The 54,247-nt window shown below is 31.0% G+C and overlaps 4 protein-coding genes and 1 non-coding gene across 6 annotated transcripts; 2 read left to right on the top strand and 3 right to left on the bottom strand.

Moving 5' to 3' along the window:
• The first annotated feature begins 724 nt into the window (after nucleotides 1-724).
• On the top strand, nucleotides 725-1,351 carry LOC117922416. The gene has a single exon (XM_034840554.1). It carries the CDS (start codon nucleotides 725-727, stop codon nucleotides 1,349-1,351), a length of 627 nt encoding a protein of 208 aa, XP_034696445.1.
• Nucleotides 1,352-14,969: 13,618 nt separating this feature from the next.
• Nucleotides 14,970-15,042, bottom strand: TRNAK-CUU. Its single transcript has one exon. It is a non-coding gene; the product is annotated as a tRNA-Lys (tRNA).
• A 1,622-nt stretch (nucleotides 15,043-16,664) lies between these two features.
• LOC117921483 (casein kinase 1-like protein HD16) lies at nucleotides 16,665-24,631 on the top strand. 2 transcript variants are annotated; one of them, XM_034839363.1, is made up of 17 exons: nucleotides 16,665-16,848; nucleotides 17,005-17,436; nucleotides 19,931-20,065; nucleotides 20,153-20,226; nucleotides 20,314-20,383; nucleotides 20,503-20,558; nucleotides 20,670-20,741; nucleotides 21,592-21,686; nucleotides 21,778-21,844; nucleotides 21,968-22,097; nucleotides 22,191-22,409; nucleotides 22,534-22,676; nucleotides 22,918-23,092; nucleotides 23,268-23,358; nucleotides 23,440-23,597; nucleotides 23,683-23,871; nucleotides 24,007-24,631. In XM_034839363.1, the coding sequence occupies exons 2-17, from the start codon at nucleotides 17,056-17,058 to the stop codon at nucleotides 24,064-24,066; spliced, it is 2,115 nt and encodes a 704-aa protein (XP_034695254.1). In that variant the 5' UTR covers nucleotides 16,665-16,848; nucleotides 17,005-17,055; the 3' UTR covers nucleotides 24,067-24,631. The 2 variants fall into 2 exon arrangements, with proteins under 2 accessions (XP_034695254.1, XP_034695253.1); XM_034839362.1 differs by having other exon boundaries at nucleotides 16,665-16,867.
• Nucleotides 24,632-27,421: 2,790 nt separating this feature from the next.
• LOC117921484 (protein SAWADEE HOMEODOMAIN HOMOLOG 1-like) lies at nucleotides 27,422-32,739 on the bottom strand. Its single transcript, XM_034839364.1, has 9 exons — nucleotides 32,601-32,739; nucleotides 31,145-31,230; nucleotides 30,938-30,983; nucleotides 30,707-30,845; nucleotides 29,630-29,696; nucleotides 29,114-29,165; nucleotides 28,693-28,836; nucleotides 28,426-28,545; nucleotides 27,422-27,611 (listed from the first exon to the last, which is right to left on the bottom strand). The coding sequence occupies exons 1-9, from the start codon at nucleotides 32,643-32,645 to the stop codon at nucleotides 27,567-27,569; spliced, it is 744 nt and encodes a 247-aa protein (XP_034695255.1). The 5' UTR covers nucleotides 32,646-32,739; the 3' UTR covers nucleotides 27,422-27,566.
• A 6,224-nt stretch (nucleotides 32,740-38,963) lies between these two features.
• LOC117921957 (1-aminocyclopropane-1-carboxylate oxidase) lies at nucleotides 38,964-41,460 on the bottom strand. Its single transcript, XM_034839902.1, has 3 exons — nucleotides 40,786-41,460; nucleotides 40,339-40,699; nucleotides 38,964-39,409 (listed from the first exon to the last, which is right to left on the bottom strand). Exons 1-3 carry the CDS (start codon nucleotides 41,316-41,318, stop codon nucleotides 39,182-39,184), a joined length of 1,122 nt encoding a protein of 373 aa, XP_034695793.1. The 5' UTR covers nucleotides 41,319-41,460; the 3' UTR covers nucleotides 38,964-39,181.
• Between the last annotated feature and the right edge of the window lie 12,787 nt (nucleotides 41,461-54,247).

The following is a 54,247-nucleotide window of genomic DNA, read 5'->3' as shown; positions in this document are numbered from 1 at the left end:
ATATTTTAAATTTAAAATTTTATTATATTATTTTATGGGATTTCAATGAATTAAATCAAAAGAACTATAAGGTCCTTATTTTTTCAATACAAAGTGAATCATTTAGAACCCGGATTTGACACTTCAACTAAAGAATTCTTTTGTTTTTAAATTTGAGGAATATGAATGTTGGTTTGTTACAAAAATAAGAAAATAAAAAAATTAATAAAAATAATTTAATTCTATTATAAAAATAATATATATATATATATATATATAATTAAATTTTTGAAAATAAATAAAATAAAATTTTATTTTAATTTAGAGTTTTTAAATGCTAAAAAAAACATTGTTTTAAGTTTCAAGAGGAAGAACATGCAAAATGAAAAAACAAATATTTGTCGAATCCTGATTGGGATAAAAACTCATAAAAGTCAAAAAGAAAGATTGAAAAACTCCTCATTTCAACCAATTACGTGATCAGAGCCTCGGAGAGCTGGAGCCAGCTGCCAGCTGACCACAAGCCCCACTAATCATTCAACTAATAATTTAAACCCTCAAAGACACGCAAAATCCATACACCCAACGGTTGTTCTAGCTCAAATCTCGAAATCCAATAATTCCACTTTCTCTCCTTTAAATACCCCTCTCTCTCTCGCTTCTCCTCCAATCAAACCAAAATCCTCTCTTTCTAGAGTCTCTCTACCCACTTCTTCTTCTCTGGAACCCCTCTAAAATCTAGAAAATGGAGCCAAATCCACCAGTGAAAATGGAACCAAATCTACCAGTGATTGCTAAGAGATTGTGGGGCATAGTACGTGTGATGTTCTTCATGCTGAGAAAAGGCATTTCAAAGAGAAAGCTGCTGCTCGATCTCAACATGATGATGAAGCGCGGCAAGATCGCCGGAAAAGCCATCGGGAACCTCATGTTCCACCACCACAGCTCCTCCGCCGCCCGCCGCTCTGCTGACGGCCACATCTCCTTCGCTGCACCACGTGAGTACGAGTTCAGCTGCAGCAACAGCCCTGCGTATCCTTACGACTTTCCCTTCAACTTCAACAAAAGAAAACACAACCACCACAACATCTTTTCTTGTGTTTTCCAAACGCCGCCAACCTCCGACGATGACTTCACCACCGTGAACGCCGTCAAGGCGGTGCTGGAGATGCTGAACAGCGAGGTGGCGTCTCCGGCGCTTCCGGGGTTCGGCCGGAGCCCCATGGTGCGGCAGCTGAGGATAACGGACTCGCCGTTCCCGCTGAAGGACATCGACGAGGACAGCGAAGTGGACAAGGCAGCTGAGGAGTTTATCGAGAGGTTCTATAATGAATTGAAGAAGCAAAAGATGGATGGAAGTTTGTCACGTTAAATTTTCCGGCCATCCTGGCCGGATTCCGGCGGCATTTACATTTAGAAGCTTATTGTTGTTGTTCATACCAAAAATTTTAAAAAAATTGCACGAGTTTTGCTGTGTACTTGAAAAAGCTTGTAAGGGTTGACAGTTGTGCATACAACCAAGAGTTTAAATGCAGAATTTGTGTTAATGCAAGTCTCCATTTTCAATACATTGAAAGCTTTTATTCTTTCAAACTCAGTCCTTCCCTACTTTGCCTTTCCCTGGTTTGATTGAGCTGGCCTTTGCCAAAAACTTCAAGCGTCTTGAGTTGTCTAACTACGATAGCATAATCCTAGCCACAACCCACCTAAGTACGATAACAACAAAGTATTGTTAATTTCTTACGAATATTTAACTCTGTCTGCTTTAAGCATCTGAGCTAAAACTAGAGACATGGCTTGATCTGATTCAGCTCTGCTAAAGCCATGTTGTAGGTCCCTATCCAATCCAAAGCACAACCCTCATTTTGTTTCTATGTTTTCTCTTTTGCTTCTGTTTTTGCTTGAAAAAGCAACTTCTCTTCTTTTTAGGGTAGTGGCTTGGGCTTGCATACTTGTATTCTAACCAGAAAGCAAACAAATTATACAACTCACTGGATTTTACAGTTGTATTCTATAATCTATAAAAGCAAAGAAAGTAAGGGAGCATGCTGAAGATTATTAGTCATAGAGAGTGATTTGTTTGTCTTTTTTCAATAAGTTCTTCGGTATTAGAACAAGTAGATGTAGTAACTAATAAGTTGATATTCCATTAGTCAAAATTATTTTTACTAAAAATTAACATTTTTAATTGAATAAACTCAAATGAACCTTTCGTGTCCTTCTTACCCAAAAATTAGTGACAATGAGTAGATAGAGAAGGGCATGTTGACTGATTAATAATGCGTTTGATAGTAATTTTAAAATATGTTTTTAATCTTTTTAATATTTTAGACAGATTAAAAATTCCTTTCAGAATTACTGTCAAACACATTATAAGAAAAAGACAGTTAAATTAGGTAAATAAATGAGAGAAGTTGAATTATGCTTTTTCAATAATTATGACAGAATGGTTAAAAAATTAATAGCTTTTTTAGTTAGCTAATCTACTTGGCACATAAATTGCTTAGTCAATCAGGAATTTGTTGCGGCTGGTTTGACAAACCATGATATTGGATCTTGCTCCATTTTTGCAACTTTGAAGAAAATTTGGTTAAAATGGTAAGTCAAAAGACTCAAAACTACTTAATGCTTTGATAGGTCAAAATCCGCCTCCAATTCTCGACTTATTAATTATTAAATTACAAAGTCATTTTGTTTAATCACCCATCACGGGGAAGAGAATAATTTTCATACATACACAATCATAATGTTGACCGATTTATTTTCCATGTATTGTAAACAAGAAGGACGAAAATGATTTAAAGATTATTATTTATTGGGGGAAAGATATGTATTGCTTGTCATATGGTCTTAACTTTTTAGAATGTGTATAGCGTGAGGATAACTTAAACCCATAAAGACAAAAAACTTAGGTAAAATATTAGGTAAGTGGGAGAAAATGCGACAATTTTGAGACACTTGTCACTTTTAGGCCACATCTTTGGCTTCTCGGACACCTTTATTATGTTCCGACCCTCAATAATTTGATTATTTGAAAACAACCCTTTTTATTTTATACTATGAAACATTTGTACGTATCAGGCAAGTAATTCAGTAGATTTGTTTGTAAATGAGAGGGAAAAAAAAAAATTGATTGAAGTCCCATGTCATTAAATTTGGGTCATGTTGCTTTCATATAGATATTTATCTTATATTTTAGTAGTATTATAATTGGGAGCAGTTGGAAATGTCGGTTGACCGTACTCAAAAGCAAAGTCACATCAAAATTATTGTTGTGCATGTAATTGTAGATGCATTTGGCCTAGTGATTCCATAGATTTATAGTGGGTTTATCTTAATTGTTAGTGTTATTTTTTTTATTTTTAAAAAGACCTTTTCACGAAGTTTTGGTTGGTATTTGGATAGAGGGGTTTTTTTTTTATTTTTTATATTGTGTAGTACTAGTACATATATGGGTTATTTTAATAATTATTTTTGAATTTTTTAAAAAGTTTTAGCAAAAGTTTAATTTATATAAGAGAAATATTTTTAGTTAAATATTAAAAAAAAACACGATGCTTTTAAAGTGATTAGATTTATTTTTACATTGTGTTTTGAAATACTAATTTTCACGTGTATATATATATGATATTTCTTAACGTCACTTTTCACGTGTAACTTCGAATTCGTACATAAAAAATAAATATATAAAAAACGACAAATTAACTTACGACTTTCCATCAGATTATGATTTAATATCATATTAAATTATCAATTTTTCTAAATACTTAAATTTGTAGGATTTAGATTCAATATGTATATCGTACTCTTCAATAAAATCTTGAATGATTGATATGTTAAATGATGAATACATACATGCAATTATCCATCTACAAATTAAAACATGTACCCTCTTATAAAGTAGAATAAAATTCATCCCATTTAGATCATTCTCCATCCTATATTAATTTTCAGTGCCCTCCACTTTAGGGGCTATCTCTTTGGTAATAGGAATTTAAGAAAGCACAGATATTATAAGGGGTCATAGACCCACAACTTCACATTTGAGAAAAGAATCATTCTATCTTTTGATGCTTAAGTGCCTTTTTGAGATTTGGGTTTTGTCGTATAACTTCACCAACTAGATTGTTGTTTCATCAATGCCCATAAGGAAAAGGAGGAAAAGGGTACCCAAAATCAATGGCCTTGAAGTTGAACCACTTTCATGGAAAACTAGGTGGCCTCTGTGGAGAGTTTGGAAGGCCACTTGAAGGTGGTGGAGCTGGTGGGCAAAGGAAAGCTTTGCAAAAAGTTGAATTTCTTTCAACCCAAGCTTTGTCCAAATCTCCACTAACAAAGGGTCTTATTATATAATAATTAAAAGTACATTTTTGCTTTCTATTAATCATTGATACGTGCCCTTATATGAAAGATTTAGATAGGTTTAAATCAACTTCATTCAGTGCCATTATTTTAATTTTGAAAAATCTATAAATTAGTAGAGGAGATGATCTTATTAGGGGACTTCATCCACTCATGGTTTACTATTATAGATATATGCTTTTTTGATCAAGGAAAGCATGCTTTTTGAAATTATGTAAGAAAACAAAATCGACAATCAAATCCATTTCTTACTTTAGACAAAAATCAAATTCGACAATCAAATCTATTTCTCGATTCAATAAAAGTCTAATGACATCTATGGAGTTCTAAATAAAAAAAGATATGTAAAAGATAAGTCTTATCATGCCTATTTTTAATCTTAGATGAAATGTACCATGTTCCTAATCTTAGATGGAATGTATCCATCTATACCAATTTCTCTTTTTCTACTTATAATATTATAATTTAAGGCTTTTGAAAAAGTATAATAATTTTTTAAAATATTTCTAAATTTATAATACTTTAAAAATATGTTTCAATCTCGAAAACTTATGAAAATAAAAATAAAAGGAAAGAAAGTAAAATAAAATAAAAAATAGATATAAATTTATTAAATTATTTTGATATACTATTTAAAAAAAAACACTTATTTAACTTTTCTATGTAAATATTAAATAATCTAAAAATATACAAAATTTTTAATAATTTTAATTATATTTGATTTTTATTTTCTTTCTCTTATACTTTTCGAAACCAAATATAACTTAAAGGAGTTCAGATAAAAGCCACTTTCAAAAGAAGCAACTTTTATTGAATTTTAAAACTTTCGATTGAATTATCTCTTCCAAAATAACTTTAACTAATATATAAAAGAATTGTGGTAAATTTGAAATGATTTTAAAATGGTCATATTGTAATAATTATTTTTAAAAATGATTTTTTTTTTTTTTTTTGTAAAAATCCCTTTAATTAGGTATTTGAAGACAAGCACGTCAAGGGTTGGTTTAAAATATAGAAGTTAGGTTTGAAAGTAAACAAATGTAGTGCTAGATTCAACTATTTGAGTGATAAAGTGAGCTAAGAAAATGACCCCCAAAGAAAGTGGGTGGAGGGCTAATGGAGGGTAGTGCTCAATTATTGAGATCTCTCTCTCTCTCTTGTGTATATGCCCACAAGGTACTTGTCATTGTTATTTTTGGCCCTTGAGGCTTCCTCCATTATTCTACACTTGGTAGTCAAACTCATGTTGTCCACGAGCTTTTAAGTTTTAGACCGTTTAATTTACGGCATGCCGACGGCCCAACGCCTACCGAAATACTTAGCGAGTAAGAAAGGAACGATGGATGATTCTTGAATGACGACAATATGCCAAACTTAGGGTTATTAAAGTTTGGTTGCAAGATACCGTTGAGGTCATTTTATGATATGAATTTGGTATTAAACCCTATTTTTCATCAATGAAAATCAAACATGTGTAAGGGGTTTTTACTCTTTAGTTTAAATTATCGATCTAATCTCGGTTTTACTTCATTTATGATGTGGACTAATCCCAACTCTCCGAACTTATTATGTGGTTTTTTTTTTTTTTTTTTACTTTGAAAATTTTAAGATATACCTAAAAGTTGTTTTCAAAAATAATTTTTCGATTTCCAAAAACAAATAAATAGAAAAATAAAAGCTTATTCGATCGTGTGATTTAAAAATAGAAAATTATTTTTAATATTTTTAATACTGTTTGACCGTTGTTCTTTGAAAATAATTTTTAAAAATAAAATGAAATATAGAATAATTTTTAGAGAACAAATAGAAGTTGTTTTCATTAGTTTTTAAAAAGCAAAATGAAAACATGAACTCATTTGACCTTTTTTTTTAAACTTGTTTATAAAAACTGTTTTCAAGATAAAGAATAAAAAACAAATTTTAAAAATAAGTTTAAGAAAACATGATTAATCAGACCCTAAGTTTAACGAGTTTTTAACAAAAAAAATACTTTTTTATTCTTAAAAACATAACATATGTTATCTTTAATGATATGTTTTATTTGTTTTCACTTATTTTATAAAAATTATTTTAGACTACATAATTATATAAATATAAGAAATAACTGAAAATAAAGTATTATAAGTAAAAATTATTATTTTTAAATATATAAAATATGTTAAATAATAACCAAAATCACACACACATAAGAGCAGAAAATAAAATAAAAAAAACACATGATTTTTAAAATAGTTTGATGATCAATGTGATTTTTATGTTTATGGGTGCACCAACTCTCAAAATTTACTAATCAAAGAAAAGAGAATGGGTATATGGTAAAACTCTCACTCTCCTTTCAATTTCAATCACACTCTTAAAATAAAAATTCTAAATCATAATAAGGCTACATATATAATATGGATAAACTCGTCATTCTTCATATAAAAATAATAAATAAATAAATAAATAAACACTCAAAGGGGTCCTCCTTCAACCTTGAAAACAGATCAGACAACTTGATCCTCATAACCTTAACAAAGAACTCGACTTCCGACAACTTATACAAAATGCAATAAAACTAATTCAAGCTTATCAATCCAATATAAAAAAAAGTAAACAAACTTTTATACATGACAACTTTTTTAAAAAACAGCTTTCAAATACTATTTTTTAAAATCGTTATCAAAAACACTTTCTAATCAAAGTAATAGTTATCATTTAAAAAACAAAAAGTTGGGGGAAGTGAAGCTAGCTTTCTCTTTTGCATACTTCAAACATTGTATTGCATGTTAAAGAGACTTTAGTGTTCATCTATACTTTATAGCCGCTGAGAGTATAGAGTTCTATATTTACAGGTTGATAGCTGAAAAGAGCTGCCACTTTGGTTATTAATTAATTATTATAAGGAAAAAAAAGAATGGGACAAGAGAAGGCAAATTTGAATCAATCCGCCACCTCATCTGAATGATTAATATTTTATAATATATAAAAATAAAAATATTTAATTTTCAATAAAGTAGAATTTTTTTTTCTCATTCTTTATATTCCTGCTGGCTTGAAATTATTAATTGGAATGGCAAAGTCAAGAAAATTGAATCTAATAAATAAATAAAATAAATATTATTAATATATTTTTATGGAATAAAAATTAGCTGATAATTGCCCTCCACTCAGGAAACTATAACCTTTTGTTACAAATAAATAAATAAATAAACACAAATGTTAAAATAAGCCTCTGATCCACCCCACAAATTTTATACCCATCATGAAAGGGAAAGGGAAAGGGTAACCCAACACTTAAATCAATGGCTATCAAGTAAAATTGATTTTTTTTTTAATAAATATTCTTAATTTTAATTAAAATTAAAATAACAAAAACATTCATTTTCAGAATCTTTTTTTCAAGAAATAATTTTTAAAAACATGTTTGATATGCTATTAGACATATTTTTTATATTTATTTTTTTTTAATTTTTTTTCTTATTTATCAAAATACATTTTTAAATTCCAAAGAAATAGGTGATCTGTGTGGCCAAATTTGATTCCAAGGACCAAGAAGTGGGGAGCTGGTGGGCAAAAGGAAGCTTTAGAAAAAGTTGAACCTCTTTCATGCCAAGGCTTTCTCCAAATCTCCACTAACAACAGTCTTTGTCATGTATAAAAATAATTAAAGGTACACTTCTACTTTCCAAGCAGCCATATGTATAGCCTTATCCCCAAGCAAATTGTCATATATATTCATACATCAACTCATAGGGAGGAGGGTAAGGCATGTTTGGATACATTTTAAAAATTAATCTTTGACAACATTTTTTGAATTTGAAAATGATTCCAAATTATTTTCTCAAATCGTTTAAGAATAGAATTATGATTGAAAACTCAAACATGAAAAATAAAGGTTTATTTGACAACTATTTTCGAAAATAATTTTTTATTTATGTTCATAAAATAAAAAAATAAGATATTTAAAAAAAATATTATTTTAGTTGTTTTTTATTATTTTCACTTGTTTTCTAAAAATCGACATAGAAAATAATTATATAGATATGTAAAATGATTAAAAATAAAATATTAGATATAAAACTTATTTTTTAAATATATTTAAAATATTAAAAACATTTAAAAAAATTTATTTTTAAAAACTATTTTTCAGAATTATTTTTGAATATAATTACCAAATAGGGTTTAATTTTCTTAATTTACTTTTCATTAAAGTACCATAGACTCATGTACAATACAAAAATTTTCAAAATATTTTTCTTCTTTATTACTCAAAATATTATATCGTAAAAATTTATTTTCTATTTAAAATTGGCGAACTATGTTTTTTGAGTTAAAAAGCTTTTTTTTTTTTTTTTTTGGTTTTAAATAACAAAAGACTGTTTTTCTGAACAATTTTCGACCCGAGCTAAACAATTTCCATCATTTAACCGGATTAGTTTTTGTTGAGAGAGAGAGAAGGGTGAAGATATTTTCTTGTAGATTAAACTTACATGAATGTATATATTCATATGCATGTACCATGCATGCAATATTGCGATGGAAGACAACTGTTCGTTTGTGAAATAGAAATTAGGTTTGGAAGTAAACAAACATATTGCTGGATTCAGATCTTTCGAAAGTTTTAATGCAGAAAATGACCACAATGGAAGTAGGTGAAAAAGTGGAGGGTAGTAGTGCTCCATCATTGAACTCCCTCTGTATTCCATTTCCTCTTCTTCTCATGTTTTTATTTGTTATTTATTTATTTACTTTTTTACTTTCTTTTTCTTTTTCTTCAAATTTTCGTATTGTTCAAATCCTATAAATTTAGGTTTTTAAAAAAATTGGTAAATTCGATATAGTTTAAGAACTTGTTTGGTAAAAGGTCGTGGGTTTCATCTCTCCGTATGCATGTTTGCCTCTCCATATATCCAAATATAAAACTTTTTTATCTTCAATACCCAAATATAATAAGATATATTTGATATGTTAAAGAAATCCTTTCTCATTGATAAGTTTTCTCAAAGTATACAATAGGAATCGATCCTTTTTTACACAATTTATATCAACACCAGAATAAACTAATGCCACAAATTCTTTTGAGAAATCAAGTTTAATAAAAAGTTTTACTTTAATGTGCCATTTTTTAGTAATAGTTTTTGTTATAGTATTTACAAACAATTGAGAAGATTCTCCTTCTTCTAATTGTTTATCTTCTATCGTTTCTATAAGTTGAAGTTTCTCATGTTCCAACATTTGAAGTCTTGTTTCTATGTCTTGATTTTGGTTTTGTATTTTATTAATTTGAAATTTTATTTGACTTATCTCATTTTGAAGGTCTTGTATTCCTACAGGTTTAGGTGCAGAAAATTGATCTAATACAATTTTTAAACTATATTGGTTTGTATTTTATGGGCTTCTTTCATTGTTTTGCTTTTGAATTTCTAAATATTTTTTAAAGTATTCTTTTTTAAGATTTTGGTCAGGAAGTTTGTCAATCAATTCTAATAAGAAATTATGTTCACTAGTTATGACATTTACCTGTTTGATAGATAAAGATAGTTTTCTACACAGCCACAATATGACTGTGAAGAAGACTCGTTTGACTCATTGGAAGAACTTTATTCGATTAGAAGAAGTTGGTCATCAATAAATGATTATATCGAGGCTTGGCTAAATGAATTAGATTGTGATTCTGCTTTAATTAAATTAATCATTTGTTATTTTAGATATTTTCCTACATCTAAGTCGACAATGATTTCTTTGATTTTACGATTTGGGGCCATATGTCTCTTTTTACCACATTTAAAACACTTAACATCTTCTTTATCTACTTTTTTTGAAGTATTTTAATATTTTTTTTATGTTTTGCTTTCTTATAGAAAGATTCTTCTTTGAACTTTAAATATTTTTTATTTGACCTTTTTTTCTTTGATTCATAAAATTTTTCTTGTTTGGCCGAAGGTGGCAAAGGATTTCCATACCCATATTGAGTACAAAATGATCTTAACTCTTTCTTTAAGGTTTTAAGATCTTTTTTAGGGTAGCATTAACTTTGATCAAAGAACAAAGGTTTAATCCTTCTTGGTTGAGGAAGTTGCTTAATTGACCGTAGGTAAGAGAATCATAAGGTTTGAATTTGAAAATTATTTCAAATTGTTTTCTCAAATAGTTTAAGAATAGAATTATGATTGAAAACTCAAACATGAAAAACAAGGGTCACAATTGTTTTTTAAAATAGTTTTCTATTTTTCAAAATAAAAAAATAAGAAATTATATTTGATAATAAAAAATTATTTTTTGTCTTCTATTCTTAAAATAAAAAAAACAAGATCTTTTTAGAAAGCATCATTTTAGTTATTTTTGTTTATTTTCTAAAAGCTGATGTAAAAAATAATTATACAAGTGTTTAGAATGATTAAAAATAAAATACAAAATATGAAAATCATTTTTAAAATATTAAAAACAAATTAAAAACATTACAAGTTTCCAAACAATTTTTTATTTCACAAAACATTATAAAACGGTTTTTAAAAATTATTTTCAAAAACAATTTTTTAGAATTGTTTTCAAACATAGTTATCAAGCAAAGTTTAATTTTCTTAATTTATTTTTCATTAAAGTACCATTGACTCATACAATACAAAAATTTTCAAAATATTTTCCTTATTTTTAAGTATTACTCAAAATATTATATCGTAAAAATTTATTTTCTATTTAAAATTGGTGAACTATGTTTTCTGAGTAGAAAACCTTTTTTTTTTTTTTTTTTAAATAATAAATAACAAAGGACTGTTTTTGTGAACAATTTTCGACCCGAGCCGGCTTAGTTTTTGTTGAGAGAGAGAGAAGAGGGTGAGAGGGTGAAGATATTTTCTTGTAGATTAAGCTTACATGAATGTATATATTCAAATGCATGTACCATGCATGCAATTTTGTAATGGAAGACAACTGTTCGTTTGTGAAATAGAAATTGGGTTTGGAAGTAAACAAAACATATTGCTGGATTCAGATCTTTCGAAAATTTAAACGCAGAAAATGACCTCGATGGAAGTAGGTGAAAAAGTGGATGACAGTAGTGCTCCATTATCGAACTCCCTCTGGATGCCATTTCCTCTTATTCTCACGTTTTTATTTGTTATTCATTTTTTTACATTTTTTTTTTCAAATTTTCGTATTGGGTTTTGTTGTAATATGTAACTCGTATTGAGTGAAAGACATAAAAAAAAATAAACAAATACTGGAGTGGAGTGGAACGACGATATTTATTATTCAAACTTGTATTTTTATTGTTAAGGGTGAACGATAGGTTGGAGGTACAGGGGGTAACGCCCCCCAAGATACGGCTCGGGTATTTTTAAAATTTTAATACCTAATGGTTAAAATAAATACATAACCATAATTGAAATATAGTAAAAGTCTTTATCCTAGTTGCCGTGGATGCGGGTAATCTGTCGAATCACATTAAATCTATGTGTTTTATTTTATTTTCCTTTAATTTCTTTTTCAGGAATCGAAGATCAACATGTTCAAACCCTATAAATTTAAGTTTTAAAAAAATTGGTAAATTCGATATGCCTTGAGAACTTGTTTGGTAGAAGGTCGTGGTTCCATCTCTCCGTAAGCATGTTTGCCTCCCCGGACTAAAACTTCTCATCTTCAATATCCAAATATGATCATCTATATCTGATATGCTAAAGAAATCCTTTCTCACTTTCATTAAAAATGGTGAAAAAAACACCGTCCACTTTCGTCATTCAAACCAGTAGTGGACGCAAAGGAAAGCTTCTGAGTCTTTAAAAAACCAATCCAAACAAGGCATAAACCCAGCTGCTAAACACCCATTAACATATGACAAGTGAGTTTTGTCCTTTAGATGATTTAATTTACAATGAAATATATCATTAAACAAGGCAAGATCTCAGCCGTGGAAGGTCAACCATGTCGATCACATGCATTTTAGCTTATTGTGGGCCACCAAAAGTACTATATGTATAAGAGCTAGGATTCATTAGATTCGCAATTTGGACTAAGTTCAAAATAATAATGTGGCTTGCTTCCATGTTTGGTTTGCTGAAAAGCCAACTTTTCTTGTCTTTGTCTCAAGACTCTTGGCAGCCAAACAGAAGATACCAAAAAAGGGGGAAAAAAAGTAGAAGAAAATGAAATATTTTAGGCTTTTGCTTTTGCTTTTGCCTTTTGCCTTTGCCTTGAACCATTGTATTCAATGGTAAAGGGAATTTGGAGTGCATTTTTCTCATTGTTTATGAGAACAAGGAGTTGTTTACTAAAAGGGGTTACCACTTTGGTACTTATTCAAAGATGGGTTTTAGAGTCGGCATTTTTGAATTCTACTTAAGTTTTACGTCACCGCTAGGGCAATAATCCTAAAAAATTTTAAGACCAGAGATCAATTTACTTATTTATATTAAAAGAGTATGATATGGATATTGACGTCAAATTCTACAAGTTTAATTTTTTTAGAAAATTAATAATTTATTATAAAATCAAAACTTGATTTGACGGGAGATCGTGTGTTTGAGTCACCTTTTCGTAATTTACTTTCAGACTTTAAGTTGTTTGTTTTTTAATTTTTCATGATATATTATAAAATTTTTACTAAATAGAAAAAGTTAAAATGTTTGATTTTTTCTAAATAAAAAATAAAAAATAAATTTTTTTTAATACTTGATAAAAATAAAATATTATAAAAATAAACAATCTTATACTTAACATTATTAAGTACTATTTAAGCACTATTTAATTTTAAGTTCTATTTAGAATTAAGTGACAAAAATAAACACCACAAGTCTTTATTATTTTTATAAGAGATCCTATCATTTTTTATTTTTTTTAAATAAAATATATTAAAAATATTACTCTCTTTTTTTTAGTAATTATTGACAATCATATCTTGCAATCTTGTAATTATGCATCTAATAATCCCATAGGAATTTATGCATGAAAATATATAAAATATAGATCATAATAATTTATGACACATGCAAATACATTTTTTCACCATTATAACCCAATAAAAACTTTTATTTAATAAGAGAATTAAATCATATTATATTCTTATTATTAAAACAGAATTTGAGTATTTTATAAAGATTTAAACCAGAGAGAAGGGTGTGTCGATTTTTCTTTTTTCTTTTTTTTTTAATTTTTTTAATTTATGGTATCATATTTTTAATTATGATTAATTATTTATTGGTTCACAATTCTTAAACTAATTTATTGACAGCTAGGGAGAAGGAAATTATGTATTTATTTTTATTTTTGGTTTCCTTCTCTGTGAGATCTACAGGGGGAGAAATGGAAAAAGAGAGCAACTACATATTGGGCTTTTATAAATTTGGGGGAATTTGAATAAGAAAGCCCACGTCCTCCTGGCCCAGATAAGGAAACTAACTATACGGTGGGGTTGAAAACTAATAATCCCCCCTATGAACTTATGGAATCAAAGGATTTTTGGCCTTGAAAAGAGGCCCATGAAATCAAATGTTCTGATTTGAAAAAATTTGGACTTCGCCTAATAGGCGATTGTGGGCAAAAGACACCACAAGCTATTTGGATATTCATAACTTATCAAATAAAAAATCTTGGGCCTCTTACGCTCTAGTGACTGAATTAGATAGGCTTGGATGTTCTTAACTTATTAAACCAAAAAGATTTTGGACATCTTTTTAGAGTTTCTGTGAAATTCATCTTACCAAAGGCCCATGAATAAAGAAGAACAAAAAAGGGCCCATTACCATGGAAGATTTGAAAATTTTTTTGCCTCACTTATTAGGAAGGGGAAAGCAAACCAATGGAACCAATTAACAATTACACGCCCACTGGGGCTCGAACCTATGACCACAAGGTTACGAGCCTTGCTCTTTACTAGCTAAGCTAGACGGGCTTGGATATTCTTAACTTATTGAACCAAAAGATTTTGAACCTCTTTTTAGAATTTCTGTGAAAAGAAACGCTCACCGTGGGGCTCGAACCCAGGATCACAAGGTTAAAAGCCTTATACTCTACGACTAAACTAGACAGGTTTGGATAGTCTTATTTTATTTAACTAAAAGATTTTGGGTCTCTTACGCTCTATTGATTGAATTAGATGGGCTTGATTGTTTTAAACTTATTGAATCAAAAGATTTTGGATCTCTTTTTAGAGTTTCATAGAAACTCAAATAAACAAAGGCCCATGAATGAAGAAAACAAAAAAGGGCCCATGAGTATGAAAGATATGAAAAAAAATTGGTTTTATCTATTAGAAAACATAATTACAATTACTCACCCACTGTGGGGCTCGAACCCATTGCGCTCTACTGACTAAGCTAGACGGGCTTGAACATCTTTAACTTATTGAATTGTTTTCATGAAACTCATCTAACCAATGGGTGGATTACATGTTGGGCCTAGGAAAAGGCCCATGAGTAAAAAAAAAATAGAACAAATACACGTCCATGAATTAGATGGGCTTGAATGTTCTTAACTTGTTGAACCAAAAGATTTTGGACCTCTTTTTAGAGTTTCTATGAAACTCACATAAACAAAGGCCCATGAATGAGGAAAACAAAAAAAGGCCACGAATGTAACGCTTAGTAAGCTAGGGTTGATTACATGTTGGGCCTAAGGAAAGGCCTTGAGTAAAAAATAAATAGAACAAATCACGCCCACCGTGGGGCTCGAACCCACGACCACAAGGTTAAGAGCCTTGCGCTCTACCAACTGAGCTAGACGGGCTTGAATGCACACATTTTGCTGATTTTTAGCTTTTACAATTTTTAATAGGACAACTTTTTGTCAAACTTACCCAATGACTTAGGTGGTGTTTGTTTTTTTACTTAATTCTAAATAGAACCTTAATACTTAATAGTATTAAATATTAGGTTGTTTGTTTTTGTAGCATTTTATTTCTATTAAGTATTAAAAAGTAAAAGAAATCAATATATTATTTTTTTTATTTAGAAAAAACTACATATTTTGGCTTTTTCTATTTAGTAAAAAGTTTACAATAAGTCATGAAAAAGTAAAAAAACAAACAACCTAAATTCTAAAACTAAATTGCTTTCAGCAAAAAGCCAAAAAAACAAACGCCACCTTAGTATGGTTTGGATACACATTTTTTTTCCGGTTCTTTTTAAAATAAAATTTAATTTTGAAATAATAATTAAAAAAAAATTTATCAAATTTTCAACATAAACCTCCAAGAATTCTTTATTCACGTACTATTTCTCAAGGGGCACAATTTCAATGATCCACTATAAGTACCAAACAATAAAATAAAAGTTTATATGTACAATTAAATAAAAAATAAAAATTGAAACAAGTCATTGAGTTACAATGACAATGACAATCAAACAAATCCGATTAAAAATAAGAAATGTATCCAAACTATACCTTAATAAATAAATTAAATTACCAATTCTTAAAATTATTTATAAAAATAATTAAATGCATTATATTAAAAAATTTGCCTATTTTAGATTTTTATGTCATAAAATAGGATCGGTGGATTTCATATTTTAGATTTTTTCAACCATTAGGTAGAATTTATATTAAACATGTATTTTAAAAAAACAACTTTCAATGTGACGTAAATTTGGAAATATTTTATAATGTACAACATTTTAAAAGAAATTAATTTTAAATTGACTGTACTTTATCAAATATATGTTAAATGGATAAAATATATATATATATTTGAACCCATAATAAATACTTTAGATTTTCTAATTAATTGAGTGGATATTTTTACACTCACTAAATGAGACTCAATATCTAAGAGAATCAAAATGGATCATATGAAGTTTTTTTTATTTAATTGAAGAGGATTGTTTTGATAAGAAAAAATAATCCTAGTTTTTGTGAAACGGTCCAGGGGTCAAATGCCCTTCATTTTACGCGAAATTACAATGGAGGTAAGGTATAAACGTGGGAGAACTGATTATTTGATGGGCACATTTGTAAAACTGAATTAGTGGGCCGGACTGTTACGGCTACGCCCAGCCCATTAACGTAAAGCAGTGGGCCCGAAACTCCATCAACCACAGATTAATCCAACGGCTGGAAGCTACAGAAAACGTTTCCGTTACGCAGTGGCACTTGTGCACTAGAGTACTACTGCGTGTCAAAAATGTCAGTAGCGCAACAACCCCAGTGCGGGGGTCCTCTTCGGTAATTTCATCTGCAATTCCCTCTTATCTGATTTCCCCACCACCGTATACAACGCCCAAATCCTCACCGTCCATACTTCCGCTTGGACGTCGGATATTTACCCACGTGTAGACAGACAATTTTCTTTCTAGTTTTCCCAACAATAATATAAATGGAAATCATTTGCCCCTTTTCTCTATCGCTGTGAGAGTAGTCGAAGCCCCCCCCCTGGCTCTTTCTCTCTCTCTATTACATTTTTCTGTCTCTCTCTAAAGATCCCTAAAACATCGTCGATCTTCGGAACCCTAATTTCGCTGTAGCGATATCACATTCTTCGATTTCGGTGAGGTTTGGTGGATTTCTGTGATCAGAGTCTGCGGAGGAGGACGTCAGGTTTGGGGCATTTGAAACGGTGACGATTTTAGTGTTGAATTTCGTCTGATTGTTGTGATACATTTGTTATTGTTATCCGCGTGATTCTGATAGTGTTTTTTTGGCTGATCGGTGGCGGTGATGGTGGTGTTGGTGGCGATGGTGTTGGAAATGAAGGTCGAAAGAGGAAAAAACTGGGTTTTGAGGATGAGATTTGAAGGATGAACGATGCCTGTACTGCGTAGTGGAGTGCGCAGGGGTCGGCCAGCAGGAGCAGCGAACCAGCAGGAGCAGCGGGAGGCGAATCCGATTGAAGGTGAGGCGATTGCGACGAGAACACGGCGGCGGCGAGCGGCAGCAGAGGCGCCGAAAAACAGGCAGCAGCCGGCGATCGATGAGAACTTAGTCGCGGCAGGGGCGGCGGCACAAGTGCGGGGGAAGGAGGAGGACGGTAGGCGTTTGGACGAAGCTCGTGTTGGTGGTGCTGGTGGGGCCCAGAACGACGAGGTAGGGAAAAAGAAAATGGACGATTTCGATAGTGGGGGTCGGAGCGCAGAGAAGGCACATGTCGGTGAAGATGAGGGAAGCACTGCTCCCCTTCCCGAGAAGGTCTGGTCTTTACTTTTGTTTTTGTTCTTGTTTTGGTTATTTTTTATTGTTTTTGTTTGAGATGTGTTTAGTTGATCGGAGATGATGTTTGATTGTATAGCTGGCGAATTACATTTACTCTTTCATAAACTGCATTTTGGATTTTCCATGAAGTAGAGGAAGTGGAATTCTGAGGATTTTTGGGGTTCAATTCTAGGATTACATGAAACGGAGCATATGTACTTTTGTTACTGCAGATGATGTTCTAAATTTTATAATGCTGCATAATTTGGTGTTTTTAATGGTAAACACTTGCATATGGTGCTCTAAATTTTATAACGTTTTATGCTTGGTATTTTTTGTGGTGAAAGTGAGAGGGTAGGGAAGGACTTACCTTGTTCTGATATGTTTTATGAGGGAAACCTTTGCACTGGGTCTTATTGCTTTTTCTGATATTATGTTTGAAACTGCAAATGGGTGTTCTAGACGTGCATGACACATTGGTGTTTTTAGTAGTGATTGCCAGATGACTCAGAAGGACTTACCTTCTTCCAATATTTTTTTGGAGGACATTTTTGCATTGGGTTTTGATTGTCTTTTCTTATTGTTGTATAATTCACCTCTGGTTTGTTGTCTTTTATTTTTCTAATACGGGGGTTCAACTATTGAAATGAGGAAAATTTCCAGAATTTTAAGTTAGATACTTATGTAAGAAGGTAATTATTATTATCTTTAGTTGTTTTCTCTTTTCTTTTCTGTTTTTTGGAACAATCTACATATGTGTGTGTGTGTACCCTATTGAAAATATACAAGGTTCTGGTACTGAATGACCCTTTTAGTAATTTAATTTTTTTTTTTTTTGGAGTTCTTATGGGGACCTAGATTTTTTTCTTAGTCACACCTATCTTATATTGGGAGTTTTTTGCTATGAAAATGAACAGTTTTGATGTTTTGCTGAATTGCTGTTCGTTCACAAAGAAATTATCAATATGATAGGCAAGAGAGAAAAGGTGCTGAATACACTATGGACTTGTTTTGGTAGCAGAAATGAAAATGGTGCATCTAGAGATGTTAACGCCTTTAGAATAAAAATAATGAACATATTCATTTTTGGATGGTTTTCTATTGTCAACATGTTTGGAATTTTGAAAACATGGAAACTAATAATTTGATGAATGATCTTTTTAATGAAATATTCTGGAAATAGTCTTTGAAAACATGTTGCCAGACATGGTTAGTGTGTTCTTTCATATTTTCCATTTTCAGGAACAGAAAACAGTTCTTGTTTGTGCCATGAGACAGGCACTATGTTTTCTTTATGTCCTGGTTTTCCTTTCTTTTGCTCATTATTAGTTCAATATGTGCTTCATTTGTGTTTAGAGGTTTTTTTGGCTGTTTTAAAGTATAATTCTTGTCTGCCAGAAATTTTTTACATTGCCGCGTGGCTTGCCACGTGGCCTTTTTTTTATTTAATTATTTTTTCGAACTCGCATTCAGGGGATGCGAGTTCAGGTTGCACATCAAATTGCATTTTAAAGAAAAAAAGAATTTTAACCGCATTCTATAGATGCGGTTCTGACATTTAAAGAAGCTGGAGGACTCATGTCTCTTGCTAGCTTTAGTAATTTCATCTTCTTTTTCAAGCTGAATGTAATGCATGCAATGGTAAAAGTGGTTTTGTAGTAATCAATAGCAAAATTCATCTCTTCTTCATGTCTCTCCTTTGCCTTGTCTCCTTTATTAACTGTATCTGATTTGCAACTTTAGCTGTCAAAGCGTCATTCTTCTCCAAGTCTTTACTATCCTCTCCTGGTACATTAATTATAGATAAATCATAAGTGTAGTTGAAGTTTCCATCTAGAGGTCTCAGAGTGCAAGTTTGAATTTTTCATACAATTCTTAAAAAGTTTTGGAAGTGGACGCCAAGATTCATTAAAATATGTTGTTGATTCAGGTAACTTAAAACCATTTTGCTTTGGAAACACATATGGGTTAACCAGGCAGTTGTAGGCTTAAGCGAATCTACCTTTTTTTATTACCTAGACTTTTGGCAGCATGTTCACTGGCCTCACACCTTGGGCTTGTTTGTTATTTCTTTTTTGGCACAATGTTAATTAGTATTTGCATTGTACTAATAAACTATATTTATCTTATCAATTAGGTTGCCAATAAGGGGAGGGTTTTCTTGTTTTTTTCTTGGAGCGCACATGTATGCTTCCTGTGTACTTGGTGTAGCCTTTTTTTGACTCTTTTATCCATATTGCTCTTTTGCCTATCAAAAAAAAAAAAAAAAAGGAATTTATCTTATTAATTAATGAGAATGGCTTGGGTTTACTTTATGGTCATTCATTTTATATTTTGTTAAATATTCATAAAAAGAGACTCATGATCTTTGTTTTGCTGATAGCAACCTATCAAATGATGTATGCTAAGAGTTCTGTAGCTGTGAATATGTTGCCTTATTTTCATTGCATCTCCAGACAATGTATTTAAGCCCTTGTCTTCTGGACTACAGGTTCAGGTTGGAGGATCCCCGTTGTATAGGATGGAAAGGAAGTTGGGAAAGGGAGGATTTGGGCAAGTGTATGTTGGCCGTCGCGTGTCTCCTATAAATCCAAGTGACCGAACTACTGGCCCTGGGGCTCTGGAGGTATATTTTGGTTTTATTTTTTGATTATTGTTTTGATCGGTTTCTTTTCTTTTTTTCTGAAACATATCTATCTCCTATTGATTTTAGGTGGCCCTGAAATTTGAACACAGAAGTAGCAAGGGCTGTAATTATGGGCCACCATACGAGTGGCAAGTGTACAAGTATGGTTCTGTTATTCCTACTCTCATGATTTTTGGATTTTCATAATATGCGTGAAACTTTTTTCATTTGTTGATATAATTGAACAGCACTTTGGGTGGAAGTCATGGTGTACCGAGAGTCCACTTTAAGGGTCGACAGGGAGACTACTATGTCATGGTATGCTATCATTTGCTGTCTTGTTGGTTATGAATTTATGGTGGTTAACTGTGGATTTTCTTTAGTCTTTTCTCCTTAATTTAGAATGTCCGTGTGATAGAAAACCTGAATGGTTGCAGGTTATGGACATGCTTGGACCAAGCTTGTGGGATGTTTGGAATAATAACTCTCACACGTGAGTGAGATGAAAATATGATTTATTATTTTTTATATGCTACAAATGGTTCTGTTGCTTTTACCATTTTGTGCTTGTATTTGCCTAATGAAGATATTTGCTTAATTCCAGTATGTCCATTGAAATGGTTGCATGCATTGCTATTGAAGCAATATCCATATTGGAGAAGATGCACTCCAGAGGGTAAGAATTTTCTGCCACAAACCACAAATTTTGTTTCCTTCTTGTTTTTTTTTTTCCTTTTTTCTTTTGCGTTTTATTTTAACAATATGAAGGATCTTATTTTGGAAATGTTGAGGTGTGTTGTTCTTTCTGCATAGTTTTTCATGTCATTTGGAAGGTTCACTTTCTGCCATGTTCAAGGGCGGAAATACTTGATGTGTGGCTTCTCCTCAGTCCAATTACTCCCATTTGAAATTTTTGGGCTTTAATAGCATTAGATAGTTTTGGACTAAGCAAAAGCTTTCTATAAATGTATAGGAACTCAAGGTAAAACTTGCTTGGGAAACTAATGGGAGATGCTTTTGTATGTGAATCTCTATTTTCTTAATTTCTTTTTATATTCCATTAAGTTTACTTTCCATGCTTTTTCCTAAGGTTTTATGTAGTTGTTTCCCTGCTTCACATTACTGTATTCTTCTATACCATGTTTTCTTCTTCTGTTTCCCATGCTGTAGACTGCTTCTGCCTTCTATACCGATGCTATGATTTTACCTATAAAGGAAGTAATGGGAGGATGAGATCTTTCTTTTTTCTATGCTGTTGCTGCCCTTCCATAGGACATTTTCCTTGTGTGTGGCATTGGAAAAAAGGCATCATTTGGAAGATCTGGTGGAACAATTTGGTTTGTTTATATAAATTTCTATTTGAGGAATCCTATAAGACTTGCTCGTAAATCTACCTGTCACCTAAATGGCTGCTTAGATTTTGACTATCCTGCAAATGCATTATTTCCTCTGTTCAGATGCAATCTAGTGTTTTGAGATCTTTGAAATATATTGCCCTTATATTGGATGATCACAACTTTTGGCAGGTATGTGCATGGTGATGTCAAGCCTGAAAACTTCCTGCTTGGTCCTCCGGGAACGGCTGATGAGAAAAAATTATTTCTTGTTGATCTTGGGCTAGGTATTGCACATCATAGTATTTGTTATTTTAAACATTTATCCTACAACAGCATTGAGCATCTCATCATTTTGTACCTATTTTGAACTGTTAGCCACCAGATGGCGGGAAACCACAACTGGTCTTCATGTCGACTATGACCAAAGGCCAGATGTTTTTAGGTACAACCATTGACAATTTCTTGTTTTATAAATATTTATGTACTTTCCTTCTACCCTGTTTCTTTATTATATTTGCATATTAAAACCTCCTACTTCTGACTCATTAGAATTATGGTCTTATAGGGGAACTGTGCGATATGCTAGTGTGCACGCTCATTTGGGGAGAACTGGCAGTAGGAGAGATGATTTGGAATCTCTTGCTTACACTCTTATTTTCCTCCTCCGTGGTCGTCTACCTTGGCAAGGTTATCAGGTTGGCTCCATTTGAAGTTCCGATAAAATTTGTTCCTTCTCTTCAATTCAAGTTTTTGACTTGATTTTTTTGTTCTTAAAATCCCATATATAGGGAGAGAACAAGGGGTTCCTTGTTTGCAAGAAGAAGATGGCAACATCTCCGGAAGCTCTGTGTTGCTTCTGTCCAATGCCTTTCAGACAGTTTGTTGAATATGTGGTGAATTTGAAGTTTGATGAAGAACCTAATTATGCAAAATATATTTCCCTCTTTGATGGGATTGTAGGTCCAAACCCAGATATCAGGCCAATTAACACAGATGGTGCTCAGAAGGTAACTACAATGCTCTTGCTTCTAGGCCGTGTGATGGTTCATTATTGAGCTGGAGTACTTATTTGTTTATTGTTTAACAGACTTTCTGAATGGAGATCTAATTTATACTCTTTTTCTTGTGAAGCTTATCTATCAGGTTGGTCATAAGAGAGGCCGGTTGACTATAGAAGAAGAGGAAGATGAGCAGCCGAAGAAGAAGGTCCGTATGGGGATGCCTGCAACACAATGGATTAGTGTTTACAATGCTCGTCGACCTATGAAACAGAGGTATATTAATGTTGGTCATTCATCATGCCATACCTGGAGGATGTTGTGGGACTGTGAAACTATTTTGGCTTTCTTGCTTTGTGCCCCTATTGTCTTTCCTTGTTCTGTTTTGTATCTTTATCTGTTGTGCGTTTTTTTCCATAGCTTCACTGCCCTTGTTCCAAAGAAAACAATTTTTTTTTTTTTTTTTTGAAAATTAAGTGGAAAGGATAAAAAGTTTGTTGTTGCCATGCTGCTGTAGGTATCACTATAATGTGGCAGATGCGAGACTTGCCCAACATATCGACAAGGGTAATGAAGATGGCTTATTTATCAGCAGTGTAGCGTCTTGTCAAAATTTGTGGGCGCTAATTATGGATGCAGGCACTGGTTTTACTGCACAAGTTTATGAGCTTTCACCCTATTTTCTTCACAAGGTGCGTCTCATTTCTTTTGTTTAACCCATGGCATACATATTTATCTTACCATGTGTCATGCAATTAAATTTCATCAGTATGATAGAGGCATATTACAAGGCTACTTCTTTCAGCTTACTGTTATACATTTAATTTTAACAAGTGATCAATTAATCTTTTTTTGTTCTGTCTATAGGAATGGATAATGGAACAGTGGGAGAAAAACTTCTATATCAGTGCAATAGCAGGAGCTACTAATGGGAGCTCACTAGTTGTAATGTCTAAGGGTTAGTCTAACATATTTGATTGATGGATTTCTATGACAAAATTTATCTATATTTTGCTTGACTTCAATTCATTGACTCCAGGTACACAATACTTGCAACAGTCTTACAAAGTTAGTGATTCATTTCCCTTCAAGTGGATAAATAAAAAATGGAGGGAGGGTTTCTATGTCACCTCTATGGCCACCTCAGGGAGTAGATGGGGAGTTGTTATGTCTCGTGGTGCAGGATTTTCAGAACAGGTTATCTGGATTTTACTATGTTCTCCTAATTTGTTATATGGCTCCTAAGCCTTTATTCTTCACTGATTCTGTTGATTAATTTCAGGTTGTTGAACTGGATTTTCTTTACCCTAGCGAAGGTATTCATCGACGGTGGGATAATGGTTTCCGTATTACAGCAACTGCAGCAACTTGGGATCAGGCTGCTTTTGTTCTTAGTGTGCCGAGAAGAAAACCTGTAGATGAAACACAGGAGACACTTCGAACTTCAGCATTTCCTAGTACACATGTTAAGGTGGTTTTTTTTTTTTTTTTTTTTAATATATTGTTCCCAGATTCTGATAAAAAGAATATTGTAGTTCCTAGATTTTGTCTGGTTACTGAATTCTTCTTTCTTCAATTCTGAAATTATTTGGATGATTCTTTGCAGGAGAAATGGGCAAAAAATCTCTATATTGCGTCCGTTTGTTATGGCCGTACAGTTTCATGAGTAGCTGCCTAACATTTTCTTGAGGTGTTCCCTGACACCATTGAAGATGCTGTCAGCTCTACTCATTTGGGGACCTGGTGGGAATCCTAAAACCCCGGTTTTCTGAAGTGGCAGTGGCATGCTGGCTTAAGAGAAATTTTGATGAGAAAAAACCTTAATTAATTGTAAGCAAAAGTATAGAAGCTGTTAGTAAGATCTCATGTTGTGTCTGTCAGTCATGTTGAAATTCCTTTTGCTAGTGTCCATTATGGACCAAAGCCCAAAGGAATGGTGGCTGTCTTTACTTATTTCTGTTAAGTTTGTATAGTTTTGAACATTAAGGACTTGTTGAGGGACATCGTCCATGTCATGTTTTTGTTTTTTCTAGTGTCTGTACTATGACATGGCATAGGACTGGTAACTGGATCATTTGCTCTGTGTGGTTCATGCCCCCTTTTACCACCCTTGTTTTTTTTTTTTTCCTTTTATGTCCTTGAATCAGATACCTGAAAACTTTAATGTTCCTTAGTTGGAGTTATTTAATACAATCAGATGCAACAGCTGTTGTTGTATTCTACCTTACTGATTTTACAGCAATTTAATGATTTTAATTTGGTTTTCTTTCCGTTTGGTGTGCATGCACATTTTGAGAGATTGTTTAGTGCTTAAGTACAGTGCCTTTTTTTGCTCTATGCCCTATGCATGTCAATGAACTCATCAGCACTCAACTTGCATGATAAGGAGTGAAATTAAGTTGTGGCCTTGTATCCTATTACCACTTTCAAGACAGCTTTGATGCAGGATTGGTCGGTGGAATCTAACAGAGTAATTTTGTTACCTTGCTCATTTTATTTTGGGTTTCTGGTGCTTGAAAAAATTGTTGGCTTATTTGTAAAATTGAACTGCAACATGCTTGTTTGGAGCATGAATTGAGTGGAACACTATTCTTGAAATATGGGTTCTGAAATGTGTTGTCACCTACAATAATGCATGCTTTCAAGACCTTAAGGTTTGCCTTATACCCCTTCTGATCAAACTGGTAGGTTTGTTCACTGGTATTATTATATTGTATGATTCGTATTGATATGTTTGGGATGTCAATGATTATTCTTTTTGTGGATTAATGTCATTGACTTTTGTTTGATTATCTTAGACAAGGTATCAGATCTCACAGATGGTTGCTCACTTGAAAAAAATTATTGGCTTATTTGTAAAATTGAACTGCAACATGCTTGTTTGGAGCATGAATTGAGTGGAATACTATTCTTGAAATATGGGCTCTGAAATGTGTTGTCACCTACAATAATGCATGCTTTCGAGACCTTAAGGTTTGCCTTATACCCCTTCTGATCAAACTGGTAGGTTTGTCCACTGGTATTATTATATTGTGTGATTCGTTTTGATATGTTTGGGATGTAAATGATTATTCTTTTTGTGGACTAATCTCATTGACTTTTGTTTGATTATCTTAGACAAGGTATCGGATCTCACAGATGGTTGCTCACTTGAAAAAATTGTTGGCTTATTTGTAAAATTGAACTGCAACATGCTTGTTTGGAGCATGAATTGAGTGGAATACTATTCTTGAAATATGGGTTCTGAAATGTGTTGTCACCTACAATAATGCATGCTTTTGAGACCTTAAGGTTTGCCTTATACCCCTTCTGATCAAACTGGTAGGTTTGTCCACTGGTATTATTATGTTGTGTGATTCGTTTTGATATGTTTGGGGTGTAAATGATTATTCTTTTTTGTGGACTAATCTCATTTACTTTTGTTTGATTATCTTAGACAAGGTATCGGATCTCACAGGTCATTGCTAAAGTTTTGAATGTATATAATTTGCATTGACGATGATCTGCCTGGAACTGGATTACTCCTTGTGGTGAGTCTGCCAACTATGATTTGGAGCCTATAAATTCTACTCTGAAAATTATGTATCATTCTTGTTCTTTGCCTTACATAAGTTGTAATTGCAGTTGTATCACTTTTAATTCCTGGTGTAGAAACCAGTTGTTCATAGTTTGGCCTTTCTCTTCTTTGTTTTCATTTATTTTTTTTCTTTGGTGGCTTGCTTGGATGTTTTCCCGTATATTTGCCAGTATTTTATACAGATCTTAAATAGTGAGGTCTTAGGTGGTGTGGTGTTTGCCTTATTCTCCATCATAGGGAACAACTTTAATTGCTTTGATGTTTCTTCTATGTTACCATTGAAGACAAAATCTTAAATGGCAAGGTTCAATTGGTTTTTCCCCATTTTCTACTTTCATATGCGATAGTTTCAACTGTTAATGTGTTTTTTCTATGTTGGCTCCTTTCTGCGGTTTATTTGCATGCCCTTTTGTGGTATAGTTCCTCCAGCGAACCAAACCAATCTCTAAAGAAGAAAATATGCCATTTCTTCTGATTGGGGGGTTAAGATTAATTAATTGTTTTAATTAAAATTTATTCTTTGTGTGAAATGTTCACCTGCGAGTTATATTTATATTAGTAGTTAGAGGTTTGGAAAGTAATCAAACTGCTATGATGAAAAAGGGAAAATGTAGCAAATGAGTTTAAAGTTTAAACCAGTGACATGATGCTGAAGTTTTTGACCTAGATTTTGGCTTGTTTCCATTTTTGGAAGTTAATCTGTGTATGTTGGGTTTCTTGATCACTGACTCTGAGCATTGGCATACACTGACTATTTAACTCAGCATGAAGGTTTTTTTTTTTTTTTGCAGTTTGTTCCACATTTCACTTACTGGCATCTGATATTTATGGAAGGTCATAAACCGTTGATGTTCTTTGTATCCATTATTGTGCTTTCTGTAGCTTTAGGTGGCTTCTTAATGTAACAAACATGACCATTTTTTGTTCTTTTCTTGGCACAGATGTTAGTTCCCAAATAACTGCCACAACCTGAAAAGAAATGAATTCTGCAGGAAAATAAAAATTATCATTTTGTTTGCTGTTGTAAGGGAAGTTGTTTCTAACGAAGTTTTTCTTGTTTGGCAGCTTAATCACATGCCTTGGATTTGCTGCATCATGTCTTCTGGATTTTTTAAGGGGCCGCCTAGTGCTGAGTGTGTATTTGGCTCCTTAATTTTGTAGCAAATTTGTTATATAATTTGACCATTGTTGTACAAGCACTATATTTCATTTCCTTGCATGTCAAATCTTGGAGAAAAATGGGATGAGAGTTACATGTCCAGATTTTTTGGAAGTTGCCTCTATTTTGTAATTTGATGGGTTTTTTCTCTTTTTTTTTTTCATTTTTTTTCTTTGATAAAAATATGATTGTTTGCAGGGGGCAAAAGGGTATGTTCATTCATGAAGGGAAGCCATGGTGGTGTATCTACTATCCCTAGTGTCTCAGGTCCTGGTAGTTTCTATGTGGATTACATAATAGAAGTTTCTATTGATATTTCAGTAATATTGTTCACAACAACAGAGAAGAAAAGGGAAAAGAAAAAGGAAAAGGAACAGAAAAGAAAGAGATGTTTGATTCCCCCCCCCAAAACCATTTCCAGCTTAGCAGTCTACAGTGTTGGTCTGCAACATAATCTCTTCAAGTTAACCTTTTCCTGGCATTGGGCAAAGTAAATGACATCAAGAAGCATACATGAATAGCCTTCTTTTCTCAAACACTTGGGGGCTGTTTGAGAACATTTTCCATAAACAGTTCTCCAATATGTTCTAAAACAAAAAAACAAAAGTATGTTGGGGAATTTGAATGTTTTCAATTTGTATTGTGTTTGTAAATATTTCATAAAAATAATTTTATTTATAGCATTTTATTTTCAATCAATTTTTTTTTTAATATTTAGACGACCAGTTTTTAAAACAATCCACAAAAATTGAATGAAATTTTTTAATTATTAAATATGATATAAGAAATCACCTTTTCAGAAAAAGGCCTCAAAAAATAGTTTTGAATAGAAAAAAAATTGTCAGATGTGTTTTAGTTGAGAAAAAGGTTTGTATGGGAATCTTTTCAAAAACAGGCTTAATGAAAAACAGTTTTTGAAAATAGATTTATAATGTTTTTTAAAACAAAAATCTGTTTGGAACTAGGAATGTTTTCATCTTGCTTTTTGTATTTTCAAAGATTTTAATCATTCTCTATATTTCTATAATTATTTTTTAAAATAGTCTCCAAAAATAAGTAAAAACAATTAAAATATATTCTAAAAAAAATCCTATTTTCGGAATTAGTTCTCAAAGATCTGTTTTTATTTTTATTTTTTAAATTATCAAATGTGTTTTCAAATTCAAAAAATAGTTTTTAAAAACAGTTTTCAACTTTAATTTTGTTGATTGTTTATTTTGTCTTTTTGAATATATCTGCAGAAACAATAGAAAGAATGGGTCTACTTGATCAGTGTACACCAAATTTACCTCGCCATGGTCATGATCATAGCGAACCACGAAGATGCACCTGCAGCCCTTAATGTCATGTAACCTCCTTTGGATTTCTATAACGTGGGCATCACAGTAGACTGCTTGATCTGATCTTTCCTGAGAAAATATTAAACCATAATGGGAAAATGCTAGAAGGCCTATTTTTTTATATTTGAACTAGGACACTAACAACATTTGCCTGTGTTTTTGTCTTCGTTGCACAGCTTTGAACATGTCCAAAAATGGTGCTAAGAGACAAATTACCTGGAAGCATAACACCAGATCTCCAACTCTGACCCTGTAACACTCTGAAGGCTCTAGAGGAATCGACCGCTTTCGTATTCCCTTTTTGACATTCACCCACTCGTCCTCCTCATTGCCAAATCCAGAAAATCTTACACGAGCTTCCTGTAAAATGTTACAGGACTTGGTTGCAGGTTCAAACCCAGTGAAGTACTAATAGGATTTCAAAACCATCCATGACATCAAAGGATGGAAAGAAGCCTCTAAACGTGGATCTTTGATTAAAGATGTAATATGGAAGCAAGCAAGGCAAGGAAAATTGAAATGAATACCAAATTGAAAATCAGCATGGAGGAAGATGGGTTTTTTTGAAGCAAGCAAACAGCTCCAGAAACATTATTGTGATTCCTGAGAGAATAATACTAGAAAAGAAGGATCTTACAAGTTCACCAGAGCTAAGAACTCTGTAGGTGAGGAATGCAGCAACATCGTACCTGGAAAGCCAAGAAAAAGTTGACCATTGTTGTCATTTCTGATGAAAAGAAGAACATCAAGTTCATAACCAAGGTTATAAATCTCAAGATCGACATGAGCCTTGCTTAAACTCGAACACCCCTCATCCCCAATAATGTCAGAATAACCAAAACTGCGTAATTTTCAGTAATATATCTTACATGTTTTCCTTGGAGGAAAAATCATGAATTTTGGAACATTTGATATTCCATGGAATTGGAAGTGTTCCAGTTTGTCTAAAATGGCAACTGAAGGCGCGTTTATCCTCAGAATGGGATCATTATAAGCAGGGAATAATCATCACAACATGTTGGAGATGCAGCTATAAATGACTTCAAAAATTTATATTTTGCCTGCTTTTGTCCTAAGTTTTATCCACTACATCATAGAGAACAGACACATTCAATCCAAAATAACATAAAAGTGAATGCTATAGCATGCTCACCATGCATCATCTTTTGATGATTTAGCCTCATATGTCAACTCTGAAAGATCTGCTGCAACCATGTCCCCTGTATTAGAATTGATATTGTCAATTTTCCAACTTATATCATGTTGAGAAAATAAAGATGATTTCCAAGCAGATGTTCTTTTCATTGTATGTGAAAAGTGTACTTCTTCATTGTGATTACTTGTCACAGCTTAGCAATCCAGTTTCATCATAAAGCTTCATCAAATGGTTAGGGAAAAATATGACATGAGCACAAGATAAAATTCTAGATATGGCTGGAAAAAATCCATGAAAATAGGTATTGTCTATGACTAAGCCATCTCAAATGATCACAAAATTCTCTATCTCTATGCCATGCTACAAGCAGTCGCTGTGCCTAGCAGCACTTGGCAGTGCCATGCCACACACTTAAGGCATCCATTGTGTCGGAAGCCTTGCACCAGCCATTGTGTCATCCCTTTGAATGACATTTAGGCAGGATTTAAAAAAACCCTGAACCATCAAGTGAGGAAGTTGATTGAACAAAACTGCCATAAAAATTCCCTCTTTGTCTCTATCTCCCTAAGAAGTTTCTTTACACTGTCAAGGATTTGGAGAAAGGATATACAGGAGCAGCAAATGCCGGTTATAAGAAGATCAATGCAGGACTCCCCTGAAAAACATTGGTGCGAGTAAATGAGGTGCTGTACCTAACTGAGCAATAGCCCTGAGCTTGTGGTAAATATTTTATTATGTAGATGATTTCTTGTCAAGGTGATTATTCCATGATTATCGCTCTTTGGTCTCTTTTGATTGGTACTGCTTATAAATAATATCTTTCCTACTTCAGGCATTATTGGGTTTACAGAGCATCTGCTCCAACTGATCCCTACTGCTACGAATATTACCAATACCTACATGGATTAGGGGTTTAGATACTGTTACGGTTTTTTAGCATAGTTACAACTGTTGGTTAGAGTGAAACATAACCCAACTTTATGAGAGTGACCTCACACTGTTAAAAAAATCGGTACCAAGTGTAGAAAATCCCTTAGATTTTACAATTCCAGGTGAGCTGATAAAGATGAGAACCTCTTGGAACTATAGAATTTTGAGGTGCATTGTTTGACATGGGTGCTTCTGGAAGAGCATCGATTCCTCTGGGAGCAACAGGTGAGGAAGTGACTCTAGCAACCAACTCTTTTTGCTTAGTTTGGAACCAATCTCGCACCTAAAATACAACAAGAACGAAACAAGAGTTAAGAAAAAATTAAAAAAGTAGAGAACAGAAGAGAGTTTTGATGAGAAAAGAAAAAGAAAAACCTCTTTCCATCCTACGGACATATTCCCAGAACAACCTGGTGAGGCACTGCAGAAGGTAGTGCAAGCCAGAAGAGAAGAATAGTTAATGTTTTATTTAGACACGATCCTTTCCTATTAATCTATTAAAAGGACATAATGAGATTTTAAGTACTGAGAATTAGTTCTGTTCATTTAAGGCAAACGAGATAAATCGAGGATGGAGTTTACCTAAAGCTGGTGGAAAGATCTTGGCAGAATTCCTGGCCTAGCGTTTCTTCTCCAAATTCCTCAAATAAATTCTCCATTTCCAAGATCTATAAGAGAATGCAAAATTATCAGTTTGATATAGCCATTGACATGAGCGAAGAAACATAGATAAACACAATAACATCATAGCAACAGGAACATAGCAACAGGAACATGACAATTGATGTACAACTGAAATTAAGAACAAAACCAAATCTTAGTTCCTGACTAGATGGGTCAGCTAGTGTTAAAGTTGAACCCGAGTTCAAATCACAATTCAAGAATCAAGGTGCTGCATTGAGTCCAATGGTTACAGGAGCATGGCACATTACTTTGCCAATTGTGAGGCATCCAGAAACTCGGGGAATGATATTATTCCAATGTGATTGGCCACTGTATACCAATTGAGTAGCCACACCTAAGAGAATACTCAACGAACACCCAAAAATTTGAAATTACTGATCCAACAATTGAGATTAAGCTTGAATTGGATTCTGAGGAGAAATGAAAAAGGGAAAAAGAAAAGTCCATTTCCTTTTTCTTCTTTCTCATTTTTAAAGAGAAGCAAACCGAGACTAAATTCAGTATTAAACAAAATAGAGAGCAAACTATTAGAGAGCACCCAAACAATCAACCATTAGAACAACACAGAGAATGAGAGGCAGAGTGGAAATTCCGGGATTGAAGTATCCTGTAACGAACCCAAATGGTTAATCAACACACATACCAAAAGCAATCCATCTCATTTTTATTATCTCTCATATTCCTGAGAACCAAACAGAAGATAAATGCAGTATTTTTTATTTTTTTTAAAAGGGAGAGAGAGAACAAAAGAAAAAAAAAAAAAAAAAACAAAAGGCAGCCCATTAAAGAACGTCCAAATTCTTAATTGTTGAAAAACACAAAAGGTGAGAAGCAGGGTGGAGTTTCTGCAGATTGACGGTTAATCAACACAAATAAAAAAAAAGGAGTCGTTTCATCTTCCTCTCATTTTCCCCAGACCCAAACAAAATCTAAATGCAGTGTTCCCAAAAAAAAAAGAAAAAAGAAAAGAAAAAGAAAAAACCCGCAAAACAAAACAAAAGGCAACCCATTAAAGACCACCAGAAGAACAACCATTACAACCACATAAAATAAGAGGGAAAATAAACATTTTTCAGATTGAGGTGTCCAATAACAGAGTCACATGATTAATCAACATAAAAGCAAAACGGGGCCACTTTCATTTTCATTTTCATTTTCTCTAATTTTCTCGAGAGCCAAATAGAGGCTAAATGCAGCATGGAACAACAAAAAATGCAGAAATCAGAAAGCAACCCATTAAAGAAATCGGCTCTAAGAACAACACAGAGAGTGAGGGGGAGAGTGTAAATTTTGCAGATTGGTGTCCAATGAAGAACCACATGGTTAATCAACATAAATACCAGAGAAAACATACCTCAGATTGTGTAAAACAAGCAATAGGAACAGGGGCATCATCCATTTCTCAGTGATTTGGTCGAAACATCTCAACACCCTTTCTTTTGGTTACAGAAATGGGGTTAAAAGACGTTCTTCTCAGGGGGGTTCTGTGGCTTTAATTCTGGTTCCTCTCAGGTGAGTGAAGGTCCGGTGCTTTCATTAGCCACTTATATCGTGCCACGTTAGAATATAAAAAATAGTCGGAATCCACTGTTAATAGGTATTAAAAGAAAAAAAAAAAAAAAACAATACGATCAGTTGGTACAAAAATTTATATTTTAAAATTGGTATGTGTTTTCATGGGCCGGTAATAATATTGTTTTTGGAACCCAGGTTTGTGAAATGGGAAAAACATCTGTTAATGTGGAAACTTATATCAGTTTCATGCACTTTGAGCTGACTGTGTTTTTTCTACCGAGCTTGCCCCTCCAGGTACCCATTTCTCTCATCTTTCTACACTCTGTCACGGAGGCGAAGCAGAGGTTCCCACAAGAAAACCCTAGCGTTCAGCCGTTCTTTCTTCCATCTCTCTCATTTTTGCAGCCATTCCTCTCATCTGTCTTCACTCCGTTACCGAGGCGAAGCAGAGAATCTTGTATATTTTTCAACAATTTCTCTCATTTAATTTCTGAAGCCTTTAATCCCAAACTCCAATCTAGTTTTCTATCTTCAGCCCCTTCTCCTCTCAAAGTCCTAACCATTTGAACCCGATCATCCCAATTTCGTCACCCCTTCGGATCGAAGAGGGTGTGAAATTTTGCAAAATTTCACACATTTGAAAGTATAAACCTTTACTTGAAAACCTGAATCGAAATTTTTGTTGCTTGTGGTAATTGTGAAGAACCAAATGGAGCACTTCATTAAAACAAGGTCGAGTTAAGAAGACGGCTTGAGGAGGGTACGTGTTGACTGAAAATCTGGTTTAGGAAAGCGAACCGGAATGGAAGCGACAACTCTGATATATTAGGTTCATGAAGAAGAATCTCGTGTTCTTCTCATTGGATCACATTTATCTGTAACCTTCACATCAAATGTGAAGGTAATTAATTTGTATTTAGGGTTGTTTTTTTAATATTTTTTTTGTTTAAACTAGAGCAAAAGAGTGATTTTCGAGTGGTTGTTGTATTTGCAATTTTTCCTCCATTGGTGAGGGCATAGGTTGAGGCGAATGTCGATTTTGGATCGTATGAGCGGCTGTTCGATCTCAATATTTTTGTGTATTGGAGACTTATGAAATGGAAAAATGTTGTGGACATATTTAGAAATTGGGTGGAAAACTTGTGTATTTATTCAGATTTTTAGACTGATGGTAATAATTGATGAATATAATTAGGCAATATCATATATTGGCGATTAAAATGCATAAATTATGTGTTGGTTAGTAGAAATTGTTGGTAGTGTTTGTGAATTTGTAATGTTTGTTGGAATTTGTAGTGTACATCTTTTGTCAACAAAGACAGAATTGTTTCATCGCATCAGGTACTACCTTAATGGGCTTGAGGTACTACATTAATGTACATCAGGTACTATCTTAGTGCATATTTGAGAAATGTTGTTGTTGTGTGACTTAAGACACAATTAGTTCATTTCATTACACATTGCAGCATGACATTGTTATGTTCTCATAGGTTACTCCATCGGTGGCATATGTAATCATAACAAATTTCATGTACTACCTTAATGCACATAAGGTACTACCTTAATGGTCTTCAGGTACTACCTTAATGTACCTCAGGTACTACCTTAACGCACCTGCGAGAAATGTAACCATTTTGTGGCTTCAGATTTTTATTAGTTAATTTCATTACCTATTGCAGCATGACATTGTTATGTTCTCATAGGTTACTCCAACGGTACCTTATGTAATCATAAGAAATTTCAGGTACTACCTTAATGCACATAAGGTACTACCTTAATGGTCTTCAGGTACTACCTTAATGTACCTCAGGTACTACCTTAACGCACCTACGAGAAATGTAGCCATTTTGTGGCTTCAGATTTTTATTAGTTAATTTCATTACCTATTGCAGCATGACATTGTTATGTTCTCATAGGTTACTCCAACGGTACCTTATGTAATTATAAGAAATTTCAGGTACTACCTTAATGCACATAAGGTACTACCTTAATGGTCTTCAGGTACTACCTTAATGTACCTCAGGTACTACCTTAACGCACTTCAAGTACTACCTTCACGTGCTGAGATGGGCTGCTGACCTGGATACCTGGAGGGGCAATTTCGGTAGAAAAAAAACAACCGGCTCAGAGTGCATGAAACTGATATAAGTTTCCACATTAACAAATGTTTTTCCCATTTCACAAACCTGGGTTCCAAAAACAATATTATTACCATATTGGCCCATGAAAACACAACTTTCCCATTTATTTTCTTTATTTTTAAATATTTTTTCAAAATTATATATATATATATATATATATATATATATATATATATATATATATATATATAAAATAATTTATTTTCCATCATTTTTCGTATTTATATAATTAGTTTTTAAAACAAACAATAGAAAATAATTAAAATATATTTTCAAAAAATACCTATTATTAAAACAACTTATTAAAGAATTAATAAATATGTTTTCAAATCTAGAAAATAGCTCCCAAATAAATTTTAAGTTATAGATTTTATAAGTATCGAACTTTGTATTTTAATCGTTGAAAGTGTATGAACAATGGAATTAAGTTACAAAAGAATTATATCGAAGAAATAAAAAAAAAATGGAATAAGGTATAAAACAAAAGACTAAAGGGGTATATGTAAAACTTAATACTTATTACTTAATAACTTAAATTAACTTTAAGTTAAATTATACTTAAGTTGTTGATTTAAAATTTATTACTTAATTCATATTTTAACTATTAACTTAAAATTTATTTTAAATCATCAAATTGACATATTTATCATCATAAATTATAATTAGAGTAAAGGAAGTCGAGGAATAATGAAGGTTGTGAAATAGCAGAGGAGATCATGGAGGTAATTAGGGCAAAATAAGGGTAAAAATGTAAAATGAAGATGTGGACTTAAGAATAAATTAGTTATTTTTACTTATTACTTAAATTGTATTTTACTTTAATTCATATCATTAAGTTATTTTACCAAATATACTTAATTTACTTAATAACTTAAATTATTAAATTGGTTTACAAAACACCTGCTTAATTTTGGTATAAAACAATAAGATCATAATTTACATGTAATATGACCTAATTAATTGTACTTTTTTATATGTGCCTATTTGGTATTTTAATCAACCATTTTCTTTTTTAAATAAATAGCTTAAATAAAGTTAAATAACTCACTTTTAATAAAAATGGTTTGAAGTTTTGAAAAGAAAAATTATCTTTGAGAAAAAAATTAACAATATTTATACGTAGGGGATACAATGGTTTAGAAAAGGAGATCACATATGGATGAAGCTTATTGTTCTTATTATTAAGAGGATTAAATATGATTTGGGGAATATTTTGGTTAGGGACTTTGGTCCAAAAAAAATAAGAAAGAGAAAAAATGGAATAAACAAAATAGAAACTTGTTTACCTATACCTAGATTTATTTCTATAAAATTTGAAAATATTTAGGTGTTAAGAGCCTTTTTGTTGGTGAAATTTAAAAATGGTTCATATTTTTAAAAATTAAAAACTACATTTTTGTGGGACCCCCTTTGGAAGGTTGTCCTGTAGTCCTCCACTCTCTCACAGTCGTCTGGGTGGGCAAGTCGTATAGAAGATCGTCTTCAGTCGTATGACTCAATAGCCCTAAGGTCGAGTGACCGATCTATCCCAAAGTAGGTTAGATGGACAAATCCTACACGAATACAACACAACTGACACCTGACTGTCCATCATACATTTACTCACCCATTAATGCGTAGATTGTGTGCTAGACATGCTTCAAATTAAATACAACCATCACTAGAAAACATCTCATCCTCAGTGGCTCATCATGGTAAGACAGTCATTATACATCGGTAGTTAATACCATAATATCGCGCAATCAAGTGTAATTAAGATGCTATCAAGGATGAAAATATCGGTAATCACGGATATATCGGCAGATATTTTAGAAAAAAATATTGATAAGCTTAAAATTGATCAGAATTTATAAAAATATAAGAAAAACTTCCTAAAAATGTAACTAGAAGTATAATGATATTTTTAAATTGTTTTATTAAATAATTTGATATATTTATAATATGATTTATCATATTTGATAATAATATTGTATGCATCGATAAAAATATAAATTTTATAAGTATACATTTATTATTAAATTACATCTAATATTATGATATTTGATTATAATATGTCTAATTTTAAAATATATATTAATATTAAAATTATGATCCATTTAATTATATTGTATTAAACAATATAAAATAAATTATGATATATGTACAAATTTTTAATATTTAATTAATTATTAATGATATTAAAAACACTATGAAGAAAATTATCTAATTTTTATATTTTTGGTAATCAATTAAAAGAAAATTTTACATTTAATTATAAAATAATTATAATTAATTTTCTCTTTAAAATATTCTTTTAATATTTTCTTTATATAATGAGTTTAACTATATATATGTTTAGTGCATATTATACCATGACATATCGTCCTTGGATGCTATTAAGACACTTGGAAAGATGTTACACTACAAATGGTATGTGCTTTCTATCTAACAAATTCTCTTACTTACTTAAGCTACTTACTAACTTTAGCATCAGAGGGGCGTGCCTAGACAAACCATCTGGACAACCTTTTGTGCAAATACCATAGTCGTTTGCATTTTGAGTGACTTAGATGAAATTGTTGGTCGTACATTCATCCAACTCTTGGCGGCTAGACAAAACCACTCATTTGGATCGTGAAACAACACCTTTAAAATTTTATAGAATAATTGTTTTGAAAATAGTTTTTAAAACCAAAGTGACTTCCTATACAACCTCTTTTTTTGTTTTTGTTGGAATATATGAACCATTTTGAATGATTTCCCATGATCACAATCAATTAATTTTAAAAATTAAGTCATTTTTGTTTGTTAATTTTTGCAAATTACTAAATTATTAAATTAATGAATATTTTATAGGCTTAGGTGGTGTTTGTTTTTTTACTTAACTTTAAATAGAATTTTACTACTTAATAGTGTTAAGTATTAGGTAGTTTGTTTTTTTTTTTTTAATATTTTATTTCTATTAAACATTAAAAAGTAAAGAAAAACCAACATGCCACTTTTTTCATTAAAAAAAAGTCAAATATTTTGGTTTTTTTTGGCAAAAAGTTTATAATAAATTATGAAAAAGTTGAACAACAAACAACCTAAAGTTTGGAAACAAATTACTTTCAGCAAAAAGTTGAAAAAACAAACGTCATCTTAATTAAGATGCATTGAAACAAATATAAAGTAAATAAGTAAAAGAGAAAGGTAAAAACATGTGACCTAAGATATAGTGCGGTTTGATGCAATCTTGTTTATATTCATGACTCTAGGCTTTAATCCAAGCTTCGAGAAAATCCACTAGGAATCAAAGATTCTTTTAACTTGAACATTTGGTTTGGGGTATCAATTGACTTTTACAAATCTTAAGAAATAAAAGTCCACTCACTTGAAAGCTCAATTTCATGCATTCTAAGGAAAATCGACACCAATAAGTACTAGAGCTAGCTTTTGCAATGGATTACAAGAGACAATTGACTTTTACAAATCTTAAGAAATAAAAGTCCACTCACTTGAAAGCTCAATTTCATGCATTCTAAGGAAAATTGGTACCAATAAGTACAAGAGCTAGCTTTTGCAATGGATTACAAGAGAAAATAGCTAGACACTAATAGTAAATTAATAAGGGCATGCAAATTTTGGAATAAATATACAAAAGATATAATAATTGAAGTAATAAGTTTTAAATAAGGATTTTTTTGCATAGATTAGTTATTACTTGTTAGAGATGCTTTCTTATATTGTTGGTTGATGACCCAATCAACCAAATGATTAGCTAGTAATAAAGGAATATTGTAAGTAATCGCTAAAAACAACTATTCAGTCGGTTACTTGACCAATGAACCAATTACTTAGTCCATAGACATTGTCACAGCCTTCACTTTTAGTGTTACTACTCTGAGTGAGATCTATTGCGACTTCATCCAAGCTCTGACTAAACATACATTTGTCTTTCAATTTGAAAACCTTTCTTACCTTTAAAAACTATTTTACTTCAAAAGTTCTTTGGTAAAATAAGTTGTGAGAAACCTTTTGCTAACTATCTAAAACCCATGATAGGAAATTAGGCAATACATTCCATTCAAACCAAATTACTATACAAAACAAAAGTGAGTGTTTATGCAATTGTACCTCAACAAAATAAAATCATCATTTTCTTTTCAAGAACATTCTGAAATATCTGTACAAATATAAACTCACAAACGTATGATACCCATCAAGCAACAATTTAATACGAGAATGTGTATAAGTTGACATTAAAAAAAATATATATGAAAAGAACAAACTTGTGATTTTGTTTTGAATGGTGGGAACATCAAAACTTCTTATAAATATAAACCAAAAAATAGTATGCAAGACTCAAAAGAATAGCCAATATGGCTTGGTGGCCAAGAGAAATAGTCTTTTCCCTCTTGATCACATTGGAGCTCTTGGAGATGGTTGGAGGAGAATAGAGGAAAGCCATTGAGATGCCATCCTTATGATTGTCACCTTTAAAGATTGGCCTTCCTATCACATGCTTGTACTGCCCTCCACTCCATGCCTGCCCAAGTAAGAATAAAGGGAAAAGGAGAATGAATGAGAATGATGAAGAAGAGTCATCCATGTTAAGAAAGAAAGAGAGGTCATCATTTTCTCCAATAACTTGTTCTTGAGTAGATTATTTACCACCCCACCACTACCATATGGGTTCATGTTCATGGGATTTTATGATGGCCCAAAAAGATGGTTGGGATAGATTTAAAATAAAGTGGGTTTGGATCATGAAAGTAGGCTTTTGTCATACAAGTGGCTAGATGTATAGTCTTTTCTTTGTTAAAATACTATTTCAATATGATAGATGTCTTAATAGTATACCAATAAATTTGATGCAACCATAGTTATCACATTGGTGACTTTTTGAATGAGTAATTCAAACTCCAAGTGTAATTCTCATTTGTAAAGTAAAAAATGACAGGATGATGGTGAAGACGATAATGGTTTATTCAAAATAATTGTTTAAATACTTTATAAAGTCACCTTTCAAACTAAATCAAGGATTTCACATATAACATGCTGCAATTTATCTTCTTTCTGTTATTTTTTTGTTTTGAAAAATTTGAGGAAAAATACAAGAAAAAGAATAAGAAGGAAAGAAAAAATGAAAAATAGATTATAATTATTAAATTATATTTATACATTACTTCAAACTTATTTTAATTCTTCGATATAAAGATCAAATAATTTGAAAACATATAAATATCTCTGATTTGCTTTAATGTTTTTTATTGTAAAACCAAATAGGAGAAAATTATTTTCTTTAATATTTTTTTTTTTTTTTACTTTCAAGAAACCAAATATAACCTTACGATATTTTATGTTTCTTTTTGTACATTTATTAAAATAATTTCCTATTTTAGACAAATATTGTATGGCATCAAACAAATAAATATGTGAAAGTTCATGGTTTTTGAGTAGTGAAACTAAATTTACCTGCATTTGATCTCCAATCGTGACTAGTAATGCATCTTTGTCGGGGCAAAAAGAGATCCAACCTTTCTTGGAATAAATATGAAACTCTGAGGACTCATTGCATACATGTAAACACAAGCTATGGGAGCAATCAAATCCTCTGATCAGCATTCTGATCACATCATATCTCAATGAGCCAGCCCATCGATCACTCGAAGCAGTTTTATAATGCTTGTAAAGATGACATATTGTGCCGATCACTTCTTGCTCCGGAATCATTTCATTTCCAAATTTTGAATTTTTCAAAGAATTTTCTTTAAGAATTAACAAAATTTTGTTGGCGACCTTCTCAATATCCGATAAGAGGATTTCCATTTTCTCACTGCAAGTTAAGAAATTTGGTATTAGCCCTTTCTAAAAAGAAAAAAAAAATGGAAAATAGAAGACATGAAAATTCACGGTTATTACCTGAAATTTGAATAAGCGAGAGGCCAAATTCCCTCCATTTCCAATTTCAAATTCTCATCTCTACCCCAAACAAACTCTTCGCTGCTCATTTCACTCTCGTCTTCTTCATGGATTTCCTCAAATCCATAAATCTTCTCCTGCGACCTGGACACCGTCGCCTTCTTCTCCGGCGAAATCCGGAAAACTCCTGCCGCGGCGGTCGTCACGGATCGGATCAGATTGCACGGAATTCCGTGGTTTACCAGCTGAAAGCAGCCGGTTCCGGAAAATGATTCCAGAATTCTCGCGACGGAGTCGGTTTCCGTGGAATCCAATGTCTGGAAGTCGATTTTCGGCGGGGCATCCACGGATCGCTGGCGAGGGAAGACGCGGTCAGGCAGTATGAGATCGGGAACGCGGAGCGAGTGCTCGAGGAATTCAGCGAGGACGTCGTCGTTCGTGACAGAGGAGCGGCGACCGGTGGCGATCGGAGAAGGTGGCGGCGCCCGGAAATCGAGGCGGTTATCGTGCAAATTTTCCGGTGAATTTGCCATTGAGGATTTGTGAGACAGGTAAGTGAAAATCAGTCAGTGATTTTGGTTCTGTTTGTTTGGCTATATGAATGCACACTGAGATACGCTTTGGTTTTGATTCGATGAGAAAGAAAAAGCAGAGGAAGAAGCAATGATGACATGTCTGGAACAGCAGTGACATTCCGAGAATCATGACGACGTCGTTTGCTTTTTTGCTCTGCTTTTTCTCTCCTCCTTTACACCCTCCTCTGATTCTTCCTCTCTCTCAGGATTGAGCATTCACTGTTACCTTTGCATATTTTGAATTCTTTAATTTTTATAAACAAATATTCGTCTTACCAAATTTTTTTACTTTACAAGAAACTGTACCCTTTTTGACACTCAAATTTATCTTCTTATATTCTAAATTCCAGCCATTGAAAAGAGAAAATATAATGATTTTTGAAAGTTTGTTTAGATAATAGAAAGTATTAGGAAAATGAAACGAAGGGTAAGAATTCCTTCAGGCTTGATTTAGTGTAACAATGACGTTCATCGGAAGAATGACTCCAAGATAGTGTGTAAAGCCATGAGATGATTAGGCTCTATTATAAGCCTCGGGATGAGTCAAGGCCCTAGGATTGGTACATTATGCAGAATGGTTCAAGCTCTAACAAGTTATATAAGAGTTTGGTCATGATTCAAGTTTTAGGAGCCTTGCATCCGAGATGGATTCTAGCAAGTGATATAAGAGTTTGATCATATGATTCGAGTTTTAGAAGCCTTGTGTTAAAGATGATTAAATTCTTGATTCTAACAAGTAATATAAGAGTTTGGTCATGATTCAGAGTTCTAGGAGCCCTAGAGTTTGGTCATGATTCGAGTTTTTGGAGCCCTGTATTGGGGAAGGGATTGTTATATACGCAATAGTATTATCTTCAAAAAAATGATAATTGAAAAATGAGATCTCCTTGATCCTAATAAAAAAAATGGCAAAAATATATATAATAAAAATTATATATTTTTAGAAGAGAAAAAGAAAGAAAAATAAATTTAATAATCACTTCCAATTTTATAAAGTTAATAAATTATGAAAACAAATTTTAAAAATAATTTGAAAAACTTAAGCATTTGTAATGATGGTTTCTCGATAAATCTAGAAGGCTTTTGGTACAAGAAACAAGGGTCAAAATCCAAGGAAGGCTTTTCGTGCAAGAACCACAGAAAGCCCAAGTCTGCCTTTGGAAGACATCCCCAACAAAGAGCAATGACTTGGCCCCATTATGGCTCGCGGCTCTTCTTATTAATAAACCTTTATCTTCGCAACTTATTAACAATAATGTTATAGGGGTGTTGCCCAAATTTAAACCTTTATCATGCGGGTCCTCTCTAGTACAATCCAATGGGTTCACGGTTCATTATTAAAAGCTTCAAAATAAATCATATGATAATAGAGCAAGCATTGAAGAATTTGATTTTCAATGCAACTGCGCTATTACTATTGAGAGGTAAGAATTGGGAGGTACTATGGTTAACATTGTCATATTTGGAATGATTTTGTTGGATTTGAGAAGTAATTTGGTTATATTTGGAAGATAATTTGGTCCAATTATTATAACATGACCAAATTGATGGAGGATATTGTAATAAATTATAAGACCCCCTTTAATATCCGGGTTTTGAATATTTTTGTAGATTTTTTGGATAGAATGTTTACAAAAATTATTGGTAAGTTATAAAAGTAATTTGGAATATATGACCATTTGTGTCACATAGATTTTAAAATAAATTTTGGATGGAGTTCTTTTAATTTAACATCTTGCTGACTATCATAGACTTAGGCAATGTTTGGTTCCTAGAAAATTTGAGGAAAAATGTAAGAGAAAGAAAATGGAGAGGAAAAGTGGAAGAAAAGAAAAAATGATGGAAAATAAAAAATAGATTCAAAATTAATAAATTATTTTATATGTTTCTTTAAATTCATTTCACTTAGTTTTCTCTATTATATAAAGATCAAATAATTTTAAAATGTATAAATTTTTAAGTAATTTGAATTACATTTAATTTTTTTTAAAAAAAATTGTGGTAAAACCAAACATGAAAAAATCATTTTCTTTAACATTTTTTTCCTTTCCTTAATACTTTTTAGGAACCAAATATAACATTAGAAATAGTTTTCAAGTGTTATTTAACTTATTTATGAAAAACCAAAACCAGAAATAGTATTTGGTTGAAATTCCCTTTCAATACCTTATTCAACAAATGAAATAAGGTTTAGCGTTATTCACACTTTCTAAGGTTTAAGGTAAATACAATAAGTTATCATTGATTTCAAATTTCATCAACTAGAAATCATGTATTTCATTTATTAATTTTATGTTTTAGAGAATTGTTAAAAACATTTACCTAAAATCTTTATACTTAGAATTTCTCGAAAAAATAAACTTTATGAATGAAATAAATGGTCAAGAATTTTATACCAAAAATGCAAATATCATAAAGATTAAGGCTTTGTGTGGTTTCTGAAACTACTAAGAAAAAAAATTAAAGAAAACGATTTTCTTATATTTGGTTTCACTTATGAAAATATATATATATAAAAAAATCAAATATAATTAAAACTATTAAAATTTTTGTATATTTTAAAATTATTTAATCTTTATATAATAGAGATAAGTGAAATGAGTTTAAAGAAATATATAATAATAATTTATTGAGTTTCAACCAATTTTTTTTTTTCTATCACTTTTTCTCTTCTTTTATTTTTTTTCTCTCTAATTTCTTTCCCTTATATTTTTCCTCAAATTTCCCAACAACGGAACATAACATAAGTGAAATTAACCCTATGGATAAAGCCAGTCTGGGCTCTAGTCTGCCTTGCCGGGCAAGTTGGGCTAGATTAAGGCCTGATCCGTTATATTAGTTCAAGGCCCATTCTCGTCCAACTTCTATCCACAAAACCTAAAGCCCAACCTAGTTCAACTCATCAACGAAGCCATTAATCACATCAGAGGCCCAGGAGTGGACTGATCCAATAGAATGGGTCAAGGCTTGGGGAAATGAGAATGCTTAATCTTAGGTACGAGGTAGCTCAACTTTCTTGAACTAACTTTTATGTATATAATATTATGAAATTAAGTACATAATGAGAGATTAAAACATAGTTTTATTATATATATATATATATATATATATATATATATATAATTTTTTTAAATGCTTTGTAATACATTTTTAATGTACTTCAATCAAGAGTCTACGACAAACTTATATAAAATAAACATTGTTGGAATCTCGGTCACCAACTTGGCCTATTCCAATATTTTTTTTGGCTCCTCAACAACTTGATGGTTACATTAAAAATAAAAAATAAATAAATAAATCATTTCATAATGTGTATGAAGTATACGTTGCATGAGTATAAAGAAAAGTAATCAAGTTTGAATTGACTTTAATTTTATAATAAGTGAGTATTTGGTAAATTCACATAATAATTTAAAGTGACTTTATAACTTAATTTAAGTCATTAAATAAATTAAGTATATTTGATAAAATAATTAATGGTATGACTTAAAGTCAAAAATAATTTTAAATAATAAATAAAAATAATTAATTTATTATTAAGTCTACATCTTCATTTTAGATTTTTTATTATCAATTACCTTAATTATCTTCACAATTTTTTTTTTTGTTACTTCACCATCTCCATTATTATTTTATGATTTATAATAAATTTTAAGTTAATTTTATCAAATAATTTATAACTTAAAATAAAAATTAAGTAATAGTTTTAGGTCAATAATTTAAGTTAAAATCAACTTAATTAATTAAAATATAAGTATTAATTTTTATCAAATACGTTATAAGTACACTTCTGTTTTTTTTTTTATTATAGTGAAATTTTTGTTTCCATTGGATTTGAATTTGTAGTCTTCTACAAATCTTTTCTGACTTTTTACTATTTGACTTAGGCTTGAAAGAATTTTTCTCAAGTCTTTCACATTTTAAAATTTTATTTAAATATAAATTAATATTTCTAATGGAAATTTAGGAAGCGTTTCTTGAAGAAGGTTTTATGAAGACATGGCCACTGAAGAAGACTGATGTAGGTGGGTTTGGGGCCATGTGAAATGATATGCGTGTACGTACACTACAAAATTTTCTTCAGTAGAAATTTGCTTGGTCAAGAATTGATGGCTAACGTCACCTGGCTGAGTATATAGTATTCTAAATTAATCGTATAATTTTGTTTATTAAAAAATATATTTTATTACATTTTGTAGATTAAGATAGAATTATAAATCTAAAATTATTTGCAAAAATGTGTTTATTTGACATATAACGGTAAAATTAAAATTTGGAGATGATTTGTTCTGATTATAGGGATATTACTGCTATTTCATTTGTAAGTTAGTGATGAGTATGGAAAACACGACTTTTGGGGAATTAAAGCCACCATCATGAATTAATGTATAATGTTAAGTATTAAGTTCTTAAAAACATGAAAAATAAAAGAAAAGTTTTAAACCTCAAAACTAAAATTTGTTACTACTATTTTCCATTGAAGTATGGGGATTCGATTTCCCTTGGGAGTAGGAAGAAAGAAAGTTGATAATGAGTTATCAATAATCCTAGAATTGATTCTTCTTGGGTTGATACCTGAGCAGCTAATAGGGATAGACTGTAAATTCGTTGGCAATATGTCTACGTTGGTTCAAATTCAGCTCAGCCCAATAGTTTGCTGATCCAACATGAAATACTATAACTCATTCATTCGTTGGAAATGTCGGATATAGAAGAATAACGAAAGTCAAATTTTCTTATATATACCTACCCCATTTGTCTGTATTTGTTTTGTTCCTATAAATTCTGATCTTATTAATGATCTAGATTCATATTCAGAATTTAATACTTAAGGACTTAATTGTGAGGATGATGCATTTAAAAGCATGATATGATGTAATAATAAATAAAATTTATTATATTTATATTATGATTTTGATTTTTTTTACTACATTATATTTATCTATTATTTATGTTTAAGATTCATACTTTCATTATTTGCATTGTACATAATTTGAGTGTATTAAGAGTTGTATAAAATATCCAAATCATGGGTTCTTTGTAAGATTGATGAGTTATTCATAATTGGTTCGACTTAAATAATACATTTGAAATTGTAGTGCACTATTTCCCTATTAATGGGGTGATTTGTGAGAAATAAGACTAATTTGAGTAAGAAAAACACCTAAGAGGAGGAGGATTGGTTTTTAAAACTTTTTAAAAAATATTCTTAATTAAAAAAGTAATAGAATAATAAATGTAAAAAGACAAGAGTTAGAGATATTGCAAATACGGTGTTTATAGTAGTTCGACAATTCCTTCCTAGATCCACTCTCCTTAAGCTCCTTCTAAGTAGAGATTCCTTTCGAGTACGGGTTCCACTATAATGAAGCATCCAACGAAGCTTCCAAGTTGTTACAATTGAATTCCCTGAATCCAATGAGCACTACAAGTCATCAACACTCAAACCTTAATAATTAAGGATTTTAGAACACTCAACCTAGCATTATAAAGGCTTTAATACAAGATATTTACCTCCTTATCGATCCTCAAACCGAAAAGGGTAGCCGGTTGATTGGTTCCCCAACTAGTTCAACTTACCCTTGATCGGTTGACCTTTTTCTATCTCAAAATTGTTCTTTTTAATTCTAAGTTTTTCTAATACTTAGGCAAAGTCCTTATAAGCCCTCAAAGGGTCAAGATAAAATAATTTCGTTTAAGGTTTTTAAAGATATACTTGAGTTTTGATGAAAAGCGCCTTAAAACTTAAGTTTCATGAAAAAACAACTATGAAATAGATGCATAAAACATGTGAAATCTTTGGTGCACCCTCAAAGGGTCATTAAGTTATGCAAAGTTTTATGTCGAATTTCCTGCCAAGATGGGAGGAAAAAGAAAAGCAACATATTCTATCAAGGATCCATATAATCATAGATTCATAATAATGATTATAGGAACTTGGTGTAAACTCTTGAGAAAACTATTCTAAAGTAAAAGGATTTTAATTTCCTTATTTTGGACATTAAATTATGAGAATTTTACATTTTGAAAAAAACAATTCTTATATTAGTACAAATCCATAAACATGTTCTGAGAGCTTATTCCAAAGACTAGAAAGGGGAAGGATTTTTGACATAATAGGTTTAGCCTCAAGTCCATCATAAGTTTTCAAGAGGAGTTGGTTGAGCTAAAATGACATAATCATGTTATGACATATTCATGGGTTGGGCATAGGAAGGAGCAAAGGAAGATTGAAGGAGTGAAGTTGGATTAGGCTAGGATCAAGGTTTGAAGAATCCAAGCCTAATGGAAAATTCAATTTAATATTTTTATAATATTTAGAACTTATATTATCTTCTAAATAATATTTATTTTGTTTGTTTTCTTTTTAGATTTTTTTTTAAAAATATTAAATTGTAGTTAGATCATATGATGTTCATTGCATATCCTCGTTATTTTCCATTTTTAAGAACCAAAAACGATAATAGCTCCTTTAATACCTTAATTTTTAATTTTTTAAAAGACATGAAGAACTTTTTCATTTTTCTTGGGAGATATAATACTTATTTTTATTTTTTTGTTATTTTTAAAGACATAAGGTAAATGCATGCTTTTTATATAAGAATTGCTATATTTTATACAAAAGTTATTATTATTTTTTATTTTTTAAAATAGGAAAAAGAAAATGTATCAAACTTTTATTTTTTTATATTATCTTCAAATCCAATCTCATTTACTATTTAAACTTTGATATAAATATATAAAAAAATAAAAAATATGATGGATAAATTTGAATCATACAATCTAACGAACTCTAATCACCCCAAAACATAATGTGAAAATTTTAATTAAGTACTTTAGATTAAAAATTAGATTAAATTAAATTTGAATTGATTATTTCTTAATTTAAATTAATATTAGGTTGGTTATTAACTTAATCCAACCATCCCAAGTTGTAATAACTAATTCAAGGCCGTGATGGAATGGGAGCAAGACGACATGATGGAGGTAGCAGAGAGATGGCATTTGGATAGAAATAGGTTGTTAATAATGGGGAAAAAAATTGTAATTATTTTTAATTAAAATAAAAACAAAAAGTTTTCATCTTTTTCATTCACATAAATTCGTGTATGAAAAGGATAGACAATATAAAAAACCTCACGCGTACCACATAAGTAAAAATAAATAAATAAATAAGGCTTTAATATTCTTAATATCTTAAATTATGTGATTAATTTCAATTAAATTATTAAGTTAATATACCAAGTAATTATACCAACCCACCCTCTAGCATAATTATATTACTTCTTTCTCAATTCCAAAATCTATAAGAATTACCAAATAATTCATTCAAATCTTTAACACTACCCTCATACAATATATTTTTAATTGAGTAATTAAGTATTTTTGGACATATTTCCTATTTTGTGTTCTTAGAATTAATAATAATTTTTATATAGTATACAAAAAAGCTTAAAAAAATCACATTGAAAAAGTAATGGTTTATGATTGGTAAATTGTTTTTATGAAATGTTTTATTTTTATATAAAAAATATTAATTTTAAAAATAGAAAATATGAAATATATTGGAACAATGTGAAGTTATATTAAATCATTAAAAAAATGTTTTTTTTTACTTAATTTTACATATGTTGGAGTTGGGTTTAGATGTCTAAATGAGTTTATTCGACTCAATTCAATAAATGGGAAAATAAAAGAGCAATTTCTAAGAGTTTTAAAACCATCTAGAATCACTAATATAAAAAAAAGCTTTTTTTTTTTCCTTGTTAAAACTCTCTCTCCCTAAAAATCAGATAAAGAAATAGTACTCCTCTCTTTACTTGAAAACAAAAATAAGAATACAATTCTTCTAAAAAAAACAAAAGTTCATTCTCTTGAATTTTTCCAAATTTTTATGTGAAAACAAAAGCCAGAACTCTTATGTTTGTGAAAAAAAATGATTATCGCATTAATAGTTTCATAGATGACTTGAAGCGAGAAAATTGATCAGTGAAACAATCAATCGAGATTCCCAAGTATCTTAAAAGATAACCTAAAAACCTTATTTTTCATCAAAATATAATTTAAATTATATAATGTTTAATAGCGTTAAATGTTAAATTTGTTTTTTAATATTTTATTTTAACATGTTATTTTTAATATTAAAGAAAAACAAAATATTTTAACTTTTTTACTTAATAAATTTTTTTTAAAAAAAAATAAGTAATAAGTTAATAAAAAAATAAACCATTTAAAATTTAAAAATAAGTAACTTTCAACAAAAAGTTAAAAAACCAAATCATACCTTAAGACTTATGAGCATAATGATACCAAATGTCCCTTAAAGAATAATTGTATCACCCTATATCAATTCCGGATGTCTCCAAGACTCTCCGAGAAAATGACTGAACCTTCAAGCTGAGCCTCTTGTCCTCGACCCTTATCTAATCGTATGCATGACTCTTCAATAAAACAACCTCCTACCTAACGGCGAGAATGACCCTCAAAATTTTGAATTCATATTAACCAAACAAAACCAAGCTCATTAACACTCTAAACCTTTGTCATTGTCATTTTCCAGTGCGAACAGCAATCAGACTGTTGATAGCGATCCTCTTATTTGGCCACAAAGTCAATAGACCTTTGTTTGTGGGCTCATAGTTGAAATTTCTCACTCTCTTCTGCATAGCGGCCAGCATAGCGGCACGTAGGGCTGCGTGTGTCCCAAATATCCATGCGTTTCAGAAAAATTTTCCAAAAAATTTGGCACCATTCATGGGTGCCTCAGACCCATCGTCAAAACTTATGGATGATATGTCTTCTCTATTTATAGCTTGCATACAAAAGTCAGTCGACGAAGTATGGGACAGTTGTTACATGTGAGTCATCGAAATCCGCCCATTTTTCCTCCTTTCTTCAGCTTCTTCTTCCCTTTTTCTCTTTTGTTTTTATTTTTTATTTTTTTCTTTTTCTTTTTATTTGATTACCACCTTTACTCTTCTCTAAAAATAAATAATTTTATTTTCTTTAAAAAATAAATGTGTTTTTAAAAAATATATATTTTAAAGTTATTTTTATTTTAAAAATTAATTATTCAAATATGAATAATGATTATAAATAAAATATTACATATAAAATTTTTAAAACATATTTAAATATATAAAAAAATATAATAAAAACATTTCAAATTTTCACACGAAATTTTGATTTACAAAATATTAAAGAATTATTTTCAATTTTTTTTTTCTTTTTTTAATTTAATTTTATGTTTTTAATACATGGAAATAAAGAATCAACAGTCAACATTGCAAAATCACACTTTGTAATATTAGTGAAAACTGTATGCCAACTCCTAAAACATGGTAGATTTAAGGGTGCCATTTTGTTAGGTGACCCATAATTTATTTAAGAAATATTATTACGTGGCATGATTTTAGCAATTTGTGGTACAATTTATTTAAGAAATATAAAATTTTTAGCCTTTTGTTGTATTAAAGCTATTAATTCGATCATCATCACTGTTACGTGGCTGTCTTGATTTGGCCCTTAGGCATCGTAATAAATGTAAGCGTGACTCAAAAATGGAGGGCAGAGTGGTAGATGCAACATTAAATTTGAAAATGACTGGCTACGAGTTCCAAAATTGCAGAAGGTGGTTTTGACATTTAAACGTAGAAACAAAAATTGCTGTCAATCAGTGTCAGTTTCATAGATTGATAGAAAAAATTCACCCAAGAAGATGGATAAGTTCTAAGCGAAAGCTCCAATTTGAGTAGAAAAGGTGGTTAGTAAGTTTGTTTTTGTGAACTTGTGAGCATGATATGCATGAATCTTACCATGTTTCTTGCATAAGGATGATGTGAATATTCTTAGTGTTTATATATATATATATATATATGAAGAATACAAGTTAAATCTTTAGATTTTTTTTTAGAATTTATTATTATTTTTTAAAGTTTTATTTTGGGAGAGTGAGTGTGGTTGATTATAGTTCTGATCCGTATTATCAGGATTACATTAAGATAATTCTTGTTTATATATATATATATTATTTTACAGGTAAATTCTACTTATAGAAGAATACAAGTGAAATCTTTAGATTTTTTGGGATTTATTATTATTTTTTGAAGTTTTATTTTGGAACTGTGAGTGTGATTGATTAAGTTTTGATCCTCGTACTATTAGGATTATATATTTCTTGTTTTGAATATCATCAATATATATATATATATATATATATATATATATATATATATATTATTTTACAGGTAAATTCCACTTACAGAAGAATACAAGTGAAATCTTTAGATTTTTTGGGATTTATTATTGTTTTTTGAAGTTTTATTTTGGAATAGTGAGTATGATTGATTAAGTTTTGATCCTTCTACTGTTAGGATTACATATTTTTTGTTTTGAATATCATCAAAATATTTTTATATATATATATATTATTTTACAGGTAAATTTCACTTTTATTCCCTTTTCGAGATTTAGATTAAATATATATTTTATATTATAAGTTTAAAATTTCATTAAATACTTCCTTTCGTTTTGAATAAAATAAAAAACGAGTGAAAATAACGACTAAAAGAGGTAGAAAAACTATTTCATGAAATTTCAAACTTATTATAGTAATTAGATGTTTGTGACCTAAACCTTAAAAGAGATAAAAGTTCATTTTTTATTTTAATTAATCTTTTAATCCAAAATAAATAAAATAAAATAAACTCAATTGAGTTAGTTTGAACAGTGATTTCAAAACATACGTATATTGTGGTTACAATTTGATCCAAAATTCCAAATGGTGATGAAATTGAATCCCTCAATGACGACAGCCTGATGAACCAAACACCAAAAGTGTGATCAGCCATCATTCCCACCCCGAAACCGATACATAACCATAACTTCACAAAAAATGGTTATGGAAGCTCCAAACTTTCTAGCAAGGGACCCACCCAAACCCAAAGAGTTCAAAAGAGGAATTGAATTATACCAGTGACTTCTGCAAAATCTTGAAAAACAGGGTACAAAGGCCTTACCTAAGACCACTTCATCTTATTTTATTAAGTCATTGATAATTTGATTCACACCCTCTTTCATATTTATTGCGGACGTAAGAGCACAGATGGTGGACCTAACCCACAACCCCAAGACCCAGGTGGTCCGCTCCCAAGACCCTGATGTCGTTGTTTTGGTGTTTATAGACCAATTTTTCACCTACTAATTGGAGATAGATAAGACTTTTGGGGATGAGGGATAAGGAGAATCCAAGTGGCCTGCCTTGGTGGGGTCATGGGGAGGTGAACTAAACGTCTCTTTGTTTTTTTTAATGTCCTAGACTTTGGTTTAAACGATAAACACCCTCAAATCTCTACTTTGCCATTTCAGGAAAAAAGAGATACTGAAATCAAGACTTGATATAATTCACTTGTCATGGGACAACTCTCACCAAACTATGCGCAGACGTTTGTGTGATAGGAGTGAGCTTAGTTTTGACATCATCCTAATGCATGCATCAAACTTCCATATGGTACTTTTATTAATAGATTTATCTACGATAGTGAAAGGGTACCTATCGAAAAATATGATCATGATGTCGTGTCCTATCCGTCGGTAGGTCTAATTATTTTGTGCCCGTTACTTTTACTTTATAATTTTATTTTATTTACGTGTAAAAGGGTGTTTGTTTTTTTAATTTTTTATTAAAAATAATTTTTTTTACTTTTTAATACTTAATAAAAATAAAATACTACAAAAATAAACAATATAATATTTAACACTATTAAACATTAAGATTTTATTTAGAATTAAGTAAAAAAAACAAACATCATCTTAATATCATTTTTTGTGCCTTAAATTTATTATTACACTTTCATTAAGCCATTATTAGTACATAGTTTTTCCTTGTTAATAATATTTATAAAAAAAACCATTTCTATAACAAAAATTTTGAATCATTTAAATATAAATTATGAAAGTATTTTTTATTATCTATAAGTTATTTGTTATATAATAATGGAATCAGCTCTAGTATCCATAAATTATGGAAAGCTATTATTGCCTTTTGTGGGGAAGAAGGTACTATAAAGTGCCTTGATTCTATTTCTAAGTTTATTGTTATTTTTAAAAATATTTCTTGTATTTTACTATTAGGTTCAGAATTTGATAAAAAAAAATTTTTTAAAGAAAAAGAAAAAGAAAAAACCCATATGATAGTAACATATACATGAATCACTTCTAAAATTAAGATAAAATAACAGTATAAAGATGATTTCTATAATTATTTTTATAATATACCTGTAAAATTATAAAATAAAATAAACACTTTTAAAAGACTATCACTTTGAAATGATTCTTGAACTTGTGTAGAACATTAAAAAAAAATTATATAAACATTATAAAAAAAACACTATCAAAATTATTTTTTATTTATTCTAAATCTTAAATAGCTCTTCATGAAAAATGTTTATGATTAAAATCTTATTAGCAAAAAATGTCACAAATGTACAAATTTTTATGAGAATTATTTTCAATGAAGACTTAAGTAAGAGCCAAGTTGAGAGTGATTTTGATTAAAACATTTTTATTTGTATCATTTTTGTGTTTAAAGATAATTGTTTATTCTTTAGTTATAAACTAAAAAAAACATACTTTGATAGTATTTTTAAGAACATATTTTATAATTAAAAAAATGATTTTTGGAACAATCATCCACCAAATATTTATCCGACAATTACTTCAATTGATTTTAAAAATTTTTAAAAATGATTTTCAAAATTTGTCCATCTTATTTTTAAATTTTTATGGCATGTCATTCCCAATAAAATTAAATCATTGCTTTAAAAAAAGAATATTAAAGGAGGGACTAAGACAATCGTAACCATAAGAGATTGAAACCAAAGCAAGAA

The sequence above is a fragment of the Vitis riparia genome, chromosome 9 (genome assembly GCF_004353265.1).
Source record: "Vitis riparia cultivar Riparia Gloire de Montpellier isolate 1030 chromosome 9, EGFV_Vit.rip_1.0, whole genome shotgun sequence".
In the NCBI taxonomy this organism is placed as follows: Eukaryota; Viridiplantae; Streptophyta; class Magnoliopsida; order Vitales; family Vitaceae; genus Vitis; species Vitis riparia.
Note: the sequence above shows the minus strand (reverse complement) of the source record. Positions and strands in the feature narration are given on the sequence as shown.

Excerpts from the sequence above, each read along its gene's own strand:
- LOC117922416 (XM_034840554.1), top strand. The coding sequence starts at position 725 with ATGGAGCCAAATCCACCAGTGAAAATGGAACCAAATCTACCAGTGATT.
- LOC117921484 (XM_034839364.1), bottom strand. The coding sequence starts at position 32,645 with ATGGATGATGCCCCTGTTCCTATTGCTTGTTTTACACAATCTGAG. Across the intron at positions 30,846-30,937 it reads TGTCCGTAGGATGGAAAGAG|GTGCGAGATTGGTTCCAAAC; the intron begins GTTTTTCTTTTT and ends GTTGTATTTTAG. Across the intron at positions 27,612-28,425 it reads ATGATCATGACCATGGCGAG|GAAAAGGTTAACTTGAAGAG; the intron begins GTAAATTTGGTG and ends GCCCAATGCCAG.
- LOC117921483 (XM_034839363.1), top strand. The coding sequence starts at position 17,056 with ATGCCTGTACTGCGTAGTGGAGTGCGCAGGGGTCGGCCAGCAGGAGCA. Across the intron at positions 20,066-20,152 it reads CTGGCCCTGGGGCTCTGGAG|GTGGCCCTGAAATTTGAACA; the intron begins GTATATTTTGGT and ends TATTGATTTTAG. Across the intron at positions 22,677-22,917 it reads CGTCGACCTATGAAACAGAG|GTATCACTATAATGTGGCAG; the intron begins GTATATTAATGT and ends ATGCTGCTGTAG.
- LOC117921957 (XM_034839902.1), bottom strand. The coding sequence starts at position 41,318 with ATGGCAAATTCACCGGAAAATTTGCACGATAACCGCCTCGATTTCCGG. Across the intron at positions 40,700-40,785 it reads CTCGCTTATTCAAATTTCAG|TGAGAAAATGGAAATCCTCT; the intron begins GTAATAACCGTG and ends CTTAACTTGCAG. Across the intron at positions 39,410-40,338 it reads CGATTGGAGATCAAATGCAG|GCATGGAGTGGAGGGCAGTA; the intron begins GTAAATTTAGTT and ends TTACTTGGGCAG.